The 53128-nt window shown below is 33.6% G+C and overlaps 1 protein-coding gene across 2 annotated transcripts; it reads right to left on the bottom strand.

Moving 5' to 3' along the window:
* Nucleotides 1–17335: 17335 nt before the first annotated feature.
* On the bottom strand, nt 17336–33473 carry LOC104593401 (WAT1-related protein At4g19185). Of its 2 annotated transcripts, XM_010253212.3 has the most exons (7): nt 33105–33473; nt 31912–31974; nt 31669–31785; nt 31279–31564; nt 30125–30280; nt 18915–19066; nt 17336–17724 (listed from the first exon to the last, which is right to left on the bottom strand). In XM_010253212.3, the coding sequence occupies exons 1-7, from the start codon at nt 33302–33304 to the stop codon at nt 17520–17522; spliced, it is 1179 nt and encodes a 392-aa protein (XP_010251514.1). In that variant the 5' UTR covers nt 33305–33473; the 3' UTR covers nt 17336–17519. The 2 variants fall into 2 exon arrangements, with proteins under 2 accessions (XP_010251514.1, XP_088748118.1); XM_088891992.1 differs by lacking the exons at nt 17336–17724; nt 18915–19066 and adding an exon at nt 29930–29968.
* Between the last annotated feature and the right edge of the window lie 19655 nt (nt 33474–53128).

The following is a 53128-nucleotide window of genomic DNA, read 5'->3' as shown; positions in this document are numbered from 1 at the left end:
ATTGATCCAGTTCAAAATTTTGAACGGGCTGGTTTTGGATTTTCTGTCTCTAGTTTGGGTTTGGGTCCAAGAATTTGGACTTTTTATTTTTTGGGTTAGATCAGGCCTAGCCCTTAGGTAGCCCGAAACCGGCCTGAGCCCAGTCCTATATTATCCCAACCACATTAATGTTTTAAAAAACGATCCAAAACCGGAACTGTTTTTTTGTTCAACTATTTGACTGTTCAGTTTAAAGTTCAAACAGACGACCTGTTTTGACCAAAAAAATTAAAAAACAATAGTTAAAACAATAAATTAGTCAAATATTGTTAAATGGGTTGATGATTCGACCGCCCGAGTCAATAGGTCATTGACCAATTCAACGATTTTTGGCCAGAGATCAAATTTGGGGTAAAATGAAACCAATTGCCTAGATGATTTTCGGTCCAAACGGTCTGACCATCCGGATCAATGGCAATTGAAAAACATTGGAAAGAAGGTGTAAATTGCTGAAACCTCTTTCAAATTTCTTATTGTTGCTGAACCTTACCCCTTGTTATTGTTGTTAATGGCAGCTTCTGAACTTTTTTGATACCATGGCAGTTAGACCCCGCCATATATTTGACATTATAAACTTAACTGAAAATGCTGTTGTCACACTATTTTTTTAAGGGAAAATTTATGATGCGGAAAAGATATGATATGGGAAGAGTTTTGATCATGGTTTTCAAAACCAGATCGGACCGGACGGTTGGACCAAAAAAACTAGGAACCGGTCAGGTGACCGGTTTTGGTTTTCTCCAAAACTAGATTTTCTTCAGAAACGTTGATTTTGGTCAGCAAACCGCTGACCTGGGCAGTTAACCATTTGAATGGTTTTGACTGTTTTTTATTTATTTTAAATTTTTTAAATTATTTTTTATTTTTTGTTAGAACAGGCCGACCTTTTGGTTCGAATGGTCGGACCATTCAACTCGGTAATCGGACCCCTGACTGGTTCGGTCTTTAGATCGGTTTTAAAAACCATGGTTTTGACCAATCAAAACCCACCCATGAATTTTGATAAATAACACTTGACTGGCTACCACATTTATGATTCCAGTTGATTGATCAAAAGTTTTTCAGATATGATATCTTTTTTCATATCATAGCTGAGCCCTTTTTAAAATGTCAAGTCTGCTGTTATTTGACATGAATGGGGCTTTTACTGAGAAAAATACCCTCAATCAATTCGATGGAGATAAACAATCAATCTCTTTTTCATTCTTCAACTTGCTACTGTAATTAGGGGTGTCAATTGGACTGGATTTGGTCCAATCCAATCCAATACAATGTGAATCCATTACAAATGGATCAGGTCTAATCCAATCTAATGAATATTTTAGACTATTTTGGATTGGCCCAATTTAATGTTTAGACCGTCCAATCTATTCAAATTTGTTTTAATTTAGATTAGTTTTAATCCAAAGTCCATTGACACCTTTATTCTTATCTTCTATCAATGGACCTGCAGATTTTAGCTCAAACCAACCCAATCCATATATATATATATATATTTTGAAAATGCAACCCAATCCAATATAAATCCATTATGGATAATACCAGTCCAATCCAATCTAATAAATACTTTGAACTATTAAATCTGAACCGGTCCAATTCAATATATATCTTGTAGGTCTGTCCAATCCATCCAAATCGATTTTGGTCTGGACAGAATCCAATCCAAAACCGGTCCATTGACACCCTAACTGTAATCCAAGAATTTCTTGATCTCATGGTATAAACATGTTTGAAACTGCACCACGATAGAAATAAGCTAACCCTTCCATGCATCCATCCTGTAAATCTTTCTCCAGCAGTCGAGTACTATGGTACGTTGGCTTCTCCAAACTACACTGGATCATCATCTGCCTCCATACAATTTCAAAAGGCTAAGACAATAAGCCTACCAAGGTTAATTGTAACCGCTTGTGCCACCAACCAACGTACCAACAGTTTCACCGACTCTTTTGACATAGTCTCCAGGTTACAATCTATTATAATTAAACCCATTTAATTGATGGAAAAAAGTGCAATCTCTCTCTCTATATATATAAAATAAAGTGGTCATGAATATACACTTTCCCAATAAGCTAAATAATCTTTTCTACTAAAATTTTTCCTAAACTACCTCCCCCACTATCCTTCACTTTTTCCTAATTTAGTAGCGAGTTTCTCTCTTAAATTATCTCTAATTCCTATTTATCCTCCCCCCTACTTTTTATCTATATCTATCTAAAGAAAGTTTGTATTAAAAAATTTAAGAATTATTTAACTATTCTAACAAAATTATATAATAACTTTAAAATAATTTTTAAAAACACAAAAAATAATTTTATATTTTTACAAAATATATCACGAAATTATGTACTAACAATTTAAATTATGTTTTTTTTTTCCTGATTATCAATTTAAGTGTTTCTCAAATATTTAATAATATGTAATAGCTTTAAATAAATACAATTAAAATAATAAAATATTTAAAATATTTTATAGATTATTTAAATATTTATCATAACTAGATTTTAAATAGTTAAATAACGAAGTTATATAATAAATTTAAAAAAAAATTGTCAAAGTAGAAAAATAATTATAACATACATACATACATACATACATACATACATACATACATACATACATACATACATACATACATACATACATATATACATACATACATACATACATACAAACATACATACATACATGACATCATTTAATACAATTTTGCTGTTACATATTCACCATATTAAACAAAAATAAATGTGAAAATAAGAATTACTTTTATCGATGATGAAAATGGAATACATGATTTAAAATCAACCGAAAAGGTAAAATGGTTTTTCCATCCAAGTGACGGGTTAGTGGTTAAACTATCCATGTCAAATGGATTTTATTATTAAATAATAAAATACATACAATTCTAGAAAATGTAGAAATTTTTCGATAATTTTGGGTGCACTCTATAATATTATATATTCATCATATAAAAAAGTATGATTAATGAAAATTATTTTCAGTAATGATAGAAATGAGATAAAAATTAGGATAACAAATAAAGAGCATTAATATCTAACACATGACACGACTAACCATGTCAAATGGTTCAATAATTTAATTAGTTAGGTCATCGTAGGCAAGTGGTTTAGTAGGGATGCAAACAGATCAGATCAGATTTGAATTAAGGTATTTTCAATCTGATTTGGTCCAAAGATTCGATCAGATCTCATAAATATTGATTTGAATCCGAATCCAATCAAAATGTCAGATATTTGCTGAGATGATCAAATTTAATTTTTCAAAAAAGTAATAAATTATTACAGGAAAAAGAAAAAAATAACTGTTGAAATATTGAATTGGTATTCTATAATATAGAGTATCCTCATCTACAATAAGGGGATAAGAAAATGTGTTGGGTTGTGGGGTCTAAATGAGTTAGAGTTCACATCTCCACCGTGTATTGGGAACATCTCCTGATGATGATATCATTGGTTCTAGTACTATCTTTGTGGGGCAGAGATGTGATCTCGATGGGCTGATATGGGTCTGCATACAAAACACAATGGTCAATGACTTGGCCTTGGCAAGCGAGTGATTTCATCCTTGTTCACATGGATTCATTGCCTATCAAGTGATGATTAAGCTTAATTAGTAATTGCATATATATTATTATACTAGCAGACACCCATGCAATGTACGAGCTTTGCTAAGTAAGAGCTAAACAATAGAAATAAATAAAAGCATACAATTGTTTTATATTTTAATTTTTTAAATAATTAATAATTACTTATATTTTATATATTATTTTTAATAACCTTTTTTATAATATAAAAATAACAATAATTAATTTCAGCTAGGATTGTTTATCAAATCGTTGAAACTGATCAACCCAACCCATTTTTTGGTCTTTTGAGCTTTTTCTACATGCCAAAAGAACATGTCAAAACCACCTAAATGAATTGAGTTATGTTAAGGGTCAATCCATCACCAAATCTAAATATGGACCTTAACCTAAACCCAAGTTGATGCCCAAAAGCTAAATTTGTCAAATAAACCTAATCCGTGCCCAACTCTAAATATGGACATTAGCTTAAACCCAAATTTATGACAAACCTAAATTTGCCAACTAAAACCTAACTTGTTCTCAATTGTAAATATGGACCTTAGTATAAACCCAAATTGATGCCAAAACCCTAAATTTGCTGATCAAACCCCAGCTTTTACCCAACTGTTAATATGGACATTTTTTTCCTAAGGCTCCATTTGGAAGGAGTACAAATACGAATATGTAGAGTGCAAAACCTTATATTTTGTATTATTTTTGTATGAATTTGTACTGTACATATTTGTATTTGTACTCCTTCCAAACTAAGCTTAAATACAAATTGATGCCAAAAACTAAAATTTGCTAACCAAAACCTTACTTCTGCCCAATTCTAAATATGGACCTTAGTGTAAACCCAAATTGAAGCCAAAAAACTAAAATTGAAGTTCATCAATAACTAAAAAATAAAATAAAAACTATTTTCTACTATTTTTTATGTAAAGAACTATATAGAAATAAAAACTATGGTGAATCACTATTACTTCATTTTCCTTTAAAAAATGCATTTTTGAACAATAGCTCACACGAACCTCATTCTCCTCTCATTTCTTACACATGTGGTTATTTATTTTTAAAATAAACGATAAAAACATAAAGAATTAGAATTAAAAACCTCTTGAGTCTCGATTGTCTCTAATAAAGTCGAGCATTACTCTCTTCAATAAATAATTCTTAAAACTCTCTTTCTCTCTCTCTCTCCCCCCCCCCCCCCCCCCCCCAATTCTCAACCCTTTCAGCTCTCAAAAAATTAAATGGATTGGGTCAGGTTAAGGGCCAACCCATGACCAACTCTACATATGGACCTTAGCCTCAACCCAAATTGATGCCAAAGGCTTAAACTTGCTCACTTGTGCCCAACTCTAAATATGGACTTTAGCCTACTCCTAAATTGATGCTAAAAACCTAAATTTTCCAATCAAAACCTAACTTGTGCACAACTCTAAATATGGACCTTAGCCTACACCCAATTAATGCTAATAGTTGAAACTTGTCAACCAAAACCTAACTCCTGTCTAACTCTAAATATGGACTTTCCTAAACCCAAATTGATGCATGAAACCTAAATTTGAAACTTAATAAAAAATTTATTATTTCTACTATTTTATATCTAAATAACAATAAATATATATAAACATTTGGTGAATCAATGTTACTTCATTTTTTCCTTACAAATACATTTTTCAAACCCATAACAACTTACATGAACCTCCTTCACTCATTTCTCAAACATGTGGTTAAGGGCCCAATCTATGACCACCTCTAAACCTGAACCTTAGCCTAAACCCAAATTGACCTCAACCCAAATTGATGCCAAAGGCATAAAGTTGGTCACCAAAACCTAACTTGTGCCCAACTCTAAATATGGACCTTAGCCTACTCCTAAATTGATGCTAAAAACCTAAATTTTCCAACCAAAACCTAACTTGTGCACAACTCTAAATATGGACCTTAGCCTTACACCCTTTTAATGCTAATAGTTGAAACTTGTCAACCAAAACCTAACTCCTGTCTAACTCTAAATATGGACTTTCCTAAACCCAAGTTGATGCATGAAACCTAAATTTGAAACTTAATAAAAATTTTATTATTTCTACTATTTTATATCTAAATAACAATAAATATATATAAACATTTGGTGAATCAATGTTACTTCATTTTTTTCCTTAAAAATACATTTTTCAAACCCATAACAAATTACATGAACCTCCTCCACTCATTTCTCAAACATGCGGTTATTTGTTATTTCTCAAACATGTGGTTAAGGGCCAATCTATGACCACCTCTAAACATGAACCTTAGCCTAAAACCAAATTGATGACAAAAACCTAAATTTTCCAATCAAGCTAATGTCTACTCAACTCTAAATATGGACCTTTACCTAAACGCAAGTTGATGCCAAAACCTAAATTTTCCAACTAAATCCTAGCTTCTGCCTAACCTTAATTATGGACTTTAGCCTATATCCAAACTAATGCCAAAAACTAAAATTTTCCAACCAAAACCTAATTTTTGCCCAACTCTAAATATGGACTTTAGCCTAAACCTAAATTTATGCCAAAAATCTAAATTTTAAGCTCAATAACTAAAAAATGAAAAGAAAATATTTTTTCTACTATTTTATATGTAAAGAACTGGGAATATATAAAGACTTTATTAAATCACTATTGCTTCATTTTTCCCCTAAAAATATAATTTTTTTGAAGAGTAGCTCACATTAACCTCTTCCTCTCATCTTATGCATGTGGTTATCTATTTTTAAATTAAATAATAAAAATATAAAAAGTTAAAAATAAAAACCCTCTTGAGTCTTAATTATCTCTAATAAATTCGATAATAACTCTCTTCAATAAGATCATTCTTAAAACACACACACATACATATTCTCTAGATCTCTCAATTTTCAACCCCTTCTTGCTCTCAATAAGGCCATGTTCATTTTTTGGATTTTGAAGAGGGGGGGGGGGGGGTGGAGTTGGTTAATGGGATTGTGCTTCCCATTAACTGATTTTCCCATATTCTTTTTTACAAATTAATACAGGACCCATAAAAAAATCACTTTCCTTGGGTATTACTTACTTGGGTAAGTCATAATGGGTAACTTTCCCACTTGGGGAGAAAGTTGCCAACACATGATGGGATAATATTGTCCCTTGTAATTCTATCTTTTTAAGGGTAAAATGGTTATTATCTCACTTGGGAAATAAAATACACAAGTAAATGTGTTGGGTAAATAGCCAAAAGAAAAAGAAATGGAGCCGAAATTAAATGGATTGGGTGAGGTTAAGGGCTAATATATCCATGACGAACTCTAAATATAGACCTTAGCCTAAACCCAAATTAACACCAAAAACCTATATTTGCCAACCAAAACCTAATTTGTGCCCAACTCTAAATGTGGACCTTAGGCTAAACCTAAATTAATACCAAAAACCCAAAATTTTCAACCAAAACCTAACTTATTTTGAGCCCATGCATTGAATGCATGGCTATAATACAAAGAATTTGAACATACATTAATATTATAAAATTTGAACATACATTAATATTATATATTCTTTATATTAAACAAAAATATGTTTGAAAAAATGAGAATTATTGTTAATAATGATAGAAATGGTTAAAATACAAAGAAAAAATGAATTAATGTCTTAATCATGGTCCACTTTCCTGGTTAAATAGGTCAATGGTTCAACCAGTAAGGTCCTTTGGTTACTAATTATCATCATCATCATCATTTGGTACTGCCACGTGCAAAAATAAATGTGGAAATAAGAATTACCTTTATTGATGATGAAAAAGTTATACATGATTAAAAAATCAACCGAAAATAGAAAAAAAATGGTTTTTCTATCCAAGTGGTGGGTTAGTGGTTCAACTATCCATGTCAAATGGATCAACACATGATGTTATTATTAAATAATAAAATACATAAAATTCTAGAAAATGTAGAAATTTGTAGATAATTTTGGGCACATTCTATAATATTATGTATTCATAATATAAAAAAAAAGTGTGATTAATGAGAATTATTTTCATTGATGATAGAAATGGGAAAAAATTAGGATAAAAAATAAAGAGAATTAATGTCAAACACATGACCCCACTAACCATGTCAAATAGTTCAATGATTTAATTAGCTAGGTCATTGTAGGCAAGTGGTTTGGTAGGGATGCAAATAGATCGGATCGGATTTGAATCAAGGTATATTTGAATTAGATTCGATCCAAAGATCTGATTTGATCTCGTAAATATTGATTCAAATCTGAATCCAATTAATATGTTGGATATCTGAATCTGATACGACTTGATTTAATTAAAAAATAATAAATTATTAAAAGGAAAAAATATAATAATTGAAACAAAGAAAAACAAAAAAAATATAAGTATTTCTTCAACTATTTTTATCATATAAGAAGTTTATAAAAAAGCAATATAAATAACATATTTATAAATAAATAATAAATAACATTTATATTATATTTAAATGATATATATATATATATATATAATTGATTTGACCACAATATTAAAAACCAATGTTCAAACAATATATTGGAATTGCATTTCATCTTGGTAAATAAGTAATTTTTATCATGCATTTATATTATATATTCTTCATATTAAACAAAAATATGTTTGAAAAATAAAAATTATTGTTAGTAAAGATAATGACTAAAATACAAATTAAGAAAAAAAATGAATTAATGTCTTAATCATAGTCCATTTTCTTGGTTAAATAGGTTAATGGTTCAACTAGTAAGGCCATTTGATTGTTGACTATTATCATCATCATCGTTTGATATTGCCACGTGAAATGCGCGTACACTTTTACTAGTATATATATATATGCATAGATATGTGTATTTATGCAAATATTTATACATGTATCTATACTACTTTAAAAAGTACAAATGGCCTCAAGAATATTCCTGGAATTTTCTAAGGACAATATTTACCCCTCTATATTTAAATTTAATGATAAAAAATGAGGGCAAATAGTGTAATTAGTTCTTGATATTAAATGAATTGAAAAGAGGTAATTTAAAGATCTTCAATGGATTCAATTCTCTCTCATTAAATCCAACATTTAAGTTATTAACTTGCATTCATGTTCATTGAATCATATATATAAGTTATTTTTATTTCTTCTCATCGTTAAGTACTATTAATTAAATCCATACTTAATAAATTAATAGTTTCAATAACATGAAAGCTTATACCTTTAAAATCTACCTAGCAAAAATAGTGCTTTCATCTAAGTGGTGGTAAGAAATTAAACCATTTTGGGTCTAATGGGTTAATCCATGTTGCCACGATTAAATAATAAAATTAAAAATTAAATAAAATAAAAAAATAGAAATTAAAAAATTTCTGGAATTTTCTAAGGACAATATTTACCCCTTTATATTTAAATTTAATGATAAAAAATGAGAGCAAATAGGGTAATTGGTTCTTGATATTAAATGAGTTGAAAAGAGGTAATTTAAAAATATTCAATGCATTAAATCCAACATTTAAGTTATTAACTTGCATTCATGCTCATTGAATCATATATTTAAGTCATTTTTATTTCTTCTCATCATTAAGTTCTATTAATTAAATCCATACTTAATAAATTAATAATTCTAATAACATAAAAGCTTATACCTTTAAAATCTACCTAGCATAAATAGTATTTTCATCTAAGTGGTGGTAAGAAATTAAATCATTTTGGGTCAAATGGGTTAATCCATGTTGCCAAAATTAAATAATAAAATTAAAAAATAGATAAAATAAAAAAATTGGGAACTTTTTCAACATATATATTAAACAATAATAAGTATGTTAAATAGGAAATATTTTTATTAATGATGAAAATGGAATGTAAAATTTAAAACCAATTGGAAATAAAAATATTTTCCTATTCTCTCTCATTAAATCCTATATTTAAAATATATTTTTCTCATAATTAAATTCTTGTAATTAAATTCACAATATTAATTTGAATAGTATAAAAATAAATATTCTGAAAAGTAATTTGAAAGCAAAACCATTTTCTTCCCTCCCGGTGGTGGGCAAGGAATTTGACCATTTGGGGTCAAATGGATTGATAAATAATGCCATAATTAAATAATAAAAAATAAAAATAAATAACTATGAGACGTAAAAAGTATTTTTATTAATGATGAAAATGGAAAGCCAATTTCAAAATCTACCTAGAAATTAAATGATGACATAGTCATATAATAAAATTTTTAATAATAGAAAATACAATGAATCACAAAAATAAAAATAAAAAGATAAGAGAAAACTTTGTACACATATCTAATGTTATATATTTATAAAAAATAAAATATTGGGTACATCTCTAATATTGTATATTCATTATATTGAACAAAAATAAGTTTTATACATAAGAAATAATTTTATCAATGATTGAAATGTAATACAAAATTTAATGTCAACTTAGAAATCAAACAATTTTTATTTTTAGATGGTGGATTAGTGGTTTGAGTAAAATGATACCATAGATTAACAAAAATTAAGTGTGATAAGTAAAAAATGTTTTATATAATGTAAATGAAATATATAATTTAAAGGGAAAGTTATAGTCAAAGTTGGTTGTACATTTAAAATTAGGTTGCAGGTTGGTCCAGAAACCAACCAAACTCTAAAAATTGCCTCTACATTTCAAATTATAAAAACCCTCACCATGTCATCAGAGGCTTATGTGGCTGTTGCCAACATGGGACTCTTATTTCATGTTGGACACAACAGAATACCTATATTCGAAAATAGGTGTTTAGTTTCTCTCCCATTCCCACTCCCTCTATCTCTCGATCTCCCTCCCTTCTCTCTCACTCTCATAGTCATCTCCCAATCTCCCACTCCCTCTGTCTCTCCCACTCACTTTGCTTCTTCCTCAATCTTTCTCATTCTTCTCCCTCACTCTCCCTCTCAGTCAAAATCTCCTTCTCCCTCAATCTCTATCATTCTCCAATTGGTGTAAATTTAATAGCCAAGAGATTCTTGTGAATTTTATCAATTTGGTGTAATAATTTTTGAACCATACCAAGTTGGTCTCATATTCTTTTATATGATCTGGTTAATACCATTAAGTGTGTAAGAAAATAAGAAAAAAAAAACAAGAGAGGGAGGGAGAGAAACTGAGGGAGAACGATAGAAATTAAGGGAGAAGGAGAGATCGACCGAGAAAGAGAATGAGAGATTGAGGGAGAACGATAGGTAGAGAGAGAGAATGATAGAAATTGATATAGAGAACGTAAATATAGAAACCAAAAACCATTTTTGTTTTTCAAATCACATAGTTGTTGAGCAGATAAAGATGACTGTGAGTGAAAGAGTGAGAGGGAGATTGAGAGAGAGAGAAACTATAAACCATTTTTTTTATTTTCTAATCACCCAACATTAAAGGGAAATTTCAGTATAAGCATTTTATTGTGTCCGATATGGATTAAGAGTCCCATGTTGGCAATAGCCACATAACCCTCTGATGACATGGCGATAGTTTTTATAACTTGAAATGTAGAGCCGTTTGTTAGAGTTTTTTTGGTTTATGGACCAACTTGTAACCAAATTTTAAATGTACAGCCAGCTCTGACTATAATTTTCCCTAATTTAAAACTAATCCAAAAGCAATGCTATTTCTTATCTAGATGGTGGGTCAATGATCCAACTTTTCAAAAAAAATGCATGATGTCATAATTGAATAATAAATATTTAAGTTTATTTTTAATCATATTGTTACTTTTTTTAATTTTTAATTTCTATCTTAACTATGATATATCTAAAATTCTAGTAATTAATGTGAAGAAAAATTTCTCACGTGCAATGCATGTGCTTAATTACTAGTTTATATAAATATATAAATGATTAAGGATGGGCTCTATTAGTTACAAACATCTTCTAATAAAGTTTGCAATGCTACGACAATAGTAGGTGCATGCACTTCCAATATAACATGGCATCATCGGTTTGGCCATCGCAATTCGAAGGTCAATTCATTTGTTTTGTCCACATTTCATCTCCTGGTTTCAGCAAGTAATTTTCATTTTCGTAGTTCATGCCCTATGGGCAAGAGTTTACCATTTTTTCATATTACATCTAATGTATGAGGGCCTTTTCCAACCTCTACACAGTTGAAGGCTACAGGTACTATCTTTTATAGATTTAGTAAATTTATTTGATTGTTTCCCATAAACCTTAGGTGCCATATCTTTTCATGATGTTTAAGAATAATGCTGAAAATATGTTTGACAAGCGTATGAAGATACTACAAACTGATGAAGGGACAGAGCACAAGCCCCTCTGCTCATTTTTCATTGAAAATGGGATCATCGATCCACCAATGCAGCAATGCTATTGCCCACATATACATGCCCAGAGTGGTGTTGTTGAAAGGTCGTCATAACTTCTATTCCTAAGCACCGCTGGTGTGATGCATTTGCCACTATTGTCTTCCTTATCAATTGGATGCCATCACTTGTTCTTCATATGAAATCTCTATGGGAGGTACTACATGGTTCCCCATCTCAAGGTTGAAGAATAAGTTTTTATTCTCTAACTCGCATGTCCCCACGCCTCCTTACGCAAAAGCCCATCGGGCTTGAAGCGTGGATAAGCACAAACCCATCCATACCTTATTTTTAAATTTAATTAATAAAAATGGGGGCAATGAGGATCAAACACTAGACCACTTGGTCAAATAGTCTCTAATACCTTCCAAAGGAACCATTCAACATAAAAGTTTAAGTTATTAGGTGAGGTCCCTAAATAGGTTTTTTTTCTCTGATAGAAACTTTGCAAGGCTCTTCGCTTGACAATTCAATCTCCATTGCAGCACCATCAGAGAGAAGAAGTTGTCACCCTAACTAATGGGAGTTTGCAGTAAAACATAGCCAACCAACCACTACTCCGAGTACAGTCTAATCCATATATAACAATCTAGCATGCACTTTCCTTGGCAAGTATCTTGAAGAAGGTTGATAAGTTGAGGCTGAACACACTTAAGTTGATCAACTTGGACAATAGTTTCCAAGAAGCTTCACCTCTCCCTTCACGAGTTGGACTAAAGAAGCGATACCATCTTAGATGACCATGAAATAGGTGGCTAGATCTAGAAGAAAGGTGTTAATGTCCTTCAATTGAATATGTTGTAATAACTATAATAGTATTGTGTATATATGGACATGTGAAGGTGGTGATCTCTTCTTTCTCTACCACAAAATTTGTTTTCACAATCAATCCATCTATCCATCTCTCTATTTTTTCGCATAAAAATACCGATGGATTTAGCTGGTCACTCAAGAGCTACAATATTAATTGTGTTAGACAGTTATTCCCTTAGGTCCAATCAGATTGATGTATCTTTTGACATTTATTGTAAATGAATAAAATACATAATTGATTCATGTCATTGTGGTGTGTTTCTGTGTAATACCTTTAAACTGGACACTTATGAGACTCGTGTTAGTTTAGAATCTTCATAGCCGTTGGATAGATCTGGGGAGATTTATCCTGCCAAGGCTGATAGTAATGTGCCACCAAGTTGGTTGGGGTGGCTTATCTCAGCTGCCAGGGTGAGACCTAAGGTACATGCAGTGCGAGTTTTTTTGAAACCCTGAACCAAACCAAATTCAAGTATTGCCCTGGACCTTAGAGATAGATGGACAAAACTAGAATGTTACACCTGACCCCTAGACTCAATTATGATACTACACTAGGTGTCAGATTGGGCTGTCTTTGATATACCAATCAGTAAGATCCTTAGAGGGGGTCAAAACCTAGGTATGTTGGGGCAGTCTGAGAATTCATTTGAGTGGGTGATCATAGTGACAGAATCAGCCTCTTTGTCAAATAAAGTGAATGATCGGGTAATGCACTCTCTCTGATGGAAACCTAAACTGCTGGCAGTTGATTTCAAACTTGTTGAAATTTGTTTTTGCAAAATATATTTATATAGAGATATACATACATACATACATACATACATACATACATATATATATATACATATATATATATATATATATATATATATATATATATATATATATTATGGTTTCAAAATGTTTGCAAAAAGTTTTAATTCCCGGGATTCATGTGAGTAGAGAGTGCAAAACTGCACCTTATAGCCGAGGGAGAGGTCCTCTCTTGTCGGGCAGTGTTTGATCATTATGGGCTGAGAGGTTAAGTGTAAGACCATTGTGGGTAATACCTGATGGGCTAATCTTGCATCTGCCCACAGTTCTTGGGTTTTCATAAAATGGCTAGATCCAAGAACCATTTAGTGTAAACGTTGGGCCCATTAAGAGCCCATGGTGATAGACTCAGGGGTTCACTGTCTCCTATAGTGAATTCGGCCAGGCCTTGTAACAAAGGTTGGGCTGAACCCATGTGGCTGATGTGTAGATCAATGTTAGGGTCCCACGCCATACAAAGAGAGCCAAGTTGGTAGCAGATTAAAGAGTAAGTGAGCACATAAGCTTAATGGGCCTAAGGCCCAATTCAAACTACGCTTAAGTTAGTTAATTAAAAGGGGGGCGAATTCAGTTTTAAACTGATTAGGATTAGCTGAAGGATAAGATAATTCTTATCCATTTAAGAGTCTAGATCCAAATATAAGATTTTGATTAGGAAAGTCTCTCCTAATTAGATTAGGAGGCTGATCCAAAAAGGTTATAAATAGGGGCGAAATTCTCAAATTTTAACAACAACAAATTGTAGAATTCTTTCCCAGTTCTTGTCGCCCCTACCTAGTTCGATCTCCACTTGTGGATCTGATCAAGAAAGGTTCTTGATATTATTTCTTGGAAGAAGAAACAATCTGAAGACGTGCTCACCAGCCCTTACTCGATTATTGCTGAAGAATTTAGGTTCTTGTTGAAGAACCATCCTGCTGATCATGCTTCACTACACACTGTGTCATCTTCAATGAAAGTGGGTTTTGGTCTTTTCTTTGGGCATGAATACCTGCATTGGGAGTTACTGTTACTTCGTATCAGGTCTATCCCTTACTTCCCTTTGGTTTCAGATCTTGTACGGTTTTGGATTCAAGAATGAACATTGAAAATGTAATTTTCTAAATTAGGGAATGCGATTCCCGAATGAGAGAGAAATAAATTTTTTGAAATTTTGCCCAACCTTCCTGCAGGGCTTCAACCATCCATATGATGGATCTCCCATGCCTTCAAATTGGTCCTACTTAGAGAGGAGTTTTAGTTGTGGATTAATTCACCTGAGCCATTTTGATGTTTTATAACATAGATATATGGAGAATGAAACGATGAAACAACTTGAAAGGAGTGGAGGGTCATGGAGGAAATGGAGCATTACTTGAATTGGAAAGATTCCTTGCCTTCGGCTTGGGTTTCATCATTTAGGAATGCTTGATATGATGTTGCTTTAGTGTTAAACCTTCCCGACATGGTGTGAGTGGGAGAAGCAGCAATGGTTGTAGTTTTAACCATGGTTTTAGAACCATTGTCGATCCAGATGGTTAGACTGTTTGGTCTGGAAACTGTCCAGGGTACCGATTCCATTTAACTCCTGACCCAGTCTTTTGTCAAAAACCTTTGATTTAGTTAGTGACCTGCTGACTTGGGTGGTCGAACCATTGACCGACTCGGTCAATAGTTTTTGGCCTTTTTTGTTTTAATTTTGAAAATTTTAAATTGCAATGAATTGTCTGTTTAGACTGAACAATTGAACCACTGACCTACAAAACAGTGGCCAAAGCAATTCCCATTTCGCGTCAGTTTTTAAAACATTGGTTTTAATAGTGGTGGTTACAACCATGTTTAAGGTTAAATATGGCTCCAACTGACTACAACTGTTTCAGTGTTCTGGATTATACAGGTTAAAGAAAATTTGATTAATATGATGTGATTCTTGTTTTGAATAGAATTTGATATTTCCTTTGCCATCTTATATAGTTCAATCTTGTGACTTATCCGATTTTCATTTTCATGTTTATAATTTTATTGTAATTTCCCATCTTTCAATCGTGAAGCCATGAATATCTCTTGTACCAGTCATAGTTTTCTCTTTTTTTTTAATTTATTTTTGCCTTTAGTAATTGAAACGGGTGCGGAAGAATCTTCCTGATCATGAATTTCCTTTTTTTTTAACTCTAATTTATCATATATAGTTAAGGATCGAAAAGCATGCACATGTAGAAAGAAAGATGTAAACAAATCCCAACTTGATTTGTTGTCTTTATCATTAGTTCTCTAAATTCCACCAAGAAACTCTGCAACTATTGATCGAAAATATAGTTTAAAACTGATATTATCTTTATTGATTAAAATAAGTAACTTAATATGTAGATTATCAATATATGGTTCAAAACTTATGATTTAAATTTAAATTTTGTAAATATTAACTTTTACATTACTTATTGTACACATTCAAATATTAAAATGAAAACAAATGATCAAATAACTTAAGTAACTCATTGGTCAAGTGAGCCCATGTCCTTTGTTACCTTGAGTGCTTGGATTCAAATCTTCACATCCCCAAAAATATTTTAGGGTTTATTTCAAGGTAAGTTCAGTTCCAAGGTAGGCTCCACAAAGGTCAGTTCGGGTAGAGTAAACCCCTACACCTTGGAACCAGCCTGTGTGAGATTTGGTTCCAAAAATTTGGAACCAGACCCTACCCTATAATAAATTGGTTAGAATTGGTTCAAGGCCACTTTGGAGTTTGTTCCATTTGGTTCTGGGTAGAACCTACCCGTCGCACACAATTCATTGAGCATGAACGAAGGTGAAATAATACTCTTGCAAGCAGTAATGATATGGAGCGACCGCCATAGTTTCAGCCATAGGAGGGCTCTCACACTGAATAGGGAAAGCTCTGGCTAACGGAAAAGCACCATTATGGTCCCGAAGAACCAGCCCAACAGATCCTGCACCCACTAACCCACTTTGAATGCTGCATCTACATTCAATTTAAAAAAATTAAATGCAGGTTTGAACCACACTTCTTTCAATCCATGGTCCAAGGGTGCAGAAGATGGAGAATCCATGGGTTCTGAAAGGCTCAAACACCAAGCAATTTCAGCATGAGCCTTGCATATGACAAACAGCAGGATCAAAAGGATAATCTCGGCATTTTAAAATTTTTAGAGCATGACATCATAACTTTCGGTAACGTTTTTAACATCAACATAGTGGAAGGGATTTAGAAGCAATGGTGTCAGAAACTTAAGGTGAGCTGACTGCTAGTACACTAAGTGTGTGGGTAGCAGACAATACTCAAATTCATATCACCATCTTAGGCTCCAACTCCCCAACTCCTTGTTACTTCTTCTGCAGAGGTTAAGCAATAACTGTTTATCTGCATCATCATTTAACAATCTCTCCTTTCCTTTTGCATAAAATAGAACAAGAACAACAAACGGAACAGTTAACAACTTAACATCAAGTCATCAACTAAGGCAAAGGTGAAGGGAGAAAATAAGGCTCTTATGCCTATTTCACCCCCTCGGCGGTGGTTTGAATTCACCAAGTTAGTAGAAAAAGCAGATGGGGATTTGGAACAATAATGAAAAGACAGAAAAAAGAAGACTAGTCACTATATAACAACCAGTAGGACTCAGTTGCTCTGAAACGGAAAGACGATGGATAATTATATCTAGGGAAAATCTATGATGCGGGAAAGATATGGTATGGAAAGAGTTTTGACCAATCAAAACCCACCCATGAATTTTGATAAATAACATCTTATTCGCTACCACGTTTATGATTCCATTTTATTGGTAAGTTGTTTTTCGGATATCATATCTTTTCCATATCATAGTCCTTATATCTATCCAAATAAAGCTTAATCATAACAAAGATATTATCAAAAAGAACTTTTCAATTTAATGAGAAATCCATCTTATGTTTCTTCAATCAATTGCCTTCAGAAGTGAGGTGGACGGGGCAGAAAAATTATGTCCTCTCTGGTATGAAGACTTCTTGCGTGGTGAGTCCCTGAGAATAAGAGGTTCAGCTGACAGACTCACATGAGTAATGATCCCATCTTCCCTTTCTCTGTAGGATGCCCAAGTGACCATATAAAGTCCAGAGATTATCAGAAATCCCCCTAAAATGCTGTTTTGACATCGGTAATCACAATTCACAAAGTTAGCTCCGGTTCTATCACAAATGAGCTTTTCATTAGTATAGCCATTAACAAATTTCATAAACAAAACAGTTCAGGAAGGAAAAATGTCCCACTCGAGTATTAAAGAAAACCAGGTTATAACATAATGAAGCAAAATAGGGTAATTCTGTTTCACCATAAAAAGTTACTTGTGTTCATATTTGTCATGTGAGTGAATGTAGATCAGTTATTTAAAAGGCACGCCCGAGGCACACCTAGGTGCACAGGCAAGGTGCATTTTAGGGTATGCACCTTGCCTAGGTCCCAGGCACAACATTTTCAAAAGGTGTGCGCCTGGTGCACGTTACGCTTAAGCGCAAGCGTGTGCCTTTTGAAAACCTGTGCATTTTTCCGAGAACCCCATATTTGCTAATGTTGCTCATTCATTTATCCTAATAAAAGATATTTTTAAAAGACACTTAAAAGTATAAAACCTTTTTAAGAATTTAAGTCCCTGATATAGACTTGTTTGAACTTGCCTCGAGGGGCTTGGTACAAAGGCGGCTCGTAGAATCAGGAATTTATAATGTTTAACATCACATTAGCTATTTGAAGTAATGCAATTGGGAAAAAAATAAAGAGGTTAAGAGTTTACATGCTTGAATATGTTTTATATGTTATGCTTGAATTTATTTTTAAATTTTCATTTTAAATATGTTTTGCATGCTATGCTTATGTATTTTGATTTGAGATAATAGATTTTTTAAAGCATTTATTTAAAATTTAAGTTTATATTTTTTAATTAATAATGTCTTTTAATATTTTTAATATTTTGCATTTTCTAATTTTTTTGGATTTTTTTTTAATTTTTCAGTTTTTTTTTGTGCCTTGCTTCAAAAAGGCATACGCCTTTTTAAATTTTCATTTTAAATATGTTTTGCATGCTATGCTTATATATTTTAATTTGAGATAATAGATTTTTTAAGCATTTATTTAAAATTTAAGTTTATATTTTTAATTAATAATGTCTTTAATATTTTTAATATTTTGCATTTTTTATTTTTTTGGATTTTTTTTTAATTTTTCAGGTTTTTTTTTGTGCCTTGCTTCAAAAAGGCACACGCCTCGCCTTGTGCGTTGCACTTTTAAAACACTGATGTAGATTAATAACAAATGTGAAGAGAGTCCTGAATAAAACCTTCCCAGATATATAGGGTTTCCTAGGAAAATCCTTGATAGGAAGGCAGATGCAGCAGGCTGAAGAGGATTATACAGAGATACCAATGATGGTCCTAGAATCTTGTTGGACCATGTCAAGAGTCCATAGTTAACAGCAGATGTAATGATACCCTGCAAAGACAATGCACAAGATTCAGTATGTTTACTATGTAGCATCACTGCATGAGATTCTGCATATGACTAGTCGAATCAAAGTCATAGACTTAACATTCAAACCATGGGAGTCAGATTGATGCCAATACCTAATGATATCATTGAAACCAATTTATACAGGTAGCAAGAAAATACTTATTGTGATGACTGAAAAAATAACAAAATTGCATTGACTTGAATTCAAATAACTCCAGAAGATAGGAAGAGTTCTTTTTGTACAACAAGCTTCTTTGAATGCTCTTTTGCACTGGTTTGCCAAATGATTAGCTTCATTATGATGAAATAATTGATTGAAGCCCTTAAAAGTTACAAATTCCTAAAATTATCAAACCTAATAGAAGCAAACACTACTATTTACACTACTCATGGAATAAAGAGGACCTACCTTGCACTGTTACAAGTAAAATATCTGGATTGTACAGGTACCAAATAACAGATCTGTAAATGGATTTAATAATAAGACAATAAAAATAAAATATTAATAAATTAATAATAAAAATTAATATAACAAAAACATTAATTAAAAATAAAATAATAAAACAAATCTTGGAAACAATCTCTCTGTATGTGCAGGGGTAAGACTGCGTACATCCGTCTCTCCCCAGACCCCACATTGGCGGGAGCCTCATGCACTGGGCTGCCCTTTTTTTAAAAAGCTAATACAAAACTGAAAGTTTCGATTGATTCCGATTCCAGATCCAGATACAGATGAACCAAACAAAAATGATTGGCATCTGACTCCGATTCCAGTCTGAAAGACTCTAAACTAAACAGGCATTGGGAATAGGTGTTTCTGAATCTGATTCCAGAGGATTTCAATTCCAATCCTGACTGTGAACCAAACAGACTGTAAGACAATTCCAGTTCTTAATTTCTCAAGAAGGAACTTATGTAAATGTACACAAAAAGAGCTGATGCATGTCAATGCTGGTTTATATTGTACAAGCAATAGCAGAAAGAAAAATAATTATAAAATCAAGGCAATTTAGGAGTGACACCAGAATCTATAGCATACCAATTTGTGTTAAATGTAGGTAGTAGGTACTTAATCAATTAAAAGTTGAATTAGCCAATGCAACATGATGAAGAAATGCCTTTTCCCTCCAATTGGTGAAGAAAACTAATAGGGAATAGCTCCACATGCCCAAAAGAACCACAAGCAGGCTATAGGATGGCCTGCATGCTTATTCAGTTGAGTTGAAGTGAGTCTTTGATCTGTAACTCGTTCTACTTCCTGAATCCAACTGCAACTAATTTCTTCACCTTCCTCAATCTTCTGTTTCTTCAATAGTTTTTAGACCTTCAAGACCCAACCTTGTTATCCCTGTTTTCTACTACAACCCATTTCTGAACTGTTAACATCCTTTTCCCATGTTTTTCTTCTTTCTTCCCAACCTCTGCAGTCTACAAACCCTTAGTTGTAGGTTCTCCCCATGCTTTCCCTATTTCTACCTCAAGTGGTCCCGTCCCTCTTTTCCCATTACTTCCCACTTATCTTAAAACTCTTCCCCCAGAACCTACTATTTGATAACCATGGCCGTTTAACCTGGTTCAGCTGGAGTTAGAATCCCATAATATTTTATTCACCCTACCAGTCAATTTGTTTCTATCTCTCTAAAAGATGACTGCTCTGGCCAAAAAGAATAGTTGGGATCAGCTTTTGGAAAGCTTCCATTGTGTCATGGCGGATTCCAAAGGGAAAGAAAAAGTAGTGGAAGATCATGACAACCAACTGAGTCTACAACTGGCTCACATGTTGGCAGAGAAAGCAGTGGTCAAAGGTTCTCATGTTGAAATGGATATGGAAAAGTGCTTGGAGGCAGAGGATGTACTCAACCATCTTCTCAAGGGAAGAATCTTTCCACGCCTACAAGTCACAAAGGATTAGAAATTTATTTCGAAGATGTTATGGAGAAAGAGACAGTACTGAAAGGAGGTCAATGGTTTTATAAGCCCAGTTGGTTTATGGTGGATCCATGGAAGGATAGTGAGGATGGTACGATTGAAAACCTCTATACTCAGAAAAGTCCAGTTATAGTTGCATTTAATCCCATGATCCTTGGTTGAAGATACTAGAGTCAAGGCACTAGGATTAATGGCGGGAATAGTAAAAGATCAACAAAAAATTCCTAAAGGTCAGCCAATACAAGGCTTGTATATAAGAGTCCAGGTGATCATTGATGTTCGCCAGTCTCTTTCACTGGTATGTTCATAAACGTGGAAGGGAGACAAAATGGGTTTGCCACCAATATGGATCATTAACAAAATTTTGTGCCTACTATAGCTTACTTGGTCACTATTGGCATAGATGCAAGTGCATTGACAAGCTGCTGGAGGAGATTAAAGCTGAAATTGAAGATAGGGATTCCAGGTGGATGGAAAAAGTGGAATTCCAATCGGAGAAACCTAATTCTAGTGTATAAAGGATGTAGAGAACACTGATGTGGTCCCCACTGTACTGTACTCGTATGACTATAGTCAGCAGTTAGTTGTTAGTTGGTAGTTATTTCAGTCAGTTTATAATTATGAGTCTTTTATTAGTCTTTTATTTTTGCCATGTAAGCAGCAAGGGTATTTCAGCCCTTTTACCTTTATTTGAGATTTAATATAAATAGCAAGAGAGGGGCGGCAGATCAATAATCCTCTCCTTTTCTAAATCTCCCCTTCGAACTCTTCTTCTCCTCTTCTCCTCTCTTATCTTATCCTCTTCCTCTTTCTCAAATTTTTCTTGTTAATTAAACACTAAAACTAGGACTGATTGTAGTCTTATTCGACTACAATGTGGAAGGATGTAAACTAAAACTGATTCATATGAGCGACACTAGCTCAGACGAGGTCTCAGAAGATGTGGGAAGAAAACACAAACTAAGTTCCTGGATGACTCAATCAAAGCAGGGAGTCAACTTACAACTCGAGAAAACGAAGAAGAGTTAGCTCGATGGGACCTGCATCTACACCTGTGTCCATATATCAATACATGCAAGGAGAGATTCTGGATTAAGGTACATTACTAAATCAGGTGGGTTTGGATATATGGAACCAGAGCTGGGCCTGAAGAAGTTGGGTCAACCCAAAAAGACAACACTAGACCCAAAAACAAACTCGATACTGCATATAGAAAAATGTTGAAATCCTCTTTGCTGATGGTACGAGAATGAAGTTTCCACTGGAAACCAATACACAGGCTCCTCAAACAGGGCAACAGGTTGAGGTAGTGGACAAAAGTTTGGCACATGAGGTGGAAGAGTGGATTGATGTTTTTACATTTGCACAATTACTTCTGAATGGCCAGAGCAGTTCATCGATCGTTAACCCTATGGAATTAATGATGGGCGTAAATGAAATGCTTGGGCTTCTAACTCCATTAGATCTGCATTCAGGTATCTCTCGTATTGCTATCCCAACCCTTGGCCAAGTACTCACCTTTCTTTACTCTCAAAATTCATATTGTAATATTGAATATACTTTCTTGCCTCACTATTGTATCTTGTTCCTCATGAATTTCTTAGTATGGAATACAAGGGATCAACAACTCACATCTATCTGTTATCTTAGGAAACAGGGTAGAATATTCAACCACGATATCATCTTCCTTTCTGAAACTAATATCCTCTTAAAAATCACATAAATCAGGGGAAGATCTAAGGTACACAGATGGTTGCTTTGTCTCAAAAAGGGGAAGATCGGGTGGTCTCTTCTGTAGCTGGAAATGGAATTTACTCATACAGACAATTGACTCGTTAGATAGATGGATTAAGCTACAGACTGAAAAGTCTATGTCTGACCCAGTCTGGATTATAACTTCTGTTATGGTCATCCAATTAAGCAACATCAGGCTAGAGTGTGGAAAGATTTAGATGAATCCATGAGAAAACATGATGATTGGTTATTAATAGGGGACTTAAATGGTATAGTGGATGCCTCTGACTACTGCGGATCCAGAACTGAGTCATCTTGAGTCTCCAGATCTTTGAACTCCCTCATAATGAATCACTCTTTACCAGAAGTTCCCTCAATTGGGGACTAGTACACATGATAAAACCATAAAGGGGGTAAGAGGGTGAAGGAGAAATTAGATAGAGGTCTGGCAACTTCTGGATGGTTTAATTACTTTCCAGAAGCTCAGATTACAACAATTCCCACTATATTTTCAGACCATACCTTGCGACTCCTAGATACCTGTCCTACAAAAATTTCAAGACCAAAGCAATTTCATTTCTCACCCATGTATGCTGATGAGGCTGAATGTAGAGAAATCATTGAAAACCAATGGAACAACTCTCTCCCTCTTTACATTCCCAACAAGCTGAGGAAGTGTAAGAGATCAATTAAGAGAATGGAATGTGGAGAGGTTTGGGAAGATTTATTAGAACAAATTCTAATCTTGGATGAGGAGGGTCATGCAGACAATTCCAAGGAAAAGGATTTTCTTAGAAGAGAAATGAAAAGAGGCTCCCCAGAGAGGACCAACTTTGGAGATTGTTAAAATGCTGTATCATATTCAGTTTAGTGCTGCAGGCAAGGTTCAAAGTATTGACACAGGCTGATATGGGCGTATCGGCCTGTATCAGTGCTTTTTTTATATTTTATTTTTTTCAAAACCGGTTCAGAGGGGCCGGTTTAAGTCCCGGCTACCCTCTGAACCATGGTCTAGCCCGATACAACCCCTGTAGGGGCGTATCGGGAAGCTCCCGGCACAATACGTATCGGCTGATACGGGCCGATACATATCGATACTTTGAACCTTGGCTGCAGGGACAATATTGTATTTTTACCTCTTTTTATGATCACCCTAATATATATAAATACAAAAGCTGGTGCCACTAGCACAACTTTTGGCCTCTTATTCTTTCTTTCTTCTCTTCCTCTCTCTTCTCCTCTTCTCTTCCCTTCCTTCTACTATTTCTTCCAGGACAATATGGTATCAGAGTGGGTCTGTTAGCCTAGAGAACAGAACAGATCAAGTGTTACATTCCTTTTTTACTGTTTTCTCACAAAGGAACTTGGGAATACTGATTGAACAGGTTTGAGAGTCCTTTCCAGCCTTCTTTCTCTCTTGTTCTTGGTCGTGTACCAAGAAAACAACCTGTAACAGGTTCGTGTGATTGATGTTAAGGGTTTAGAACCTGTTTTTTAATTTTTTGTGGATCGTGTGATCCTTTGTGGTGTATCCGTAGGTCAGGGGATGACATGTGCTTGTTGTAACAGCAGTTAAGTGGAAGTTTGATGGTCATAGGGCCAGTTTTTTGTCCTAGGTGGTGACTGTTTCACGATTATCTGATGTTGTATATGCTTTTCAGCAATTGTTTTGTGTGTGAACTGGAGAAAATCATCGGAAATTATTTCCCCCTCTAGTGCTAGACTGTGTGTGGACTAAGAAGAAAAAAAAGAATATAATAATAATAATAATAATAATAATAATAATAATAATAATAATAATAATAATAATAATAATAATAATATTTTCCTCTTGTGACAAATCAAGTGTGACCAAAAGTGAACTTTACTTCTGAGGACTTTGTTACATTTGGTGTATCCTTTATTCATAGTGGGGGGATTGATTTGAACTTCCCTATGGCTATTATTCCCCTAGATGGGCTTAACTATTTAGAGTGGTCGAAGAGGATCAAGCTATATATCACTGCAAGGGGAAAGATAAGGTATATAAAAGGGAAAATTAAAGAACCTAATTCTAGGAGTGCAGAGCATGATAGATGGAACCAGGAAAACACATGGTAATGTTCATGGTTTTTAGTATCTATGCAGCCTCAAGTGAGAAGAAATTTTGTGGGCTAAAATAGCTTATGAAATTTGGGAACAAACTAAGTCAACCTATTCTGAACTGCATCACTATGCAAAGATTTATCAATTGTAGGCAGGGTTGTCTACTTGTAAACAAGGGGAGAGAAGTCTTTCTGTGCACTACTCATATCTGACTTCCATCTCTCAGATTTTGGGGAGAGATTAACTCCCTAGCTTACAACATGCTTTCTACCTAATCAAAAATGAGGAAATTAGAAGGAAAGAGATGAATGTTAAGGCGTCCACACAACAGACAGCGCACTCAGCTCTTGCTTCAGCTACCCAAAGGAGTGAAAATGGGGGAGACAAGAAAAATCTTAAGTGTTCTCATTGTGGTGGAGAGAAACACACCAAAGATACATGCTGGATTCTGTTCCATCTAAAACCAGCAGCCTTAAAGAAGGATAAGGAGCCAAGCAAAGGTCCAAGAGCACACAGACATGTAGCAAGCTCAAATATGGTGGATGGAATGCATAAAACTGGAACTACTAGTGTTTCTTCTGGTACGGGACAGACCACTACTCCTTCAAATATCTTTCCTGAGTTCACAGCTGAAGGGGTAGACATTCTCAATTGGGCTATGGGTTGATTGAAACAATCCTCAATTGCTTCCTTTTCTTTTGCCAAGACAGGTATTACTTCTGCACTTAGTGCTATAAAGTCTTGTTTCCCAAACCCTTGGGTTATTGATTCAAGAGCTTCTGAACACATGACCAACAACTCTTCCTTATTCTCATCTTCTCATCTGGTTTTTGGGCAAGATAAAGGGTGGATGATGGCCCTTTATCTCTTATTCATGGGAAAGGGGATATCCAACTTGGAAAAACTCTCTCTTAAGTCTACCTTGAATGTTCCTAATTTTATTGCCTACTTACTTTCAATTTCTAGAATAACAAAAACTTTGGATTGTGTTGTAACATTCTTTCCCACCCATTGTGTTTTCCAAGATCGGTTGACGAAGCAAACGATTGGGAGTGGTCGTGAGTCTGGAGGTCTTTACTATCTCAATGAAGACATGGGTTCAGCTCTTAAGGTAGTGTCTACTAATATCAGTGAATGCAAGGAGTCTAGTACTTTGGTTTATCTCTGGCATGCCAGATTGGGTCACTTGTCTTTTTCATTGTTGAGAGTCTTGTTTCCAAAGTTGTTTGAGAAGGTGTCCTTTAAAAGCCTTTTTTTGTGATGTGTGTCAAATATCTAAGCATCGTAGAACAAATTATCCAAGTTCCAAAAATGAAGTTAATGCTCCTTTGATTTAATTCATTCTGAGGTTTGGGGTCCCTCACCCATTATTTCCATGGATGAATACCGGTATTTCATTAGTTTTGGTGATCACTTTACAAGATACACTTGGATTTATTTGATGAACGAAAGAGAAGAAGTACCTAGAATCATTATGATGTTCTGTAAGATGATTGAGACACAGTTTGGAAAGAAGGTCAAGTCCCGTTCAAATAATGCAGCTGAATATTTCAAGAGTTTTCTAAATGTGTTCTTTGAAGATGAAGGGACCTTACATCAGTCATCATGTACTTATATGCCACAACAGAATGGAGTTGCAAAAAGGAAGAATAGACATTTACTTGAGACTACTCATGCTCTAATGATTCAAAGCAAGGTCCCAAAGAAGTTTTGGTCTCATGCTGTTCTGATAGTTCCTTATCTCATCAACCGAATGCCATCCAAGGTTTTGGGGATGAGAACCCCTTTTTCTGTCTTGTGTCCAAAGCAAGTTGTGTTCTCTTTACCTCCTAAGGTTTTTGGTTGTGTATGTTTTATTCAAGTTAGTGATCCTAAATGAACAAAGTTGGACCCAAAGGCAACCCATGGGGTGTTCTTGGGTTATTCTCTTACCCAAAAAGGATATAAATGTCTTGATCCAACTACTGGAAGGAAGTTCATCACCAAGGATGACACCTTTCGTCAATCACAGTCCTTCTTTGAGACTCCTCGAAATCCTTTTCAGGGGGAGACTAGTGGAGTGGAAGAGACTTCCTCAAAAGATAACCTTTTTGTCTCAGCTCTTACCTCTCCTACTTCTTCCTCAGACGCTCCTCATGTTGAACCTTCTTTCTCTTGTCCAGTGGAGACTACAAGTGAATTGTGGTACTACTTGTTCTGAGGAAATTGGTCCTGACCGTAATGATGACCTTGATGATGAAAGGCAGCTAAGTGTTTATCATAGGGAGAGAAAGAGAGACCTACCAGTAAATGGCTACAACCAATCAGGAACTTTAGATTCCGGCCAAGGTATTGCTCCTCCCATTACTATACGAGTGTTACTCTCTCTTGCTGCAAATTTTTCTTGGAAACTACATCAGTTAGATGTTAAGAATGCTTTCTTAAATTGAGATCTACAAGAAGAAGTCTACATGGACCCTCCTCTAGGGTATGACATGAGAGGAAAGGTATACAAGCTAAGGAGGATCTTATATGGCCTCAAACAACCTCCAACGGCTTGGTTTGAAAGATTATGCAAGGCAATGAAGGTTGTTGGGTACAAGCAGAGCAATGTTGATCACACGTTGTTCTATAAAAGAAGTGAAGGAAAACTAACAACATTGATTACTTATGTTGATGATATGGTTGTTACGAGAAATTATTCAAATGAGATTCGAAAGTTGAAAAACTTCTTAGCCTCGGAGCTTGAAATCAAAGATATGGGACTTCTAAATTATTTCTTGGGAATAGAGGTGGCTAGATCTAGAGAGGGAATATACATCTGCCAAAGGAAGTATGCATTGGACCTTCTAAAAGAGACATGGAAGCTAGGAGCCAAACCAGCAGACACTCCTATAGAGCAAAATCATGGGCTATAGGAAGAGGATGGAGAACTATATCCTGACAAAGAGAGATATCAGAAATTAGTTGGAAAATTGCTTTACTTATCCCTCACATGTTCTCTTGTAAATGGCATCGTGCAAATAAGTCAAGATAAGAAGGTGTGGAGGGATCAAAAACCATACAACCAACACTGCCAAACTCTTAGGAGGCAAACCTAGAAGATAGCACTTGTCCTTCTCAATCAAGAATGTTTGTTCCTACTGACACCCCTAATTCTATTTTGATGTCTCTATCCTATGAATGATCTTGATCTCCCCATTACAAAACGTAAAGGTGTACATGCATGTACTACTAAACAATCCATTGCTGACTTCACCTCCTCCAAGCATCTTTCACCCTTATATTGTGTTTTCCTATCTACCATTTCTAATGTCTCAATTCCTAAGAATGTTTCAGAAGTTTCAACTATGCATGCCTGAGTGGATAGATGCTATAAGGGAAGAAATGGATCCTCTTCCCAAAATAATAAAATGTGGAGACTTGTGGATTTGCCCAAGGGAAAAGAACCAATAGGGTGCAAATGAGTTTTCAATAAAACATCGGGCTAATGGGTTAGTTGAAAGGTAGAAGGTGAGGCTTGTTGCAAAGGGCTTCACACTGATTTATGGAGTTGACTATGTTGAGACCTTTGCCCCAATAGCCAAGATGAATTCCATAGTGTGCTTCTCTCTTTAGTTATAAACTTTGACTGGAGTCTCCATCAACTAAACATTAAAAATGCTTTCCGCAATAGAAATTTGGAGGAGGAGGAGGTATACATGGTTCAACCACTGAGCTTCCACATTAAGGTAGCGAACATAAGGTATGTCAGCTGAAAAGGTTTTTGTATGGAATAAAACAGTCCCCACATGCCTGGTTTATCCAATTTAATAAGGTGGTTTAGTAGATTGGATTCAAATAGTGCCAGTCAAATATTACCTTGTTTGTTAAAGGTAAAGTAGAAAAAAATTGTTACTCATTGTGTATGTAGATGACATTGTTGTTATTGGTGATTGGGAGACAGAGATTAAGAGATTGAAAATGTTCTTATCCTCTAAAGTGAAGGATTTGGGTCTTTCCGTTATTTCCGTAAATTGAAGTGGCCCACTTGAAAGGGGAAATTTCCGTGTCTCAAAGGAAGTATGTTCTTGATCTCCTACAAGATATTGGAAAGCTAAGGGCCAAATCAACTAATACTCCCATAGAGCAAAATCACAAGCTTGGAAGTGATGAGGGACAAGTACTTGAATATGTGAAACAATTCCAGAGGCTGATTGGCAGGTTGTTATATCCATGCATGACCTGTCTAAATAATGCCTATGTTCTTGGAGTTCTTAGCCAATAATGCATGCCCTCAAAACATCACACCTTGCAGCAGCGGAAAGGGTTCTTAGGTACTTGAAGAAACATCCTGGTAAAGGTCTATTGCTTATTAAACATGACCACTTGAGAGTTGAGGTCTACACAAAAGCTGATTAGGTAATGCTTAGTTGATGACAGAAGGTCTTCAATTGGTTACTGCACCTTTGTAGGGGGTTGTTGCTAGATCAAGTACTAAAGCTAAGTATAGAGCTATGGCTCATGGAGTAGCTGAGGTACTATGGATGAAGAACCTCCCAGGAGAACTTGGATTTGCAGTAAGTAGGCCTATGTCTTTGTATTGTGACAATAAAGTAGCTATCAAATAGTGGCTAATCTAGTTTTCCATGACTAGACTAAGCATATTGAAGTCAATAAGCACTTTATTTGGGAAAACATTGAGAAGGGAGAGGTGTGCACTCAATATGTTAACACAAAAGAGCAATTTAATGTCCTCACAAAAGGGTTCAATACTCTATGGCATAGTGAAATATGTAACAAGTTGGGTATGATTGACATCTATAGCCCAACTTTAGGAGGAGTGTTATAATAGAGTTGCCACAGGGGTAGAAATGTCTTTTTTACTTTATGTTATGTTTTAGTGATGTGACCCTAATATAAATATTAATAAGGGCACTGAAAGCCTGTCTTTTTTGAATTTTAAACATTCAATTCTCTCTCTTCTTTCTTTCTTCCTCTCTTCTCTTCTCTGCTTCTCTTATTTTTTCATTGGATTATAAGGACTAAAGGAGCTCCTTTCCCTGGAGTGCTCTTGTATCACATGGTCAACAAATAAGAACCAATATAATGCTAATTATTACAATTACCTAAGTAGGTGGGAAAGGCTGTTACTCAAACAGAGTTGTCTCCATTACACTGTAGTCAAAAAAGAAAAATAAATGTAATCCATACATCAAGCATATTCAAACCGATTACACTAACATCTTTTCCAAGTCAGCTAGAATAACCAGAGAAGTCAAACACAATTTAGCTAGCTTCTGACCCAAAATATAACAGTGACTAAGGACTTACAGCATATAAGACTGCAAGTAACTCAGAATGTGTCAAGCTCCAGTCTGTAGACGCATTGGTTGATAAAAGTCCCACAATTACCATAAGAAAAGCACCAAAAGCATATGAGTATGCTGTCAGTGAAAGGCTGGCCGGATACTTCACTAAAACTGTAGACTGAAATATTTTGCAACAGTAAATGTCATATTTGTACAATAAAGCATTCTTCAAATAAACAAGAATTGATTCCTAAACATTTTTATTATATATCTACCATATATTCACTTAAAATAATAGAGTTTACTACTTGTACATTAAAAGCCTAAGATGATAAAATTAAGTTCGACTTGAAAGAGAACTAATGCACATAAAATGGCTCTTTAACTGATGTATGATGGAAAATAAACTTGATATGGTTTCTAAAACCTCTTAAGTAACCTAAAAAAATTTAAAGAAACATGGAAATGGCAAAGTAGAGAACAGAGTATCAAGTGAATTGATTAAAATTGCATGAATCATATAAATAGTGAGATTCATACATTGAATCATATGATTCAAACAATAATTGTAAGGTTTTACATAAAAGGATTTAGGCATCATATTCAAATCAAAGCCATTGGATTCATGATTTAAAACTGAATTATATCATAAATCATAATATTTTGACTTCCACCATTTCCAATATAGTGATAGATCCTATAGAAAGTCATTCTCATCCTCTCCAATGTCCTAATGCAGTCACTTCCATAGAGTAAAAATCCACTCCTAAAAACCTAATTTCACACTCCAAAGTTTTGCACAACCTAAGATAAGGAAGATTCTTCCACGACTTATCAGATTTTAGGACATACATGTACATATATATACTAATTCCATACTGAACCATCTCTCATATGGTTCATTCTCAGATTAGAACTGAAAGGTCATTTTTCCTTGGCTAAAATGGAGATCAATATCAAGTATCAAGTAGAAATTAATTCTAACTGATAATCTGAAGGTATGAACTAATAACTTACCTTCTTTAAAATGATATATTCACAGTAATCTATTAATACGGAAACTAAACCCTTCTAAATCAATCTAACCTTCTTAATGGTGATTACTATTTGCATCTTTTTGTTTTCAAAAGATTGTCTACCTAAAGGCAGATTAATCTTAAAATAAGTTTCAAATACCTGTATGGCTAAATAAGCTGCCATGCACATGCAGTTCCCTATCAAACATAACACACCAATGTGCCATGGTTGAAGCCCAAACTCCAGTAGACTAGATGTCAACCATCCAGAAGGCTCTAGTTGAGCCTTTGCACTTATCTCACTTTGCATTCCAAAATCCAATCCAGAGTACCCAAATACAGCTGGACCACGGAATAAAACCATTAAAGTGGCTCCAGAAACACAAACAAGTGTGCCACCGATCTTCATCTGGCCTTCATTTGTGGCCAAATTCACTGTTTCTGTACTGCATGGTAAAAATTCTTATCATACTGAACAACCAAGAATCTTCAAGATAACAATATGAAAATATAATCAAATCAGAAATGAGTAGAGATTCATCACACTCACCCCATCATTGCAGCCAACAGAAATGTAAAGACAGGAATTGAAGGCTGTATGGCTGCCGCATAAGTTGGATTTGTGTACTTAAGACCAATAAGAAATAAAAGCTGATTGCCAAATATCCTGTTCAAATGTTAAGAAGAAAACAATCAAAGCATACAGATCAATCAAAAGGGCATCTTCTCAGTTCAAATGATTATAAATTAAATACATTATGCAAATAGCATGTTTAAGTTATAGGAGTTTTACCCAGTTAACCCAAGAAAGAATAATGACATGAGAAGCCGGATAGTTATTGGTGTTCTGACCCTCCTGAAAAGACAAGAGAAGATGAGCTCACGAAACAGTGATTAATGCCAGTAGTTATGCCATCAATAACAACAGATGTTCAGTTAAAAACTCAGGAAAAATTAGCACATGGCAGAGTTAGAAGGACAGTCAATAATCGATACTGTTGCATAAGGGAATTACATTTTCATTCTAAACATTACTCATGGAATAAGGAAGGATCTCTCAGCACCTTGTAGTCAACAATCCAAGGAACTTGGTTCATATGGTCTCGATTGAATAGAGGACTTAATTACCTAACTCCTCCATGCCTCATGATTTCATAGACTAGTATTGAAGAATTTAATTTCTCAACTCCATTTCTTGTAGTGAAAAAAAGAAAAAATCTCGACTCCATCTCCAAATATTTGGCCAACTAGCCTATACTAGGAAGGGTATTTTCTTTGGTATTGCCAATGGAAGATTCCATTTAATTATGTCTGACAAGCTAATGCATCCATGCACATGGAACTTTTAAGTGGCGATTTAAGAAATGCCCATGGCAGCACAAGTTCAACTAATATTATTATGGTATAAGTTTAATTTTTCAGGACTCAAAGCCTAAAACACTGGAGGTAAGAAAATATTATTTATATTTTCAGCTTCCTTTCGAATTTTAAATATTTAATTTGCTCTGTTTTATGATTCCCCCACCACTAAAATAATCAGGGGCTTTTTCATGACCATGAAATGGAATAAGGGGAAATTTACTTATGCAAACAGTAACAGCTATAAGTTCCAAATGCATATATACAGAATTACAGATTAATCCAATTTATGAATATGCTGATTAACCATCTGATTAATTGATACACTAAAAAGGGCATCCATTATTTCAAATATAGTTCTTAGAAAAAAGCGAAAGAACTACTAGTTAGATGTCAAAAGAAGTCTAATTTAGCAGATCCTCACTATATTAGCACCCATACATAATTCAATTTACATAGAGATAGATTTTAACATGAATTACTTAAATTAATTTGAGAGAAAGAAGCCGAGTAATTGGACCTTGAAAAGAGAAGCTTATGAATACAAACAACATAATTACAACGGAAAGAAACACACACACACATACAGAGAGAGAGAGAGAGAGAGAGAGAGAGAGAGAGGCTAACTTTTCACGGAAATAGGCAACAGGGGCGAGGATGGAGAGGGCGAGCACATCGCGGAAGACGCAGAACACGACCTGATTCATACCCACGTTCAAAGCAACCTTGGTGATTACATGGTATCCCCCATTGAACAGCTGCACCATCGCCATTGCTGCGTGTGCTCTTTGCATTTCTCCTCCTCCAACTCCTCCCACTCCCGCCATTTTCTTTTCCTATCAATCATACAACAATTCTATCCAATTAATAAATTCTCTCATCACCACCTTCGCTTGTCCACGACGATCTGCCACTGCCTGGCCTACCTACTGCCATCGGTAGTTCGGATGCTTGTGCCCAAAGCCAACTCCCTGACTTCCCAACGATCAAACAAAAACAAAGGGAGGGAAATTATGTAAACTGCCCCTGTATTTCTGACAAATACATAAAGTATTCTGTTTCAAGAAATTACTTAAAAATACCCCTGAGGTTTTGGAAACTTCTTCATGAAATTGGATTAAAATGGATAGACAGAATGAAAAATCCATTTTGCCCTTGATTATTCTTTAAATTTTCTAATATCAAAACCCAAGATGCCCATTGACCATCGCCGATCAAAGTTCATGAATATATCGAGCTTTGTATTGAATCGCCTTTCAAACTTGAACCCAGGAGCCCGAATTAGGATTGAAGAAGAAGGAATAGGAACCGGTGGTGTCGAGCATTGACGCGGATTCCGATGATCCCCAACTGAGATGATTTCTACCTCTATCTCCGTATGGAGTTCTGGTTGTTCTTTTAGTACTGTTTCGGCATTTGTGATTTTGCATTCCGGTTGTTGCTTCATGTAGGAGATGGTTTTATGGGTTTATCGTTTATTGCCATGATTGGATTTGCATATGGTTCATGCCAATTCACATACAATGTTTCTCTAGTAGGTGGAGAAAGGACACCCTTTCTCTACTAGGAGATGGTTGGTTGAGGTTGCAGGAGAATCCAAGCCAGTCTCAGACACCCTTTATCTCAACGTCTCCTACATTAGTAGATTTCTATCCTCAAATTTTGTTAATAGGCAGAGATTACAGCTTCTGGCCCTTCCCATTTAATGAATGTCCTTCAACTATTCAGAAGAAAGCAGCTTAAATTATGAGAAATCAAATTTTCATTTCTCCTAATAGAAAAAATCTACACAGTCGACACTTTGAACCATTGCTCAAGCATCAATCAAGCTTGAACATGTCTTCCATGGTAGCTCCACGGTCTGGTTCCTCATTGTAAAGGTGACTGATAAGCAATAGTTTCAGGGATTCTTCGGTGAAGTCGAAGGAAATTGCAGCACCCCATTTGGATCCTGCTCCTCTCCATGGAAAATCTTCCTACTTCGTGCAGGATAAATCTTCCATTATACTGTAGCTACCAGTAACAGATCATATCCATATGCTCAGCTGCCCTACTTTGCATCATTATTATTCTCTGATTATCCTCTTCAGTTTCTTCTTGGATTCAAATTCAAAGCATGTTAGTTTAAGAGGTTCTGCCTAACCTTCTTCAAAACAGAACAAACTGTATACACCACTCTAAAAACATACTACGGCAGCTTCCACACAGTCATAGTTGACATCTCAGCATCTCCTTTCAAGTTTCAATAATAAGGATAGCCACAGAATTCTGGGATCTTTTAAATGGAAATCCTCTAACGCATACAAGTCTTGAAGCAGGGGCCATAACAGAGGAGAACAATCAAAAGATTCTTTTCTTTTGAATTCAGAGTTTGACATGTCGAAATTCTGTTTTGACCGGAAAAGAGCAGAACATTAAAAGAGTCAGGATGTCACATTCCAACAGCTGGGACGGACAATTACACAAGGGAAGTATTTGTCATATAACTTCACTCTACAGGGGGTACTTTAACTAATTGTAAGAAAACTTCAGGGTAGATTAAAGGTTTTGATTTGTGTCTGTTGCCCCACCAAGATGTCAATTTATTTAAATTTAAGGGTTTCTAGCAGATTAAAGGTTTTGATTAATTTCTAGTTTTTTTATTCATTCATCTTTGTAATTACATTGTCATATTTATTTTTTTTATATATAAAACATAATTGGCCTTACAATTATTTTATGGAACTAGTAAATATATATCTATGCGTTGCACATGGTAATTGAAAATAAGTAATAAAAGCATGGTGTGTTGGGGGTATTTAAATTTAAAATTTTATTTTCATTAATAAAAACATTTCTTATTTCTTATATTTATTTTTGTTTAATATAATAAATATATGATATTAGAGATGTACACAAATTTTATAGAGAAATTTTTATGTTTTCTATTTTTTATTTCTATATATTTTTTGAGTTTTTATTATATAATTAAGACACCATGTATTGGCCAAGGTTTAAAATTTCGATATGATACACCCGATATGGGGCATATCGTATTGTATCATATCTTTGAAAAATCGATACAGGATACACATGGAAATTGGAGGTTTCATCTTTTTTCATGCGTATTGGACCCATATCGGGGGTGTATTGAAGTGTATCGGGGTGTATCGAGGCGTATCGGTAGCGTATCGATGAAAAAGATACGACCAAAAACTGAAAAAAAAATAAAGAGGGAAAGCAAGTTTTTTTTCATGAAATAAGTCTTCTTTTACCCCCAAATGACTCTAAAACTCCAAACTTCATTCCTAGAGTGCTAAATTTGCAAAAGTTTGCAAGAAACAAGCGTGAATCGTTATTTTTTTTAAATATTTCTCAAATTTTGAAAAAATAAGGCAAAAATAGGTAATTTTTTCAATATTTTATAATATCTTGTGATTTTTTTTCTTGAATGTTTAAATTTATGTTGATCTACATTTCTTACATTCAAAATCACAATTTTTTTTTTGTGTTACTAGTAAATTTATGGAAATTTCATGAAGATAATTGGGGAAAATGTAAATTAACAAAAAAATTGAAAATGTTATTTTTTCTCTAACTATGAAGACTAAACATGTTTTAGATCTATGGATTTATCTATCATATCCATAGAGCAATTGAAATTTATTCTTTAATATTTTTTTTGATTTTTTATATTATTAAAATTAAAAAGATAAATAATAATTAATTATATTTTATCATTTGATCACAACAATTGAATATATTATAATTATATGGATGATCTATCATATCCACAGACCAATTGAAATTTCTTCTTTAATAATTATTTTTATATTTTTAGAATTAAAAATAAATAATTAATTAATTATATTTTAACATTTGATCACAATAATTGAATATATTATACTTATATGAATGATCTATCATATCCACAAAGCAATTAAAATTTCTTCTTTAATAACTATTTTTTGAATATATTATATAATGTTTATTTATTTTTTATAATTTTTGAAATAAATAATAAATAATAAATAATTATTAATTATATTTTCACATAAAAGTTATGCCAATGCATGTTTTATGGTTGGATATGAGAGTTTGGTTTTTTTCATCCCATAAAACATTAAAACTTTAGAATTATAATTTATAAATTATAGTTAAGCATAAGATTTTTAATAAAATTATAATTAGCTATAATATATTTTTTCATAAAACCATTACAATATATTAATTTAATGTATATACACCTCATCGAGGTCTTATATTTAGTGTTGTTGATGTATTTTTATGAGTTATTAAAGTATTTATAGTGTTTTCAAGCATATCCATGTGTATCTTAGTTTTTCTCCAATATGCATGCGTATCCAAGGCATATCTCGATACGTCTCTTAAAATTGCCTTTCCGATACACTTGGCATTTCCAATACTTTCAACCTTGGTATTGGCCTATTTGACTTGAAAAAATGCAATCTCATTTTTGGGCGACTTTAAATTTTTTTATTCCATTTGCATAATTTATTTTAAAAATAATTCTTTTTTATCACATAGTGTTTGATATGATAAGTTTATAATATTTTAAAAATCTCAAAATTTTCTATAAATTTTATGTATTTTTGTTTTTTGTTTTTTATTCCATTGGTTAACCCACTTACGCAAACAATTGGACCATTATGGTGCAAGTCAAGTAAGTTGGGCTAAACTTAAGCTTAACCCAGGCCCAACCCTGTACATCAAGCCCAAGGCTTTAAACCAAAGTAAAATCTAATCTATTTAACTTGAGTCCAACCTCCAACCTACATTGAAATTTGATGCACTTGGGTTTATCAATTAGCCCTATGACAAATTTTGTTATAAAATATGTGTATAATTGTATATACATGCATGTATGCAAATATGTGCTATATATGCTTTTATGATTGTATGTATTAACTACTTAAGGGATGGGCTTGGGCCCAAAAATAAAAAAACTCCAAACTTTTGAAGTTTGGCCTAGGCCCAAGTCAATGACTGAAAATTGAAGCTAGCATGCCTAAAATTAGCTAGCTCGATTCGAGCTCAAGTTAAGCCCACCTAATTTGTCTTTCTTTGGACCATAGTTTTCAAAACCGGATCGGATCAGACGGTCGAACCAGAAAAATCGGGAACCGATCAGGTGATCGGTTTCGGTTTTCCCCAAAATCGTTGATTTTGGTCAACAAACCACTGACCCGGGCGGTTAACCGTTTGAACGGTTTGGGCCGTTTTTTTATTTTTTAATTTTTTTTGTCAGAATCAGCAGACCGTTTGACCCGGTAATCGGACCCCTGACCGATTCGGTCTCCGGGTCGTTTTAAAAAACCATGCTATCGACCATTGACCGTTAATTAGATGCAAAAACAATTTTCTTTTTAAGTTAGTGTAGTTTTTAATTCTATTTATTTCATTAATAAAAGTAACTCTTATCTATCACACTTATTGTTTAATATAATGAATACATAATATTAAAGATGCACCCAAATGTTTTTTACAAAAATTCTATGTTTTTAAGAATTTTTGTGTCTCTATCTTTTTTAATTTTTTATTATTTATTTATGATGTCATGGATTGATCCATTTGACCTAAAAGGTGGAATCATTGACCCACCACTTGAATAGGGAAATAGTTTTTTTTTGGGGTTAGTTTTAAATCTTGTATTTCATTTCCATGGAATAAAAATACTTTTATAGCATAACTAATGTTGTTTGATATGATAGATAGGTAATATTAGAGATGTGCCTAATTTTTTTCATAAATGTTTTATAATTTTGTAATATTCATTTCTATATTTCTATATTTATTTTTTATTTTTTATTATTTAACTATGAGAACATTGGTTAACCCATTTGATGCCAATGGTTTAACTATTTACTTGCTAGTCAGACAAAAGGGTAGTTTAACTATTTTTCATGTTGATTTTGGACATAGGTTTTACATTATTAAAAAATATTAGATATAGATTTACTTTGTAGAATTTTTTGATGAGAAGCCTAAATACTTCAAATAAATATCTAGAGGGAATGGGAGTTAGTACCTTAATGAGAGGAAATTTAGTTCAGTGGAAAGTAATAGTACCTTAAATTACATTTTTTGCCTGCATAGTTAAAGAATGATTAAATTCATAAATAGGGATGTTTTAGTAAAAAAAAAGTCCACAAAGCTCATTTGTTTAATGTGCCTTAAATATAAGATTTAATGAAAGAAAATGATGCTTAATACCTTGAATATTTGAACTTAATGATGAGGAATATAATGAATTTAATAAAAGTTGTTTAAATTATATTTTTTGCCCTCATAAATATAAGGAGACCAAGTTAAAAGAGTTGGGGTATTTTACTCAAAAAAATCCTAGAATATAAACTTCATTCACACTTTTAATGTAGTTTTCCTTTTAGTGTAAGTGATATTCACCCATCATATAAAAGTACAAATGCACCCCTCCATTTTGCCCATAGGTGACATCCTCTTAAATCACTACATTGTTATGAATTATTGAAGGTACCTAAAATGGTTATATTAAATTATCTTTGTTCTCTAATTCTAAATGTATCTTAATTTACACTCCTATTAATATTAAATTTGCTTGTTATATACTTTTTTTTTAGTGTTACTTATTTTAAAACTTCTTGTTTATAAGGAATTTGTACATAAGTTTAATTTTTCTTTTAATCCTTCAATAATCATCAATTAAGACAATACCTTTCACAAGCAACATGCACCTTGGAACTCCTTCCTAATTATTCTTAGTCAATTCATCTATGATTTGTGCAATTCGATAAAAGCTAAGTATTGAACCTTAGTGAAGACCCATTGTAACTATAAAATCTAAAGTCTCTCCCACTAGTGTTCTAACATTAGTTGTTGCCCCCTAATATATTCTTAACTAGAGCGGACCTATCCAAATGCATGGGATTTATTAAGGAAAAGTGAAACAATGAAAACTGATAATTATATTTATAGTTTTAGTAATCTTTATTTTAGTAATTTGTTATAAAAATAATTTAATAATTTATATTAAATATACTAATAATTTTTAATAAAAATAATAAATTATTTCTATTTACTCAATAAATAATTATTTTTTCATTTTATTTGTTAGTGTTTATTTTAATTATTTTACTTTATTAATCATTAAATGTTATAATTAAATTAATCTATAGATTAACTTCTTGAGTCTTAATTAAATTAATCTAAGTCCAAGCTCAAGGTTTAAGATTACGAAACAAATCCTCGTCCCTTTTCTCGGTTGGGTATCATTATCAATCCCCATTCCTACCAAGGCAATATCCATCCTCTACCCCATCAGATCGGGGAAGCTGAGTACCCAATGAGATGGGGAACATTGCCATCCCTATTAACATTCAAATCCTATTAATTAGTTAATTGCTATAAAACTATAATTCGAAACCTAATAAGTAAAATTAAATTTTAGCAAATTTTTATCTAGCAACTATTAAAATTTAAAAAAATAATAAAAAATAGTAGTTCATAAAATAAAATGATAAACCACTTGCATTCTATTTAAAAAATATAAATTTAATTAAATTATTAAAACTAATAAAGACCTAATTATAAATGTCTTAAGACTCCTACTTAGGGATGATCATTCATAAATTAGCCTAAAACTGGCTAAACCAACAAGTTTTCAGGCTCAAGCAACTATTTTCTTTTGAGCTAGGTCTAGCTCAGATCTACACTAACCCCACACAATGTAGACAGTAAGACTATAAATGGTTTGGATTCAGATTTGAACCAACTGCATCCACATCTGCATTCGATTATGAAATTTAGATCCACATTTTGTATTTAATTATTATGTTGGGTTTTAGATCATCTTCACATTTAATCTGCAATTGTCTTATTGTGTTTAAAATGACAAAAATTAAAAAAGTTTTAAAAAATCAATTATTTTTAAAGCATGCATGTATAATAAATGTATATAATTAAAATATAAATTTATCAATTATAAACTTTATAAACTTTATATATATATATATACATAATTATTGAATTGTAATTGCTATTGTTTGATTCATTTGGAGTTGGAATTGGAATCAACTAACAATTTTATTAATATTTTATTATTTTATTAGTCTTTGATAATTAATATCTTAGTATTTATAATGAACATTTTATATTAATATTTTATTTTTAATCATTAATATTAATATTTTTATTTTATTATTTACTTATTACTTAGTTAGTAGTAATATTATTATAACTCAAATTAGTTTTCCTACCCGAAAATATATTGTATTAATATTTTATTTATACATTATTATTATATTTGTTTACTATTATTATTTAGTAATATTTTATTATTATCTTATTATTAATTTAATAATATATTATTACTTTATTAATATTAGCATTTTGAGGGTTTTGTATCTTGAGTTCTTAAGTCCTTAAGGGGGGCCTAAAATACCCAAACATCCTTACATAACCCCCTTTCTCTCTTTAATAATATAAATGATATCTTTGTTTCTCATTAACTCTCTTTTAATTGTCTCTCTTTTATAATATAATCTCATAATGTGCAACTTTAAATATTAATGATATATAATTTTTTTAATGACAATAATTTTTATTTTATATTTTTAAAACAAAATAAAATAAGAAAAATACAAAAAAAGAGAAATTAGATAAATACCTATGATGATTTTTGTAAATACAAATATAATTATTATTTTATATTTTCTAATAAATGGTTATTTTATTATTTTTATTTATTATTATTAATTTTAATTATCCTATTAATATTAATTATACTAATTCTTATAAATGGTCATCCCGGGCGAAGTACAAATTAATACTAATTCTTTAGATAGATAAAAACTTGCCAAATTTTAATATTGTATTAACTTTAGTAATTTTTATTAATTATAGTTATTAGGTTTCAAATTATATATAAATTATTATTATTATTTATTATTATTATTATTATTATTACTATTATTATTATTATTGTTATTATTGTTATTATTATTATTATTATTATTATTATTATTATTATTATTATTATTATTATTATTATTATTATTATTATTATTTGTTGTGTATCACACATTATGAGTTTCTATGTAGATCCGTTTAGCTTGTCTTCATGTAAGTGATAAAACGTGTTCTACATTTTAAATTTTTATTCAATTTTTGTTTTTATATCATTTTTAATGGGTCTTCTATTTTGTATAACTCACTTGTGTAGTATGGGCACTATGCACAATAAAGGTCTCAATTCATAAAAAATTATTAATTTTAGCAATATTATTAGTTAATTAATTAAAAATATATTAATAAAAAGTTATCTAATAAAATAAAAAAGAATAAACAAAACAAAATACAACATTATAACATGGGTTCTATTTGCAATATAACAAACCCATATTTAAATCATAATATTATTAAAACTATCAATTAATATTTTTTAATTTAAATTGATTATTTTTATTAGTGTTTATTAAGTTTTATTTTTATTAGCATTTTAATTTTTACTAAGTTTTGTTAATATTTATTAGTTTAAGTGGAGGTTTAATGGATTTTTAAATTAATATTTTTATTTTTGTTGTTTTATGTTTAATTGTTTAACCTCAACCTATTTATATTACTTGACTTATTAATATTTTACTTTATTATGTTGTATTACTACTCCCTCTCTCTCTCTCTCTCTCTCTCTCTCTCTCTCTTAAATGCCTTTTTTAAATGTAATAATAACATGCATTAAAATAAGAGGCATTGGAAAGCCCAAAGGTCTCTCTTTATGCAACTTTATTAATCTAATAAAATTAGGTAATGATTACTTTTTATATTTTTAAAACAAAAGAAAATCGTAAAAATGCAAAAAATGGAGAAAATAGATAAATAGTTTCTCTCAAAGGAAAGACATGCTAACATGGACTATCCAATTTTTTTATATATAATAATATTAGTTTTAAGTGGAGGTTTAGTGGATTTTTAAATTAATATTTTTATTTTTGTTGTTTTATATTTGATTGTTTAACCTCAATCTATTTATATTATTTGACTTATTAATGTTTTACTTTATGATGTTATATTACTACTCCCTCCACTTCTCTCTCTCTCTCTCTCAATTGTCTTTTTTAAATGTAATAATAACATGCATTAAAATAAAAGGCATTGGAAAACCCAAAGGTCTCTCTTTCTCTCTCTTTAATAGTGTGCAACTTTATTAATTTAATCAAAATAGGTAATGATTACTTTTTTATATTTTTAAAAGAAAAGAAAAGACTAAATTATATCACTTGTTTTTTTCAATATATCATTACTTTTATAGAAATAACTAGGAATGACCCATGTACTAAGTATAGGACGATTTATCTGAATTATTTCAAAATTTTAAATTATTTATATTAGACACTTAGGTTAGACTTTTTATTTGATTTAAGAGACTTATCATGTTTTATCTTGAGAATGACCCCATACTAAGTAAGGGGCAACTACAGTATCATTTAATTTGAAATTTACTATTTAACTATAAAAAATTAAATTAAAAAAATTAACGTGTCTTACATCTTTGTAATTGACAATCTATTCTGACCTACTTTGTTTGAAAATCACTATTAATTTATGTTGTTTTTAATATGATTTAAGAGATTAAATGAGGTCTTATTTGTAAACAATAACCAACTTTAATTGGTATTTACTATTTATTTGATAAATTTATTTTTAAAAGGTAAATTAGGTTACACTTCAAAATAAAGTTAAAGCTAGTTTGCAGTTGATAAACTATTTCATCTAAAAGAATGAAACTCACACCATTTGTATTAATTGTTTAGTAATTTTTATAGATTTCATATATTTTAATTTTTATCCATTTGATGTTTTGAATATTTTTATGTTAAATTAATTGTTTATTCAGTTACTATCATAACATTTGAAGTGACCACTTTTTAGGGATTAGGATCTACATGTGTGTGAATTTTAAGAGAGTGGAGTTATCACTTTTTTGTGAGTGGATAGACTTTTTTAAGATAGTTTAACATCTTCTAAGATTCTATCTATTGAAACTTTACAATATCACGTGTCTGAAGGGTGGGGGGCTATTACCTGACTACCTTCTACATTTTGCTGGTTGGGTAGAGCTTCAACTCGGGTGGGATGTGTTGTGTTTATCGACAATCTGGCTGGCCAACCTTAAGTGTAAAGGGCTAATCCTACTTGCCACAACAATGGCATCAAACTGATCTGACCAACCCAAACACAACAAAAATTCAAATTGCCCTAGTTGGATTGTTTTAGCTAGAGATAATAAAATAAAATGTGATAAATATTCACATCTTTATTAACACACTCAGTTAATCAACACTAAAATCAATCAATTTTACATGCCATATGGACATATGTGTGCTCATATACAGGTCCAGCCCAACTGACGTGAAGCCCAAGGTTGTTCAGCCCGAGGTAAATGCTAACATACTTGGGTTGGGCATCGGGTTGTTGGGTTGGATTAGGTTGTCTACTTTTTTTTTTCTTCCTTTATTGTATCTTTTGTTCTTATGGTTATGATTATATAATATAGATACACATTATGCAATATATGTTTAGATTATGTAATATATATCATGTATATGTATATGGAGATCAAATCAGCCCCCCACAACGTCCCACAGCACATCCCTGCCGTTTATTGGGAATATCTCCCGATGATGATATCATCATTTCTGATATTATCATCGGAAGATGTTTCCACTACACAGCAGGGATGTGCTGTGGGACATTGTGGGGGGCTGATTTGAACTCATGTATAAGAGGCCAAGCTCAGCTTGCTTGAAACCTCAGCCCAAACTCAACCTGAGGAGCACAAAAGCTGTGTATGGCCGGAAAAATCCAACCCAACTTATGCACAAACTCTGATTAGTTCAAGCTGTATTCAAGTAAAACCTGCCCATTTGCACCTGTGTTTAGGGTGTGAGCCCAAAGCCCAATCTAAAAGCTTTAACAAGCCAATCCAATGGTCCATTTGGCTGCATTTGGAAACGATGCAAATAGAGTGTAAATCCCGGTTCAGGGTAAATTTTGCACTCTAGTTCAGTTTTGCTAGCGTTTGGCAACATTACATTTATGCATTGACAAATGACAGGTCAATGCATATTTACATTGATAACAAGATGCAAAAGTACATCAACAAAAAAGAAGTAAATTTGCATTTAAGCGGGCTTTTGATAAAAAAAAGGCATATATACTTTATTGGAATTCATGTTTGCATCCATTACAGTTGATGGTCTATTTGGTAAGAAGGCAAATTTGTCAGTGCAAAACTAACCCAACTTTGCAATTTATATGAACCATTTTACACTCTACATATTTGCATCGCTTCCAAACACAGCCTTTAGGATCAGCCTGAGGCTGGAAAAATCCAAGCCAACCTATAAGCAAACTCAGGTTAGTTCAAGCTCGATTCAAGTAAAACCTGCCCATCTGCAGTGTGTTTAGGGTGCAAGCCCAAAGCCCAACCTAAAAGCTTTAACAAGCTAATCCAACGACCCATTTAGGCCCAACCTGAGGCCAGAAAAATCCAACCTAACCCAACCCAACCTATGCACAAACCCAGCTTTAACAACCTATGCATGGGAGGTGCTCCCAATGTACAGCTGTAGTGTCATGTGGGTATGTGGGCAGGAGATCTGAATTGCATAACAGGTGTTTGAAGCAAGTGAAACTCTTAAAATACTACTTCTCACGCCAATAATGCAGAGGATGAGAGAATCCAAGAAAACAAGGAAGAAACATGAAGATAGAACTAGTGTGCAGCAGGAGGCTGTTTTTAGTAAGGCAAAATATTCATTCATGTGGGTGTGAGTGCAGAGTGGTCCACGTTCGTGCTGACATGAATGTTGGATCCCATAATGAATCACTCACTCACCATCTGTGGCCATGTCGAAGCTAGCCCAAAATGTGGCAGAAAGGATGCATGGATGCAACGAACTTGGTCTAGCCCATTTGGGTATTAAGCTTTGTGCTATTGAAAGCAAAGGACTGACCAATAAGGATGCCTGGTCCAGGTGGTCAGGCTTCTTTCAATGTGACCCCAGTTCCCATCGAAAGCAGCGGCACAGAAAAAAGAAGGCTGTGGCATCCCTTTCACCATATGGAAGCTATTATGGTGTTACTGCTGCTGCAACAGCCATTATTCTTTCAACTGAAGAGGAGAATGAGAACCTGGACCAGGCATCCTTGTCCAGTCTTCACTATCAAAGTTGTTCTCCACCAACTGAAGACAGCCTCAGACTGTTTTCAGTTAGTGGCAGAACAATTTTTGGTTCAATATACAATGGTTTGTTCAACAGTACTGCTTTTATTTTAAACATAGTTGTAGAATTGTTAATTTATTAAGGTGCAGTTTGATAAATCTTTTTGATGTATTAAGCTTTTGGGGCGGTGTCTTTACAGACATAAGCCATTTGGAAAGAGGCTCGGTTTATCAGGCTTTTAAAAACACATTTAGAGGTTATCTATCATGCAGAAAGATCAAAAAGCTCCATTTGAAACTTCCCGAAATTCAACGTTTTTGGGTTTTTCTGTGCACATGGAAAGACTTGCCAAACACCGCCTAAAAATATTACCAATATCTAGCCTTTTCTTTTTGATTTTTTTTAAACCCTAAACTTTACTTATTACAATTATCTAACTGACTTGCAATTGTAGTTGTAGAACAAAAATCTCAAAATAAATATGTTGGAAAATGGTAGCAGCTGTAGTTCATTACTATTAAAACTCTAGGTAGTCTAGGGGTGAGTATTCGGTTTATTCAGTTAAAAACCGAACCGAATAATTCAAATTTTTAAAACCAAAATAAAAAAATGAAAACCAAATTGAAACTGAATTACAATAAAACTGAAATAACTGAACCAAAATTTTTGGTTTGGTTTTTAGTTATTTCGATTAAAAACCAAATTTAATTAATTAATATATATATATATATATATATATATAATATTATATATATTATATAACCTATAACATATATATATATATTATGAAATTTAATTTCATTATAATACGTTATATATAATATATTAATATATAAATATATCATATATTATATATTAAATATTAAATATTGTACATTATATATTATATATTATATAATGAATTTTAGTTAATTCGGTTTTTTCAGTTAACTGAATTTCTAAATCTGAAAACCAAAATTGCTAAAAACCTAATTAACCGAATCGAATAACCTAAAAATGGAAAGAACCAAAACCGAAATTTTCAATTTGATAATTCGGTTTTAATCGAATAATGCTCACCCCTAAGTAGTCCACATTTTTTTTCTCTTTTTCTTTTTTATGAAAAGTATTCTGTTTCATCAAAAATAGGCTGCCCTCTTTTCTTATTCTCTTTTTCTGTTACTAATTGTCTCATTAATTGCTAAATAGCATAAACATTTGGACTTGGAAATTATAGGTTGGAGTGTACAAGTGGTTGTCCAATTCTAGATGTTATTGGATTCCCTTGATCCTCCTTGGAGAAGGCATACTATTGCTGAGTGCAAAAAATTGTTGAAACATCTCCTAGTTTTGTTTTCTCTCGTTGTTGTAATAGTGCTGCTCATAATTTAATAAATTTTGCTGCTCTAAATAATGGGTATTATGGGTATTTTCATGGGAGAGTCTCCCTTCTTTCTCTACCCAATTATTAATGACAAGATATAAGTATTATTTTGATGAAGTGAAATCAGCCCGAGGGCTTTCAGGGAAGAAAAAAAGACAAGAAAAAAAGAAGGCTTAATTGAAGGTACCAGCTAGCTTGCTAGTAAGGTCTTTACAGTAGGGCAACTCACAAGGTCTCTTTGGTTTGTGAGAATAAAGGTTTGGAATTCGAATCGCAATGACCATTCTAATTCCAACCATTTGGTTGGATGGAATTCAGAATGGGATTTCGGTTCTCTTTTCTAGTGGAATGGCATTCTTCCATTTGTGAAAATAACCATTCTAGCCCTCTCCCTTGAGAATAAGAATCTCATTACAACTGGCTGAATTGTTTATTTAGATTCCAGTCATTTGGTTGGGTGGAATAGGACTCCAGTTCTCATTGCTAGTAAAATGACATTCTCCCATTTGAGGGAATGACGATTTTGGCCTCCTTTCTTGAGAATGAAAATCTCATTCCAGTTGGCCAATAAAAAATAAAGAAGCGACTAAAAATCCCCTAAACCCTATTTCTCTTTACTTGACACCAACCCTCCTTGGGAGGGAGGGAGGGAGTACTTGTGCATATCTTATGGAATTTGGTTCTGATTCTAGTCTAAACCAAATGGGCCATTCCAATTATGATTCCAACCACGAACCAAGCAGACCCTTAAACTTGAACCAACATTCTCACACTTATTGGTCTAAGATTTTATTATTACACCAAGCAATGGGCCTTGAAACTAAAACTAGACCAAACCACAAACTGAAAATGGGTCCAATTTGATTGAACCCAATTCAATGTCATCTATGAGTCTCGTGATGAAGTATGTATAGGCAACCATGGTTTTCAAAACCGGATTGGACTGGACGGTCAGACTGGAAAAACCGGGTGATCGGATCTGTTTTCCCCAAAACCGGATTTCCCCCCAAAACTGTTGATTTTGGTCAACAAACCACTTGGGCAGTTAACTGTTCGAACCGTTCAAACGGTTTTGACCATTTTTTATTTTCTTGTCAGAACGGGCCGAGTGTTTGGTTCGAATGGTTGGACCATTCTACTCGACAACCGAACCCTTGACCAGTTCGGTTTTAAAAACCATGGAGGCAACTTAATAAATAGGGTAAAAGATTTAAACATACCCTTGAGTTTTTAGTAATTGACTACATACCCTGAGCATGGTTTTTAAAACCGATCCGGTGATTGAACCGGTTAAGAGTCCGATTACCTGTTCGAATGGTTAATCGACCGGTTCAGTGGCTTGCTGAACAAAATCAACAGTTTTAGAGAAAAACGAAATCGGTCAAGTGACCTGTTCCCAGTTTTTCCGATCCGACCATCCGATCCGGTCTGGTTTTGAAAACCATGACCCTGAGTTTTTAAAATGAACTTAAACATAATTTGTGCCAGTTAGATTTGACAGAATCAATTGAAAAGCTTCCTTTACCCTTCATTATACTTCAAATGTTCGAAAGGAATCAGAGAGAAAATACATGGACAGTTTGGACTCTCACGTTTGTTGATTGTGAGAGCCTATGATTTTTCTTGCAACACCAAGCACTCAGACAGACTAACGTCATTTTGATTCTACTCAGACAACATTAGTTTGAGTCTTGAACCGTTTGATGTCTTATTTGGGAGTTTGGTTGAAACTCCCAATGTCTTTTTGAAAATGGCCATTAACTCATAATTAACAAGAATGTTATTGAAAATGCCAAACACCTAGACCCTCTGTTTTTTTGGTTCTTATTTTAATCTGACTATTGAAAGCCAACAAGACACATTAAACAGATTTGGTACTAGACGTCAGACGTTAGTTTGATTCTACTCGGACAGATTAATGGGATTTGCCAAACTCCCAACGTCAAGCACAAATTGACGTCTCTTTCTTCCTTGAATTTGAAATTGGATTTGGTAACTCCATTTTGCAACTGTTAAAGAAATTGCAAGCACCCACACCCTTTTTAAGCTGACGAGGGTTGCAGAAAACAGAGCAAAATGAAGGAGCACATATTGAACTTGTAAGTACTTCAAAGGGCTAAATAGGGTTTTTAAAAATATAAATGGGTCACGTTAATAGTTTTTAACATTTTACTGACCAAGCGTATGTTTTGTTGGAGAATGAAAACTTATTTAGGAACTTCACCTGATAGTTTAAGTTTTCAGGTTGAATGGTTCTTTGGCATGGTATCAGAACCTGTTTTGATCATGTGGTCTAGTGCTTTATCCTTATTGCCCTCATTATAAATTAATTAAATTTCAATACAAGGTATAGATGGGCCTGTGTTTGTCCATACTTCTTTCACATGAGGAGGTGTGTTAGAAAATGAAAATAGCTTATTTAGAGACCTCATCTAACAACTTAAGCTTTTTGGTTTAATGGTTCTTTAATTCGAGTCGGATGGGGTCAGACCACATGATATATTTAATTCAATTTCTAAAACTTCAAGGTATCTTTTAAGTCTTTTGGCCTAATCAATAAATAAATACTTTCATTTGAATAAAAAAGACCATTATCAACTGTTTGTCCCAACTACCTGGGGTTAAGGGTGTCAATGGACCGGTTTTGTATTGGACTCCGTCCAGTCCAAAATCTATTTGGACGGATTGGATGGACCAACAGGACATATTGGATTGGACCAATCCAGTCCAAAATATTTATTAGATTGGATTGGACCTGATCCATCCGTAACAAATTTATATTGGATTGGGTTGGATTAAGCCAATATCTGATTCATTGATAATAAGATAAGAATATGTATGTCAATGGACCAGATTTGGGTTGAAACCAATCTAAATCAAAATGAATTTGAACAGATTGGACGGTCCAAACATTGAATTGGGCTGGTCCAAAACATTCATTGGATTGGATTGAACCTAGTCCGTTTATAATGGACTCACATTGAACTGGATTCTGGATCGGATTGGGCCAAATCCAGTGCAACTGACACCCCTACCTGGGGTCTTTGAAGGGATGGATTGGTTCAACATTCAAATATATATGTTGAGCCATAATTGAAACATGATTTGGCAGTCTGAACGAGTCGGGATCTGCTCCTCACAAATGGGTGCCTCATAGGCACATCCACTGTGGATTGGAAACATCTCTGCTCCTCACAAATGGGCGCCTCACGGGCACATCCACCGTGCATTGGGAACATCTCCCATGAATAAATAATAACTAATAAGTACGGGAGACATTCCCAATCCATGATAGGATGTGCGTGTGAGGTGTGACTTGTGAGGCGCCCTGTTTGAGGAGCAGATCCGGTCTCGTTTGGATGGTCTGTCATCTGTCTGTTTACTTAACATTGGTTAGTTTAACATCCAGACCGTGTCTGCTCCGGTCATTCCAGTTCCAAAAATAGTATGACTTGAAGAAAATAAATGCAAAAAAAAAAAGAAAAACTATTAATCTTTTAGTGGCATTATCAATCAGAAGATTAATTTATATTGCTTGTATGAATCATTATTGGTTTGATAACAACAATGGCAGTCATTTCAATACGTCAACGATAATAGAAAAATAAAATTAATTAAGACCTCTCTCTTCTCCAGTGATAAGTTTCATAGATGAAAAGTCAGTTCAAAACACTTTAATGCTGTATGTTCTTCTACTATTTGATTCCACTCAGGACACGACATTGCATAATGAAAAGAGAAAAGAAACAAAAGAATATAAAAAGAAACGATGCCTAGCTATCAGAGTTAAAGAAATACCAGATCAAATCGAACTCTTTTTCTTCATAAAGATGTAGTTGAAGCCTCTGGCCTGTCAGTCATCAGCTGGTCTCTTATAGTGCAAACACAATAAAATGCTCTTGTACGAAGAAGAGGGGCTTATGGGTAGTCCATTCCTTTAAATGGTCGAATCAAAGAAAAGCGAAAACCTTTTCTTTTTCTGCTTTTGAGCTTTTTGTAGTTGGGTGAATCGGTCCTATGATGATCATTAATATATAGCCTAGTGAAAGTGGCAAGGCAGCACCTTCTGTTTCTCCTTACACATTGAATAACCAGCAAGAGACGATTGGAGTTTGTCCATGGTGAATGGACAACCCTACTTGCATGATAATGGTGCTCCAGAGAGACAATCCCTCATGCAGAAGATCTTTAGGCTCAGACAATGTTTACCATTATGAGGTTTCAATTGGTGGTTCAAGTGGCAACTCAAAATGGGTTCCATATATGTTTAATTCAATATTATTATAGACCCTCTTCTAGCTAGGGATAGAAATATGATAGATCTAGAGGTTATCCATGTTGATTATCTGGATCTGAATGGGAAGATAGATGAATTGTTTTACATCCAGTCAGGAGGATTCATATCTTCAATTGAGATTCCCTATAATCCAAATTTTACCAGAAAAATGAATTAATTGTTCCTTAGTGAGAGTCAACTTGATAACTGGTTTTGTTTCTCTTTTCTAAATTTTACCAATCCCACTCTAATTAAGACTACCCTAGTAGAAGTGGAATCCAGATGCCTCCCTATCTCAATCCAATTAACCTTCTCCACTAGATGCTTTACTCTTTTTCAGGTGGCTAAGAGTGGCCCTCTTTGATCTTGTTTATTTAGGGGCTGTTTGGCATCGTTGCCGTTTTCTGGAGCAACGGCGCCACATTGGAAAAAACGGTGCTCCAGGAAACGGGTATTTGTTTGGAACCATTTTTTCATAAAAAATAGTGCTTCAAGCCACGCCTTGGAACTCGGGAAGCCATGACTTGGAGCAACGCCAAATTTGGTGTTTCCTAGAGCTGTAGCTCGTTGCTGCCAACTAGGCAGTGATGTGGCACTAGATAATGGGTACCAGTGCTGAAAACGTTTCTTGGAGCAATGGTACCAAACAGAAAAAGTTGTTGTTGCTCCAGGAAACGTCCTACCTGGCAGCAACAATTCCAAACAAAAATAAAGACACCGTTTGGTGCTCCAAGCCACACATCTGGAACTGCACCATCGATGCCAAACATATACTTAAAGAGTTAAAGCCAGATACAAATATGAAATATACGGGCTGAAATGGAAATAACAAGGTTTTTAAAATCGAACCGGACAACGAATCGGTTAAGGGTCCGGTTCCCGGGTCGAACGGTTTGACTGTTTGAACTGAATAGACAGCCCGTTCTGGCAAAAAAATAAAAAATATAAAAAATGGTCAAAACTGTTGAATGGTTTGGATGGTTTGCTGACTAAATCAATGTTTTTTGGCAAAATAACGGTTCTAGGGTAAAACGGAACCGGTCACCTGACCAGTTCCCAGCTTTTCTGATCCGATCATCTAGTCCGGTCTGATTTTGAAAACCATGGGAAATAGTATACGAGATTAATTAGATTATCCTTTGTCAAAGGGATGTTCTGAAATTGCTATGTCATAGCACAGGAGTGGAAATTTCTGACTCAATCCACCCATTTAGTTAGCGGGTCAGAAGTGGACTGAGTAAACAATTGGGTGGATTTGAGTGGGTTAGGTTATAGATATCCATCTGGGAATACATCTCTCTCTATCCTCTTCCAATTCTTTCTGATGTTACTCAATTCGAGGTGGAGTATGGACTGAGGAGAGCAACCAGATAGTCCTTGTTGATAGGGCGAGGCTGAGCTACAAGGATGAGGCCGCGCTTTAAGACCTGTGACAAAGAAAGAAGTCAGAGGCCTGAGGAGTTATCCCCGGGTAAGTACTCCGACGCTTAAGTCAGTAAGAGGTGGTGGGTGGTTGGGCCGAGCTATGAGGATGCTGGTTCAAGTTAAGTAGCAGTACTGATCTTAGAAGTTGGATCCCTTACCTCGAGCATGGAGTGCCTTTTTATAGCAGAAGATCCATGTCCTGGTCGGATTGGGCTTCCGGGGTTGATGGGATGAGGTTAGCCGCCGAGGTACTCGGGATAGAGTCCCCTTCCCAAGCGGAGTCATCTTTCCTTACTCCTTCTTATCTGTAGTTGTGCTCATCCGCATGACGTGTAGTTGTCATGGATGGAAGGATAAGACGGGGGGCCACAATAATAGTATAGCT

Source organism: Nelumbo nucifera, chromosome 7 (assembly GCF_055504915.1).
Source record: "Nelumbo nucifera cultivar China Antique chromosome 7, China Antique-T2T, whole genome shotgun sequence".
NCBI lineage: Eukaryota > Viridiplantae > Streptophyta > Magnoliopsida > Proteales > Nelumbonaceae > Nelumbo > Nelumbo nucifera.
This window is presented reverse-complemented; position numbering and strand designations above follow the sequence as displayed.

What these genes read in the sequence shown, in the direction of transcription:
- LOC104593401 (XM_010253212.3), bottom strand. Translation starts at nt 33,304, where the DNA reads ATGGCGGGAGTGGGAGGAGTTGGAGGAGGAGAAATGCAAAGAGCACAC. An exon ending in CTGTTGGCTGCAATGATGGG is followed by an intron (nt 31,565 to 31,668) that starts GTGAGTGTGATG and finishes TTTACCATGCAG; the next exon opens with TACAGAAACAGTGAATTTGG. An exon ending in CAGCTTATTTAGCCATACAG is followed by an intron (nt 30,281 to 31,278) that starts GTATTTGAAACT and finishes AAAATATTTCAG; the next exon opens with TCTACAGTTTTAGTGAAGTA.